The 72,089-nt window shown below is 49.0% G+C and overlaps 1 protein-coding gene and 2 pseudogenes across 3 annotated transcripts; 1 reads left to right on the top strand and 2 right to left on the bottom strand.

The window, feature by feature from the left end:
- Positions 1-24,577: 24,577 nt before the first annotated feature.
- LOC149346775 (uncharacterized) lies at positions 24,578-39,824 on the bottom strand (annotated as a pseudogene). The gene is made up of 4 exons (XR_016282556.1): positions 38,760-39,824; positions 31,359-33,195; positions 25,727-26,027; positions 24,578-24,676 (listed from the first exon to the last, which is right to left on the bottom strand). The product of XR_016282556.1 is annotated as an uncharacterized LOC149346775 (transcript).
- Positions 39,825-45,032: 5,208 nt separating this feature from the next.
- LOC149346774 (uncharacterized) lies at positions 45,033-46,199 on the top strand. Its single transcript, XM_089541419.1, has one exon. The coding sequence runs from the start codon at positions 45,033-45,035 to the stop codon at positions 46,197-46,199; it is 1,167 nt and encodes a 388-aa protein (XP_089397545.1).
- A 4,936-nt stretch (positions 46,200-51,135) lies between these two features.
- LOC149346773 (uncharacterized) lies at positions 51,136-70,404 on the bottom strand (annotated as a pseudogene). The gene is made up of 3 exons (XR_016292472.1): positions 70,309-70,404; positions 56,222-58,092; positions 51,136-52,038 (listed from the first exon to the last, which is right to left on the bottom strand). The product of XR_016292472.1 is annotated as an uncharacterized LOC149346773 (transcript).
- Positions 70,405-72,089: the final 1,685 nt, after the last annotated feature.

The raw sequence follows: 72,089 nt of genomic DNA, 5'->3' as shown, positions 1-72,089 counted from the left end.
GGGCGGCAGAAAGTTAGGTGGGCGGATGAGATTAACAAGTTTCCGGGAATACGGTGGCCACAACTGGCGAAGGACAGGGTTAATTGGAGAGACATGAGAGAGGGCTTTGCCCTGCAGTGGGCGTAGTCAGGCTGATGATGATGATGATATTTACCTGGTGACGAACCCTGCTGTGACGAACGACGGTGAAAAATCCGCATTTCCCAACAAGCCCCCTTCGACTGGTCTGTCACGAAAACCTTATCGTCTCAGCTGAAGACCTCCCTTTCTTTTCTTCACCACCTGTGTAATCTCGAGTTAGTGCTGCAGAGCCACCGCTTCAGCACACGCTGAGAGAAAACAACCCCTCAACTCAAAGGTTCCATATGAGCCGCTGGTATGGAATTATGAGAATATGGAATCCATAAGGTATAGAAATATATATGGATATCCGTGTTTTTGGTTGGGAGTTCGTAACAATTTCACATAATGCCGTACTGTTTCCATACACTCTGAACATGTCATACGGAGTCCGTAAGCTTCCATACGTGCTTTACCTGTAGTCGATATCAGCTCCATATGCTCTATACTGGAGAACGTAAAGTCCATATGGCAGTATATACACTTATGGGACTCGTTTTATGAAAACTTTCAGTAGGGCTAAGCGCCAGAGTGAAGGAACACTTCTGGTAGCCGGCTGGAACAGCAGTCATGAGGAACTGCTCTGTATCTTCGGCGCCGGAAAGTTCTTCTTTCTACAGTTCGACTTCGTTATTTTAAGGGAAGCAGATTCTCACGTCGCAAGGGAGCGGGTTGAACGAGTCGAAGTACTTGAGAGTGTCGTGGAGTGCTCTTTGAGGAGGTGCAGGCTTTCGAGCCACTCCTGGGGCCCCCTGTCCGATCCGCTGCCGTCGATCCGAATCGTCGAAGCCTTGAGAGCTTTATGCCTGGCTTGTTGTCCGAAGAATCTGTACGCTGCATATCCATCCATCGCCCTTGTCTTATCTCTCTGAAAATATTTAATTCAGTCCTCTCTGCTTTACCTCAATGTAATCAGTCTAATTTCAATCGCTATATTGTGTAACACCTTGCTGTCACTATCTATCTTCTTTTTTATAATTAGCGATAATCCTTTATTATGAAACTGCCTTGCCCCGTTTCTTTTTTTCTTATAGCCTCTGGCTCTGTTGTTATTATTGTCATAGTGATATAACCATTAGAAACGCATTGTTTTCAGCCACAAAATAGGCTTTTGTGAGCTTCTTCCTCAATCCTCCATCGAAACACGTGCCCAGGTGTAGATCATTAACTTTTGCTATCACTAAAATCTCCTTAGATGTCCTGCAGGCAACCGTAAGTGAGTTCCAGCGCCTCTCTGCCCTCAGTAAAGCAGGAGGTTTGTCACAGCTATCTAAGCAACTAGTAGTAGACAGCCTTGAGAACGAATACCTCACATGAAATGTGAATACTGGATATTCGTAGTTCACTTTCGTCTGATAATGTTATCGTAATAGTGTGCTGTGTACATAAACGCACTGTTATATACACGTCTGCACAAATCCTCTGCTCTGCCATTCTAAAGCTTGTTACCAGTAAGTGTACTGTGTACATAAATGCACTATTATATGCACGCTCGAGCAAACCCTTTGATTTGAAAGACTAAAACTGAATACCACTTAAAAACACAGGATGCCTTGTTGCTACAACGTAAATATCAAGCTCACGTATGACACAAATTGAAAGAATCAGCACTGCATTAAAATATAAAAAATTGTGGAAGCGTGATCAAAACAAATGCGTAAATGCCCGATAATATTCGGCTGAATTTCTGAAAAATGCATGAAAACATTTTGAGAGAGACAAATGTTTATTTGCTGTATAGCATGCACACAGAGCCGAAACCCCTCATACTGCTTAGCAGGTGTTCCAAATGCTTTCCCAGACGAAGTAGCTACATTTTATTTTGGCGAAATGCAAAGGCGCCATGTGCTGTGTGTTGTCGGTGAGCGTATAATGACATGACACGTTCGAGTTCTTCTACGAGAGGCTTTCAATGCACTTCTGTTAATGTAGGTACGGTGAAGTTTCGAAGCCTCAAACTCCACGAAAAATAGCAGACGCTGAAAAATATGTATACTTACGTATTTCAGTCACAAATTAATGCGCGCGAAATCACAGGTGGAATGAAGAAGATCCAGCACCGCCACCAACGACGACGAAGCGCTAGCGCCGCCCGTGAAAGGCTCGTGCTGGAGAACTGCCGCTTGTGTGCCGGTCTCTCGCCTCGCTGGTTCCTAGACGACTTGCGCCCGGGTCTTCGTTGCCGGCGCTTCAACGTGCCAATAAACCACTCTTCATTTGGTGAAGGTTGCTGCGTTCACCGTTCCCCATCACCGTGGACCTTCGCAGCCGCACCATCCCGATGTCCAAGACATCGGGATGGTGCAACCGGCAACCTTCTTGCCGGCTAGTCTTCGGCAACCGGCACCCTTGGCTCCCCAGGCCGGTCTACTCCCGATTCAGCCCACCCCAGTTGCCGCCCCGTTAAGCTACGACCCTCCAGTAAGCGTGCCGCCTGCGCCCGCACCCGTGCCTCTCACGTATGCCGAGGCTGTCAGAAGACCACCGAGACCGCAGGCCTATGCCTATGCTCCTCCTGCGGTGACTGCGCCTGTTGTTTCCCGACATCGTTTCGCGCCCGCTGCCTACAATCCTTGGTGCACGGCTGACAACCGACCGATCTGCTACGCCTGCGGTTTTCCAGGCCACGTCGCTCGCCTATGTCGACGTACTCTGCCTGCGCCTCTCCACCCTATGCCGGACTACCGCGATACAGATCGCACCTTTCGCGCACCTTTCGAACCACCGCATCAGGGGACCTCACCTGACCGCGCGCTTGGTCGCCAGCCCTACGTTTCCCACCGCTCGCCCTCCCCTCGCCGCCGCTCCTTGTCGCCCATGAGGCGTCGCCCCGTCCCCGCCGATTCGGAAAACTAGCAGCCGCAGTTCCTGGGGCACGAACTGCGCTATCATCGCCCTGCTTAAGTCCTCGCCTTTCGCCGCCGAATCTACTTGACGTGTTTGTAGACGGCGTCAAGACACTTGCGCTTGTGAACACTGGGGCCTCCGTTTCTGTCATTAACGAAAACTTCTGCCGTTCACTTCGAAAAGTTACCACCCCATCTTCTGGACTCTCCCTCCGTACAGCTAGCGCCGAGCCCGTTCATCCGTCTGCCGCTTGCAGAGCACGCGTAGTCATCGCCGATGTTTTATATGTTGTCGAATTTTTAGTTCTCCGTGCAAGCTCCCATGACGTCATCCTTGGCTGGGATTTTCTATCCCGCCACAGCGCCGTCATTGACTGCGCCCGTGCGCATGTCGTCTTTTCTACGCTCTGTGCTGCTGCCTTCGACGAGCCTTCGACTCGCCGTGATGCTAAGTTCGTTGTCGCCGAGGACACTCACATTCCCCCTGACAGTGCTGTGCTTGTCCCTGTTTGCGCCGCCTCTGTTTCTGACGCCACCGTTCTCTTCACGCCTTCCCCCATCCTTGCTTCTCGCCGACGCCTCTTTGTTCCCTTCGCCGTCATCGACATTCAACACGGTACTGCCGCCATCCTCGTCTCTAACACCTCCTTCTCTGCCCTCTCCCTGCTCCGTGGCGAGTGCCTTGGCCATTTTGAAACCGCTACCTTGATCACTTCCTTGGACACCGATGTGACCTCCTCCAGTCCCGACATCGCTGCCCTCACCCCACGTGGCCCTACTCCCGATCACCCACTGCCTTCGGACATTTTCGACCGCTCTATTGACCCCGCCCTCGACACAGCTCAACACGCGCAGCTTCTTGCCCTGCTCAACCTGTTTCGCTCCTCGTTTGACCACCAGTCCTCTTCTTTGGGCCGTGCGACCAATGTCGAGCACCACATTGAAACCGGTACCCATACTCCTCTCCGCCAGCGCCCCTACCGTGTGTCACTTCCCGAGCGCCGCCTCATCGCTGAGCAAGTGGACGACATGCTACAACGCGGCATTATTCAGCCATCTGCCAGTCCTTGGTCGTCCCCAGTGGTGCTGGTGAAGAAGAAGGATGGCTCGATACAATTTTGCGTGGACTATCGCCGGCTCAACAAAATTACGCGCAAAGACGTCTACCCGCTACCCCGTATTGACGACGCCCTAGACTGCTTGCAAGGCGCCGAGTTCTTCTCCTCTCTGGATCTCCGTTCCGGCTATTGGCAAGTGCCGATGTCTGAGTCCGACCGTCCTAAAACGGCATTCGTTACCCCTGACGGCCTATATGAATTCACCGTAATGCCATTAGGTCTGTGTAACGCTCCCGCCACGTTCGAACGAATGATGGACAATGTATTGCGCGGGCTCAAGTGGAACATTTGTCTCTGCTACTTGGATGATGTTGTTGTGTTTTCGCCCGATTTTCCGACGCACCTCCAGCGCTTGCGCCAGATATTGAGCTGCCTCACCCGTGCTGGCCTTCAGCTTAACCTCAAGAAATGTCACTTTGGTGCCCGGCAACTGACAATACTCGGCCACCTCGTATCCAAAGATGGCGTCCTACCTGATCCTGAAAAACTCCGGGCTGTGGCTGAATTCCCTAAACCGACCTCTACGAAACAGGTGCGCCGATTTGTGGGCCTCTGCTCCTATTTTCCGCGCTTTGTCCCTAATTTCGCCTCTATCGTCGCGCCCCTTACGAAACTCCTCAATGGTCCCGCCGACCTGTCTACGTGGGACTCTGCCTGCGATGAAGCTTTTGCTGCGCTCCGTCGTCGTCTTACTTCACCCCCTATTCTTCGGCACTATGACCCCAGTGCTCCTACTGAGGTGCACACCGACGCAAGCGGAATTGGCCTCGGTGCTGTCCTGGCCCAGCGCAAGCCCGAATTTTCTGAATACGTTGTTGCGTACGCCAGCCGTGCTCTCACCAAAGCAGAGTCGAACTACAGCGTGACTGAAAAGGAGTGTCTGGCCGTAGTGTGGGCTCTCACAAAATTCCGCCCTTACTTATATGGCCGCCCGTTCACCGTCGTTACTGATCACCACGCCTTGTGTTGGTTGGCCTCCCTCAAAGATCCCTCAGGACGCCTTGGCCGCTGGGCACTCCGTCTTCAGGAATTCGATGTTACCGTTGTCTACCGGTCGGGCCACAAGCACTCCGACGCCGACGCCTTGTCACGCTCGCCACTGCTCTCTCCTGCGCCCTCTTCCCTCGTATCTGATTCCCCACTCGCAGCGCTCACTGTTATCGACATGCCCAATCAACAACGCCAGGATCCATGGATTTCTTCCTTGCTGGATGCCCTTCGTGCGCACTCTACGTCCTCCTTCCCTCGGGCCCTTCGTCGCCAAGCTTCCCATTTCGCCATCCGCGACGATCTCCTATACCGCCGCAACTATCGTCCGGACGGCCAAAAGTGGCTCCTCGTGATTCCCCGCCATCTTCGGTCTGAGATCTGTGCGCACTACCACGCCGACCCTCAAAGCGCTCACGCTGGATCGCTAAAAACCTACGAGCGGCTACGCCAGAGGTACTACTGGCGGGGCATGTACAACTTTGTTCGTCGATTCGTTCGCTCCTGCACAGCCTGTCAGCAGCGGAAGTCGTCACCTCGACCCTCGACTGCCCCGTTACAGCCATTACCGTGCCCGGCTCACCCTTTCGATCGTGTGGGCTTCGACCTATATGGGCCGCTCCCCTTCACGACCGCCGGGAATCGATGGATTATAGTCGCCGTGGACCACCTCACTCGGTATGCTGAGACCGCTGCCCTACCTGCGGCTACTGCTCGCGACGTCGCCTTCTTCCTTCTTCATCACTTCGTCCTGCGTCACGGCGCTCCGCGAGAACTTCTCAGTGACCGCGGCCGTGTTTTCTTGTCTGAAGTTGTTCGCGAGCTTCTCGATGCGTGCCACTCAGTCCACCGTACCACTACCGCTTACCACCCCCAAACCAACGGCCTCACCGAACGATTCAACCGTACTCTTGGGGACATGATCCCCATGTACATTAGCTCCGACAGCTCTAATTGGGATCAAGTCCTTCCGTTCGTGACCTATGCATATAACACCGCATCCCAGGCAACCACCGGCTTTTCCCCATTCTTTCTTTTATTTGGGCGCGAGCCTTCCTGTCTGCTGGACACAATCCTTCCCTACAACCCCGACAGCTCAGAATATACTTCCATTTCTGACATCACCCGCCATGCTGAGCAGTGCCGCCAGTTGGCTCGCTCCTTCACCGCCGAACGTCAAGGGCTCCGGACACATGAGTCGGACCAAGACACGCCCGCCACACACTTCTCCACTGGATCACTGGTCTGGCTCTGTTCCCGCTGCGTCCAAATTTTCGGCCAAGCACATTGGTCCTTACCGCATCTTAGAGCGTACGTCACCAGTGAACTATATCATCGAACCGGTGACACCTTCTTTGGACCATCGCCGCCGTGGTCGTGACGTCGTTCATGTCAGCCGCTTGAAGCCTTATTACAGCCCTCTCGTCGTCTCCTCCCCTTGAGTCGCCAGGATGGCTCCCTCTTTCCGCCGGGGCAGTTGGAATGAAGAAGAAGATCCAGCACCGCCACCAACGACGACGAAGCGCTAGCGCCGCCCGCGAAAGGCTCGTGCTGGAGAACTGCCGCTTGTGTGCCGGTCTCTCGCCTCGCTGGTTCCTAGACGACTTGCGCCCGGGTCTTCGTTGCCGGCGCTTCAACGTGCCAATAAACCACTCTTCACAGGTTTATTGTGTCATGCTAACTGTCAGGCACGAGCGCGGAAGGGAAAAGGAAGGGAAAACTTTATTTTCACTAATGCTTTTTCCTGCGGTTTGGGGGCATCTTCAGAGACGTCTTGGTTCTACCCCCAGGAGCCTTCTCTGTCGAAGTCGTCCGCCTCTAATCAATGGTCGGTTACCCTCAGTCCAGGGCTCCGCTGGCCACTGCCGCCCGTTCAGCTCACTGTACCAGACCCTGTTGGTCTTCACAGCGGTCGCTGGACACCAGAGTCTCCCACTGCTCCGCACTCGGGTTTTGTATTTTGGGGACCTATGTTTTGGCAGGCCCATGTGATGTGATATAGAGTAGGTTTTTCGTAGCACCAGAGACATTTATCCGCGTATATCGTAGGGTGCAATTTGTTTAGTATATGTAGGTTTGGGAAACGGCCTGTTTTATCGCATTCTTCTGCCTTTATAGTTTTGTAGTATGGCCAAGTATTCCCTGGGTGCTGGCGCGAGTTCCGCGGTCTCGTCGGATGCTCGGGAAGTGATGTATCCTCGAGCTATCCTGTCGGCCTCTTGGTTACCTGCCACCCCCGTGTGCCCCGGTACCCACACAATTTAGTGTGGGATCTCGTCGTTTTGTTCTTAGTGGTTTTTATTCTGTCGCTCGCTGCGAGGAGTATACGGAGCGCGTGACGACCTATCCTGCCATTCATGTCATTTCGGCAGGCTGTTTGAGAGTCCGTGAGTGTCGTTAGTGACCAACCGGTTCTATAGCCCTCCGCCACCGCTAGAGCAACGGCTACTTCCTCGGACTCTGCAGCTAAGCAGTCTCGGAGAGACGCACTTGTCATTTCGCGTAAAGACGAATCGACCTCCGCCGCCACAGCGATTTTCGTATCGGCGCAAATATCTGACATGCCCTGATATTAAGGCCGAAGCCTTTAATGGCTCATGTTCGCGGTGTCCGTCCGCGCGCTGAAATCGAGCCAACTGTGGCCTCTCCTCCGCGCAGTGGCGCGACCTCCTCCGTAATTTTCTTTCTTCAAATTCATGTTCTTCACCTCTTTCTGTTTCTTCTTTCACTCCCACTTCTTCCCTTCCTCTACAAACGGATGACGGGCGTCCACCGAGATATGTGAGACAGTTACTGCTTAACCTTCTTTCCTCAAATGCAATTTTCATTTTGTTCACTACGGCCCCTCTTTCACTTGCTTCTTTCACTCCCACTTCCTCCCTTCATGTACCGTGCGGTTCGGGTGTCCACCACAACACCGTGATTCAGGCATCCACTGACCCAGGGAGCCATTTTGCGCACTTCGTTTCCTTAAAATGATTGGAGTGTAAAGAAAACCAACGCCAATGAACAGAATGAACGCTGAACGGGCAACGGCGACAGCGACTCCGCGAAACGGGCGCCAAGGAGCTGCCCTCTACAACCCTGCAATCAAAAAGGCGACCGCAGTCGCCAAAGACAATAAGAATCGCACATGCGGGAAGCCCGCCACGCTCCAAGTGGTGGGTTGACGAGAAAGCTTTTGCCAAGCACAGTTTAGAATGTCCTTAGTATCTTCGGTGATTTTTTTGCCACGCGCCGGCGCCAGCTCGCGTCTCCGCCGCTCGAACGCGCAGACCGGCTCCGGCGTACGCTGGTACGCGTAGGCGCTTTGCTTGTGCGCCTCGGATGGGTACGTGGAGATGCGCCTTTAGAGTACACCAACAAGCCGCACACGTATGAAAAGTAGGCCCGCGATAACATCACAGCCTTCATAGCATTTTAGAAACCGTCGCTTCAGCACGCGACATTGTAAACCGACCCCAACGCACATGATTCACGCGGCAAGGCATCCGCGGAGGAGGAAGCGGGAGCGGAGGGAGAAAAGCGAAGGTCAAGATCGCTGGAGGAGAGGCGAGCCAACTTCCCGCCGCGGGGACGCTTCACAAATATATAGTACGTGGTGGCCTCTCCATATACAGGGTGTGTCGTCTAAAACTTTGCAGAATAAAAAATAGGCTTTCTGAGATAGGAGAGCGATTTTTTTCGGCAAAGCATTCTCAGCGGTGGAGTACATCAGAATACATATAAGTGCTGACCAGCAGGCTGGTTAACTAATATTGAAAATTTAACATTTGAACTATTACTGTTGGAATTCTTAATTATTGATTGGCCTATAGCTCACACAAAGTAATACCAATACCAATTTTGAGAATTCCAAAAAAGCAATTTTCCTGGGGGCTGTGGCCCAATAAATTCTGGCTACAGAACGTCAAAACGGCACAAAATGAGGTTTTTCCCGCGGAAAAGGAAAACAGTTGAAGCAAAATAAGAGCGCCGGTCGTGAGGGGCAGCGTCGCTGAGAAGTTGTTATTGCTGAGTGCGAGCGTTATTGTCTCTGACAGCCTTCCCTATACACTGTTCTATAAGAAAGATATGCTTTAATTTTCACCCTGACTCCGCGCCTATTTACTAAGTCCGCTTGCAAATACCCATAGCGGCTTATTCGAGCATACAGAACGTGCCTGGCTGCGACGCACGGTGCCAATGCGCGCAGACGCAATCCCGAAACTCTGGCTCCCGCGAACGCAGCAATAGCGCTGTTTGGAACATATTAGTTCCTATGGTTTGCCCTATAATCACTATTGGATTTGTTATTTTTATTTCGCTCGTTCTGTTTCTTAGTTTTGTTTATCTGCCTTTTTACCATTTACTTGATTCTCTTATCTATTTAACGTTTTTTATGTACCTCTTGTGCATTTCTCAAGCCATTATCTTCTGTTCGTTTTTTTCTCTCCTTGCTTTCTTTTGCTGTCTCTTCTTCCTTCCTACAGACCCCCGCACCTTCCCTCCTCTTGGCCGCCTGCGAGCCTTTCTGAAGAATCTGGACACGCCGGACCCATCCATGTTTCATTTTCATTTGGTCCTTCTTAATCTTTCAAGGGCGTCTTGCCCTAAAAATCACTTTTGCCGCAGCGGTGGCTCAGCGGTTATGGTGCTCGGCTGCTGACCCGAAAGACGCGGGTTCGATCCCGGCCGCGGCGGCTGGAATTTCTTTGGAGGAGAAATTCCAGAGGCCCGTGTACTGTGCGATGTCAGTGCACGTTAATGAACCCAGGTGGTCGAAATTTCCGGAGCCCTCCAATACGGCGTCTCTCATAGCCTTAGTCGCTTTGGTACGTTAAACCCCATAAACCAAACCAAACCTAAAAATCACTTTTGTCCGGCCATCATTTGTGCCTTTTTTTTTCCTCTTGTAATAGGTTTTTCTTAACTTTTCTGCTGGGCATTGGACCCTTTTCTTTCATTTTCAGTTGGTTCGTCTGCGATAACCTCTGGTTGGGTGCGGGCTTCCTTGGAATTTTTTTATTTTATTTGATTTCTTGAGAGTTTTACAATAAAAGGGATCTCTGCAGTCGAGTTTGTCGGCTCGCGGCGATAAGCGTTGCCATCAGCGATGGAAATGGTTTGGCCAGCAATTAAGAACGAAATGTTGCTGTTCCAAGCTTCAGGCGTTAAACCCAGCTGACTGTGATTCCTTTCACATCTCCGTACCTGCACTGCAAGCGGTTCGCTTCTCCTGGACCTCTGCGGCCGCTTACTATTAGCCAGCAGTGAAGTGCACTAGCGGCAACAAAAGTTTAAAAGGACGCGCTGTTCCTGTCACGCGCGCCTACGTACACTTTCCCCATCCGCATTGCATACTGGCGGTGCAACGAGGGCCTTTGGGTGCAACGCACTTCGCTCCTTCTCTTCTTGCCTCTGTCCCTCATGTTTCCTCTCACCTTCCTCCTCTCTTTCCTCTACTATTCGTCAGGAGTCGGCGGCCGCGGGCCCCGTGCGGACTGTTACGCGCTGCATGATCCGCTGGTTTTTTTGCGCAACGTGGACGCAACCACGAGGCGCGCGAGGACGGCGGCCGTAACAGGCTTATAGTGGCGTTGGAACCGAAAGCACAGCCTCCATAGTGTCCCACATAGCTTACCAGCCTCATCAGTTGCCTAGCATAGGTCTGTTCCAGACTTTAGAAGCCATATCGAGCGGCTATGCGGACGCACACTTGAGTAATACGCTCTGTTCGCTCTTTCCATCCCTTCCCAACTATCTGGGCGCCACGGCCGCCTTCCACGCGCGCAGCTTGAACTGCTTGGCGTTCCCTTCAGTATTGCCGCTGGACACGGCTTTTTGAGCCTGAAGCAGACCTATGCGAGGCAATTACGAGGAAACTGGCGTCAAATGCGCCCGAGTGGTTGTTTCATGAAGGCGTACATAACTGAATATTTACATTCTGATTAATTTATAACAGGTTTTCATGAAACGACACTAAATTTAACAGTAGTGCATCTTTAAATGAAGTCAAACATTAATAGATATGTTGATTCATCGGCGCATAACCGGATTTATACTGTACCACACGAATGCCTTCATTTCCGGTGGTGCACAGGTATATTACTGGAGATTCAATTTCCTTTCCATGACTACAGAACCTTTCATAGTGAAATCATTTTTTTTAAGTTGATTGAATTTCTTTTCCACCCCTTTGTACTTTTCATGGTCGAATGATTTTGTTTTTCTAAAGTTCGCTAGTCACGAATTTTCTCCCTCTCTGCTCTGTCGTTGTTGATGTTGTTCTTCTCCTTTGATGTTGATGCGGAGTCGTAGAGGGCGGGTCTCGTGAGTGACCCGGGGGACGTACTTCGCGACTGGTGAGTTTAGACAGGTGTGCAGGTCTTCGGATGGTGAGGCACTTGGAAGGCTTTCTTCAAGAAATTATTTATTACACATGTATATACAACTTATTTACATATGCCGAATGATTTCGGCCTCTCCACTTTAACTAAATATAAAAACCTCAAAACTTCCACGACTCCGGACCACCGCTGGCCACCACACGGCCAACCCGTCCGGCCGCCGCTCAACTAACTCGCGTGTCCAACTCTACGCTTTCGGCCCCTGGACCACCACCGGCCACACACGACCGATCTGTCCGGCTGCCACACACCCAACCTCGGCGCTCTCCTTCGCGCGCACCCATCTCGTCACATTCGCGCCAAAAACTCCCTCCTCCGCCAATAAACAACCCTCCCGCCAAAACTTACTTTTCAGCCAATCGACGACTTTCCCGCCGTCGTTCAGAAGTAAGAGGTCACAAGGCAAAAGACAAGTAAACAATATAAAACACACACCTCGCTGTAAGCAGCCATGGCTAACTAAAAGCTATTACAACAGAAGGAAACAAACACCATTCAAAACACACGCTCCACTGTTAGCCGCTCTGGCCAGCTAGCAGGAACGAAAACAAGAACAGCCCCAGCCGTCCTGTCGTCGTCTCGGGTTTCGGACCGACTTCCTAGAAGAAACCATTCCCCACTCGCTGGGCCGAGAAGCGCGACCCTCGCACGCTACGCCGTTTTAAGTCCTTCTCCTTTTGTCGGCGCATTCCCCTGCTCCCTTTCGCCGACACTCCTCACACTTTACCACGACGCACGCTAGCTGCGGCGTGACACCTCCCCCCTTCTTCTCAATTCTTTCCCCCGACTTTTTTTTCTTCGCCAGTTCCGAACAAGGCATGCTTCTCCTTTAGGCTGCCTCAAGCCGCCGCCTCTCTCTCTAGTGCGAGAAAGCACTAAAGCTTCCCGTCGAGACACACCCTGAGATACACTCCAAAAAAGAATACAGGCATGCAAGTACATGAAAACAAGGTACACTTCTGCACAACACATCATACGCTACAGGATGACATGTTTCAAGTGAAAGTAAATTATACAAACACCATGCATACAAATAAAAAGGAAAGCAACCACAACAGTCCACCAAGGCGAGCCTCGAACATCGCTGCTCTCATGCTCTGTGCTCAGGGGTTCCCCTTTTTCTTTTCACATGTTAGGTTTGAATGCGGGAAAGCGCGTCCGCAAGCACGTTGTGGCCCCCCTTGATATGCTGGACCGTGATGTTGTACTTCTGTAGCGACAGCGCCCACCTCGTGAGCCGTGCACTGCTCGATGCCGCAGTGGCCACATACTGCAGAGGGTTGTGATCCGTCCTGACATGCACTTCCGCTCCCAGTACCCATGTGCTCACCTTATCCAATGCCCATACCACAGCGAACGCTTCTTTTTCAATCGTCGACCACTTCACTTGAGATTCGCTCAACTTTTTGCTCAAGAATGCAATTGGGTATTCTCTTCCGTCTGCATTCTGCGCCAGACATGCTCCGATTGCCCCCTGGGACGCATCGGTTGATAGAATAAAAGGCTTGGACATGTCTGGTGGGCACAGAACAGCTAGAGTTGCCAGCGCACTCTTCACCTCTTGGAATGCTTGCTCTTGTTCACTCTGCCAGCTGATCGGGCCGTTTCGACGACCCTTCGTTAAGTTTGTGAGGGGCAGCACTACCCGCGAGTACTCTTTTATGTAGTTGCGGTAATAGTTCGTTACCCCTAGTACGCTTCTGAGTTCCGCCTTTGTTCGTGGTGGCTGCATTGCCTCTATTGCTCGAACCCTCTCAGGATCGGGACAGTGCGTTCCAGAACCGACTATGTGCCCCAGGTACTTTACGCTTCCCTGTGCAAATTTACATTTTTCAGCATTTACCTTGAGCCCCACAGATTTGAGTGTCTCCAACACCGCATCAAGATGTTGGGCATGTTCGCTTATGTTTTCAGAAAAGACTGCGATGTCATCGATGTAAGCGCACGCATACGCTCTATGCTCAAAGAGAATTTCATTCATAATCCGCTGGAAAGTGGCCGCGGAATTTCTTAGTCCATACGGCATCACTGTCCAGGCGTACTGTCCACTGTCGGTCGCGAATGCGGTTAATCTTTGGCTCTGCTCGTCTAGCGGAATTTGCCAGTACCCGCGTGTCAAATTCAGAATTGTTATGCAGCATGCTTTTGCCACAGTCGCCAGGAGGTCGTCTACCTTTTTCATCGGAAAGGCGTCTACCTCTGTAATGGAGCTGAGGAATCTGTAATCAACGCAGAGCCTCACACTCCCGTCGCTTTTCGCCACACACACCACAGGGTGGGCGTAAGGGGATTCGCTGGGATAGATCATTCCCTCTGCCACTAGCTCCTGTACTTGTCTCTCAACCTCGACTCTCATCTTTAGCGGGACCCTGTACTGGTGACGAGGAGCAGGACGTGCGTTGTCCATTATGCGGATCGTGTGCTTACCTGCCCTACTTTTCCCCGGCTTTCCCGAAAAAACCTCACTGTGCCGACGGACAACTTCCTGGATGTGAGAGTCTTTTACCTCTGCTTCGCTCATGCGAACAGATACTACCGGGACTTCCTCCACCTTTCCGAACTCTTCATCCTCAAATACGACCCCGACTGTCCTTACCCCGACCGTAAACGGTTTCAAATTATTTGCATGCATCCACTTTCGGGATCCATCCTCCATCTGCATCACGTAGCCATCCTTCCGCTTCCTCTCCACTACCTTTACCGGCCCCCTCCAGACGTACTGCCCCTTAGACGTATCCTCATTCCTGACTAGAACGAGATCGTCACAATTAAAATTCTTCGGCCGTGCTCTCAGATTGTACCGTGTCGCATATGCTCTTTGGTTATCGACAGCATTTTGCCCCACCACCTCCGACATGGCAGCCAGCCGCTTACGTAGTTGCAGTAAATACTTTTCTGCCGACTCATTCAGTGTAATCGGAAGGGTCCAGTTTCCGGTCCAAGACTTCTCTAATATTGCTAATGGCCCTGTAGGTGTGCGCCCATATAGGAGCTCAAATGGCGACACTCCGGTCGTTTCATTGGGCACTTCGCGATATGCCCACAAAAGGCACGGGACCAGTCGGTCCCACCCCCGTCCGTGTTCTCCAATGACATGCCGCAGCATTCTTTTGAATGTCCCATTCCATCTTTCAACCAGGCCATTGCTTTCCGGATGACCCGGGGCTGAAAATCTAGGCGATGCCCCGAGACGGGCCAACAGTTCCTGTGTTACCTTTGCCGTAAAGTTTGTCCCCTGGTCTGAGCAGACCATTTCCGGCACCCCCACCCTAGAGAATATTTCCACCAGGGCGTCGCACACTGCTCGGGCTGTCAACAATTTCAAACAGACTACCTCTGGCCACCGAGAGCATACGTCCATCAAACACAGAGCATACTTGTGGCCTTTTGACGACGGGGGTTGGATTGGACCTACACAGTCCATAACTATCACCTGAAATGGGCTTGCTGGTCTTGTCAGGGGTGCTATCGGCACCCTGTCCGACTTCCTTTGTATAGCATTCTTTTGACACTGTGGGCATGCCTGACAATACCTAAGAATCTCGGTGTTCATGTTCGGCCAAAAGAATGAATTCTTTATGCGCTGCCTTGTTTTCTTTGCCGCAAGATGCCCACCAACTTCTCTGTCATGGGCTACCCGTAACACCGCCTGCCTCTTGCATTTCGGCAGAATCAGCTGTTTCACCATCCTCCCGTTTATCTTATCTGAATGATATAGCAGGCCGTTGGTTACCTGCATACCATGGGTGCCTGCCTTCGCCTGTTGCCATGCTGTTTTTAAGCTTTCATCCTCCAGCTGTAGTGACCTAAAGTTCAATGCCGTTGCTTCTCCCGTATTCTCCGTATTCATTTGGCTGTGCGACAACCGCCGCCACAGTAGCGCGTGGGTTCCCTAAATTACAGTGGTCCTCGATCTGTTCGTTTTCTTTCTGCTTGACCAGTTCATTATAGTCGCTCACTGATAACAAATTATTAATTTCATTCGCCAATTCCTCTGTCAATGCGCACAAGATGGCAACATGTGATCCCCTCCGATCAATTCTTAGTGGCACATACGCCAGCTCAGCCTCAATCTGATGTCCGAAGGCACCCTTCAATGCGACTTTGCCTCGAGGATCTACCCTTTCTTGCGGCAGTAGTGACCTCCTGACTACTGTGATGTCCGCGCCCGAATCCACTCGTGCCAAGATTATTGATTCCCCCGAAAAGAGGGAGACATCGCCCACCTTATGCGTCTCCGTCAACTGAGTGCTGGCTTTTGGCTCCCGTTCCTGGCACAGAATTTCAGCGCGGTGAGGGGTTACTTCTATCACTCTGGCCGTAATCTTCCTGACCTCCGTCTCTTGGCATTCTCGGGCCATATGCCCTAAACGGCCACAGCGGTAACAGAGGGGTGACGCTGGGTTCTTTCCCCTATCCTGCTCCCATTCCCTGCCGGCAGAATGCCCCTCCGTAGCAACATTGCGGACACCCATATCTCTGTTTCCGATCTTTACCTCAGTTTCCCGACACTCCCTAGACATGTGACCTAGTCGGCCACAACGGTAACACTGGCGTGTCATCGTATGTGCTCTAAATGGCGCATACTTCACCTCCATGGGTTCTCCCCCACGAAGTTGCGACGCCCCGGCCTCCCCCTCTTTCCTACATCCTTCGCCGCGGGCCGTACTCATGCGCGCAACGCCAGCCCCAAATGCTTTCCCTCGGCTCCTCTCCACCGCCTCGACTACTTCTGTAAGTCCGTCGATTTTAAGCCAATTTTTGTTTTCTTGAAGAGCTATCTGTCGGATCGCGTCGTTAGACAAGACCTCTTTCATTTTATCGACCACTACCAGCTCCATCAGCTCCTCAATTTCGGTCACTTTTCTGCTGCTGATATAATAAGAGTAATAACTGCGTAGTCGGTAGCCGAATTGGCGCCAAGATTCTTGCGGTCCTTTCTTAGCTGTGTCAAACATTCTTTTATATTCCACCGGGCTTAATCGCAACTCCCTCAAAATTACCTCCTTTAGCAGTTTGTACTCAAGTATCTCCTTTGTTCCACTTTGCATCGCCATCGATCGCATGCGGTCAGTGAGGTATGGAATCAGGGTGATAGACTGCACGCTTTCCGGTACTCTGAAGGAGTGAAAAAGCATCTCCACAGAATCAAACCACCCCGGAATAAGCGACTCATCTTTCGGCATTCGAGGTAGTACACTGCTCAGCATTGTGGAGTATTTTACTGCTTCTTTCCCCTCTGACAGATCAGCTGTGCCTTGCCTGCGTAATTTCTCTGTCTCAAATTCAATTTTGGCCCTCTCTAGCCTCATTTTCTCAATTTCTATATCAATTTGCCTATTGGGTCCAGATTTCCCCAGTCATGTTACTATCCATCTCTGGCGACAGTAGTTTACTCTTTCCCCTCGTAAGCATAAAGCACGAAGTTTGAGAGCAGCGCTGTTCGCTCACCGTTTTTCTTTCGCTGCCTTCTCTTCAAAGATCGTCAATCAAACCAAGTTCGAGAGTTCTCTCACAATGAACTTCACGCTGATGCGCCACAAGTCTTGTTACGAAACGCCGCCGCACTCTCAAGGCCCCTTCAATTTAAGTCCGTCCTGCTTTCCTCTGTTGGTGTCCACGATTCCTCTTCCCACCTACACTGGTGTCGAAGCTGCGATGATCGGTGATGATCGTCGAAGATCCGTCTGCTGTCTCTTGTGCCTTCTTTCTTCTTTCTTGACGTCCAGTTTTCGACTTCTCTTCGCCAGCCAAGGGCAAACGTTCCTTGTGAGCTCACCAAATCGACGTCTTCTCAACCTGAGTTGCCTCTGTCTTCCTCGTTCCCGTCGCAAAGCAGCGGTCCCTTGCGAATCCTATCGGCTGCGCCAGTCACGACTTTTCTCCCTCTCTGCTCTGTCGTTGTTGATGTTGTTCTTCTCCTTTGATGTTGATGCGGAGTCGTAGAGGGCGGGTCTCGTGAGTGACCCGGGGGACGTACTTCGCGACTGGTGAGTTTAGACAGGTGTGCAGGTCTTCGGATGGTGAGGCACTTGGAAGGCTTTCTTCAAGAAATTATTTATTACACATGTATATACAACTTATTTACATATGCCGAATGATTTCGGCCTCTCCACTTTAACTAAATATAAAAACCTCAAAACTTCCACGACTCCGGACCACCGCTGGCCACCACACGGCCAACCCGTCCGGCCGCCGCTCAACTAACTCGCGTCTCCAACTCTACGCTTTCGGCCCCTGGACCACCACCGGCCACACACGACCGATCTGTCCGGCTGCCACACACCCAACCTCGGCGCTCTCCGCGCGCACCCATCTCGTCACATTCGCGCCAAAAACTCCCCCCTCCGCCAATAAACAATCCTCCCGCCAAAACTTACTTTTCAGCCAATCGACGACTTTCCCGCCGTCGTTTAGAAGTAAGAGGTCACAAGGCAAAAGACAAGTAAACAATATAAAACACACACCTCGCTGTAAGCAGCCATGGCTAACTAAAAGCTATTACAACAGAAGGAAACAAACACCATTCAAAACACACGCTCCACTGTTAGCCGCTCTGGCCAGCTAGCAGGAACGAAAACAAGAACAGCCCCAGCCGTCCTGTCGTCGTCTCGGGTTTCGGACCGACTTCCTAGAAGAAACCATTCCCCACTCGCTGGGCCGAGAAGCGCGACCCTCGCACGCTACGCCGTTTTAAGTCCTTCTCCTTTTGTCTGCGCATTCCCCTGCTCCCTTTCGCCGACACTCCTCACACTTTACCACGACGCACGCTAGCTGCGGCGTGACATCGCTCATAAGCCTTTAAGCTTCTATCGGAAGAAATTCTTCTTAGCCTACATCTACAAAAACCTTCTGTTGTCGCAAAACAATTTCTGCTCTAGAAACACGTTGCCATATTCCTCGCGTTTTGCATTTTTTTGTGCCTTCGCTTAAAAGAAATCAAACGTTTTAGTTCACCTACAGTTATCCTATTAACTAAGATGACCACCTTGAAGTCCGACTCAGCGCGCCAGAGACGAGGTACAAACCTGTTTCCTTCAAGCTAGTCACAGGAGCAAGAACTGTTTGATTATGGCTAACTCCAGTCTCAGTCTAGCGATTTCCGAACTGAGTAGATTTCAGGTGATCAGACCTTTTTTTTTTTGGAAGTATGACTCCACTCGGAGCGTTGTACGACGAACGGTGGCATCACAATTTTGATGCGAAACTCTCGGAAGGCATGCTACTGATGGTGACTATTTCATCGGTTCGAATCCCTGTCGCACGCTAGTTTCCAACTTGACGAGCACATCTAAGGAGGAGGAGGAAAGAACTTTACTGTCCAAGAGAAATGGCTCTCGGCACCAGCACCTGTCATTATAAGCAAAAAAAAAATTTTATGAGACCACCACCTCGAACGCAGTACGACAAACAGTTGCATCGCAATTTTTATACAAATTTCACCGCACGAATGACATCACACGGAGGACTGGCCGTGGTGTTACAATGTCTAAACTAGCGGTGCTCGGCTTGCTGCTTGCGTCATACGGCCGCTTCATGACACGACTCTTTTTTGCTTGCTGCGATTTTTGTACCACGTGCGAGTACACGCACGCACACACAAACACACAGCCGGCTTTTTTCATAATGGCACTAGAAATAGTTTCGCATTGAAAAATAGAAAGTCTAATATGTATGAGATTTTCTCATTTATGATAGCATTTTTGGCGGGTAAGATATATTGTTAGTCCAGTGGATTGTGTGTGCTCTCGCTGTGATTTGTTGAGCGTTGTGTCTGTAGATAGCGAATTCTTTTTTTAGCCATATGCAATGAAGTAGCCGGCGCCATAATCAGGCACCAACATCTCCTTTTATATCCATTTCAATAAAGCATATATATAGCATTGATTTCGCGAAACGAAGCCGGACAACGGAAGCCTAACGGTAGCCTCTCAGTGTGCCAGCCAGAATGCCAGCGAAACCACACAGCGTGCCTACAGGGGGCGTGTCGTGGCTCTTCGGGGCTGGGATAAGGAGGTCATTTGGCAGCGGCGGCAGCATCTGGAAGCACGCCTAACATTTGTACTCTGCTGTTGCAGTGGCCGTGTTGAAGCCGTGCTGCATTCGACCCTACTGGGGCATCGTCAGAAGCACTATTTTCTGGCGGCCATCCTTATCGTCAGTGTTCCTGCGACGAAATCCGGACGATAGGCTGCACTCTGCTTCTGGATTCACGACTGCGAGGATACCGTCTGCGCAAGCGCCGTTCAACGCATCGCAGCCTGTAAATTGTGGGGCGTTTCCCGGTCGGCGGTCATTTGGCAGCGGCGGCAGCATCAGGAAGCACGCCTAACATTTGTACTCTGCTGTTGCAGGTTAGTAATCCTAAGCTTCTATTGCACTTCAATGCTTCTTTTACGCTGTCGCTGCTGCCACTACTGCCACTGCCATAAAATTATGCAATAGGATTTCTTAACAGTTGCCTTGCGGAACTTTCTCGCTTTTGGTTTTCATTTTCGTTTGCTTCTTCTTGCTTCTTCCTTGCTATGTCTGACATTTGTTTATTGTGTCAGCTGCCTGTGCAGGATGAAGGGGCTGTTAAATGTAGTGAGTGTTCATATATGTACCACTTCGGGAAATGTGCTGGTTTGCAAGAAGAAACCTACAAATCTAAATATGAGGTGGCTAAGAAAGCCTGGAAATGCGTGACTTGTAAGAGCGCAGGCTCCCGGTCTAGCCGCAGTGAGGATGACATTGATGTAAGCTTAGTTCTTGCGTGAATCAACGAAAAACTTGAGCGCCTGCCAGCTCTAGTTGAAAAATTAAACAGCATGGAAGAGGCAGTTCAGTTTCTGTCGCAGAAATTCGATGAATTTCAAGAAAAGATTGCTAATCAAGATACTGAAATCGAAGGGTTAAGAAAAAGAGTGGCAGAACTGGAGGAAAGAGAGACAGCGCATGCAGCCGTTGAATCCGAACTTCAACGTCAGGTTAACGACCTTGAGTTCCGAAGTAGGCGACTGAACCTTGAGGTCCATGGAATCCCTGTTCTGGAGGGTGAAAAACTCATATGCTGTCTAAATGAGGTAGCTGATAAACTCCAGATACCTCAGCTTGAAGAGGCTGACGTTGCAGCCGTGCATCGACTGCCCGCTAGGCAAGACAACGTGCCGGGAATTCTTGTCCGTTTCACAAAGCAGGGAACCAGAGACACATGGCTTAAGAAAAAAAACGCCCTGAGGAATGAAACCCCTGTAATTTTCTTTCAAGAAAACTTGACTCGGCATAACAGGGACCTTCTACGGTCGGTAAAGGAAGCAGCAAAAGAAAAAGGCTATAAGTTTGTTTGGTACGTGAACGGCAAGGTCCTTGTTCGAAAGACTGACGGAGCTAATGCAATTCACGTCAGGGATAAGGGAGAGCTGGACGACCTTTAAAGGGTGCGTTTTTTTTTTTGCAACAAAAGAAGGGTGCATAACGAAGTGAATTTTTACTTGCCTGATGATGTAGATGAAATTATCACAACATTTCCCGCATATCCCTTAAAATGTATCCATATGAACACGCGTTCTGTCAGAAATAAGGTGTCATCCCTGGAGGAGTTCTTTACTGGTTTCTCTTTTCAATTTTCGGTTATTATGTTAACAGAGACATGGAGCACTAATGAATGTGATATTTTTAGGTTGCCTGATTATATTACCCACTACCTAAACCGGTCGGAATCTCGAGGGGGCGGAGTGTCATTGTTGATCACAAATGATGTAGAATGTCAGATCATTGATTCTTACACAGTGCTTTCACCAGACTATGAAATGCTGACCCTGTGCACTGCTACACATGTATTTTCTGTGTGCTATCGATGACCGAATGGTGATTTGCCTGCGTTTCTGCAGTTCTATGATCAGTTCCTGGCTTATGTGGTTCAAAATCATAACTCTAAACCTCTAACAGCTGGTGGAGATTTCAACGTCGACATGAGTGTGAACAGTTCATCATCAAATGCTTTCAATATGGTCATATTATCGAATGGTTTTGCTCACTTAATTGACACACCAACCAGGATTACACCTGAAGGCCAGTCCACTCTGGATTTATTTATTACAAATTCCTTGGGGCCGAATGTTAAATCTGGAGTTTTGTCATGTTCTATCAGCGATCATTTGCCAGTGTTCTTGTGTGTAGAATCAAGCAGGTCAATAAGAAAAAAATCCCCACCAGTAATGTATCAACTAATAACAGACAAAACACTGAATTCCTTTCGTGACGCCCTGTTGTCAGTAGAATGGGACACGATCGGTAATCTTACAAATGCCAGTGAAGCGTACGATAAGTTTATGGATATACTGACCCAACTATACCACAAGAGTTTCCCGTCAAGAACACGCAAAAAAAGTAAAAGAACACGCAAACCATGGCTTACACCTGAATTACGGAGTGAAATGAAAACGAGGGACAAGCTATATCAACATTTCCTTCATACGCGATCAGCAGATGATCTTGTCCAATTTAAAAAGTATCGTAATAAGCTAACGAAGAAGTTGCGAAATGCACCAGCAGCATATTCATCTTTGTTGGATATTGAGTGCCGTCAAAACAGTCTGTTATGGTCGAGGTTGAACACCATCCTTAACCGTGGTCACTCGCATAAGCCTTCATTGAAATTACAAGTTGATTGAAAAGAATCATCCGGTGCAGAACTAGCTGATGCTTTTAACAATTTTTTCACTAGTATCGCTTCTGCTTCCTCTATATCCTCTCATGCTAGCAAATATGTTTCCAATTATATTAACAACACAACATACCTTCAGCCCGTAACAGTGGATGAAATCATGTCCGTTATACAAGCCTTAAAGAACTCTAGCAGTTGTGACATCGATGGTTTGCAAGTACGCCCAATCAAACATGTAGTTGATATTATTGCCCCCATCCTCACCCACATTTTTAACATGTGTTTAGAATCAGCAACTTTCCCAGCGAGAATGCAGTGCACAAAAGTTACTGTTCTGTACAAAAAAGGAGATTGTAATGAGCTGGGAAATTACAGGCCGGTATCTATTTTACCGATCTTTTCAAAGCTGTTTGAAAAAGTCTTGTATTCGAGGATGGCAAATTTCATTGAAAAACATAATCTGCTAACACCACACCAGTTCGGTTTCCGTAAAAACAAATCAGTTGAATTAGCGTTGCTAGAGCAGAAAGAATATATATTAACGGCGTTTGAAAACAAAGCAATAGTTGTTGGCATTTTCATGGACTTTTCTAAAGCCTTCGATTTAGTTAACCATAACATTTTGCTGGAAAAATTAAGTAAGTATGGACTACGAGGGCAGGCACTAGCTCTTATGAAATCCTACCTATCCAATAGAACTCAAGTTGTGAAAATAGGTGCCTTTACATCGAAAGCTAAAGCTGTCAATTGTGGAGTGCCGCAGGGAAGTATTTTAGGACCTTTACTTTTCAATCTCTATCTGAATGATATCGTCACTATTAACCCTAAAGCAAAATATATTATCTATGCAGATGACACTAGTATTTTTTTTGCTGGCAATGATATTAATCTTCTTGTTGAACAATGTAACAGTGCAATGAAATCCTTAGAGGAATGGTCAAGAGTAACTGCAATGAAGGTAAATGAAAGCAAAACAAAAGCGATTATATTCAGGCTGAAGAACAAGCACATACCTCCGCATCAAGATATTATAATAAACTCACGATGCATCGCTTTAGTAGAGAATTTCAAATGTCGGGGTGTCACCTTTTCCGCAAATATGTCCTGGGATAATCACGTTAAGCATGTTCTAAGCAAAAGAAGTCAAATAACTGGTGTAATAGGTCGTTTAAGGTATATCCTTCCCACACGCATCAAACGTTTGCTTTATCATTCACTCTTTCAGTCACACTTGAACTATTGTCAACTAGTATGGGGAAACACAACTTCCACTAATATAGAACACATCCACTTGTTACAGAAAAAGTATCTCCGACACACATATAATGCTTCTTATACTGCTTCCACCTCAACTTTCTTTAGCAACTCTGGTGTAATTCCAGCTCACAATCTATATAGATATCGCTTAAGCCATGTATATAAACTAAACAAGAAATCCACAGGAATATCCACAATATACGTAACCTATCCCAATTACAGGACAGAACTCCAAGTTACCTTACAAGACACTTCGAGGATTGGTCAGTACCAATGTCACGTTCAAGTTACGGGAAACAGTGCCTTAAGTGCACATACCAACGCTTTTGAATTATTATAATTCTTTCCGTTTTGACCTTTTTGACCTTTTCACGGCAACCTACAAGGACCTCCGGCAGATGTATTTGGTTTCTATGTAATGTTATCTAGCCTTGCTGTTGTTTTCTTTTGGATTTGTAGAAGTGAGTTCCGCTGTTGTTTTCTGTTCTTTTTGTTGTTTTCTGTTGTTTTCGTTTACGAGTACTAAGTCTGTATCATATTAAAAATGTATGTATATGTTTGCATATGAAGAATATGTTATGTGAATCCGCCACTCTGACAAAATAAGGGATTGTGGACCCGTCAAGCTGTCCGAGGACAGCTTTTTTCTGCAATCCCCCCATCTGTATTTGATGGCAAATAAAGATTTCATTTCATTTCATATAGGGGCTCTCGCCAGCCGAGATGAGGGCTCCTTGCTACTGGAGTATCTCTTGCCAAAGCCGTAGCATTATGCGAATATTCAAAAATTTCAAGCTGCAACTCAAAGTTCTATTCGGTGATTCGAATGAATCAAACACCGCATGTTCAAAATTATTCGAAACTGGCGGTTAGTTATTTGAATAAGGCATATCCTATTTTTCTACCGCGACAATTCCAATAACACAGGCCAATCACGCCACGCATCATGCTGCTGCGATCAGTACATGCACTGGATAGAGGATTGAGACCGCAGTGCTGCCCATTCGAGTGGCTGTGTTCATAATCCTCATACGTGGCCTCAGAGATTGGACGACGCGGCACTGCCCAAGCACGTACAGATAACCCGGTGCTATGTATGATCTCGGAGGCCATGCTTCGGAAGGCATGCTCCCTGTAGGGAGGGCTCCTTTACAAAGCAAATGATAGTCCTTGGAGGGCTATCCTAGAGAGAGCGGTGGCAATAACCTTGTGCTAGCCCCGATCGGATGTACTGGAGAGTAGGCGCTCCCAGTAATCTAGGGCTACCTCTGGTGCGGGAGGATGTGGGAATGAGGGGCAGGTGAGTAGTATCTGTAGAAGGTGTCCAGGTTTGCCACAGAGCTTTCAGGTGGGTGGAAATTGATCAGGAAAGCGGGCGTGTAGGACAAGGTATGGGGTTGTGATGGCAGCGACTGCGGCTCACCTCGAACCAGTGGGCTAGGCCGTGCACTTTCCTTGTAATTCTTTCTTCATTCGCAACAACAAGATAGCTGTAGTGCTGCCTGCGTCAAGGTTTTTTTTTTTTTTACATTTTATTACGATAACAAGGGATGCGCACAAACACTGCACCGATACCTACAAAGGCTAGCGGCCGGTCCGATACAAAAATTACTTTCAGCCGAACAGTGCGGAAGATTAAAGAGTTAATCAGGATGTTCGAAGCACTCCAGAATGCGTGTGGTGCGGAGAGATAGCCACCCTCTACCACTCCACATGGGGCTGTCGGGCAAGCCCGATAGAGCCCAAAGTTAGAAACCCGTCAGTCGAGCATTGGGAGGAGCTTCTGTCCAGCTCCGACCCGCAAGACCAGCTTGCGCTGGTTTAGCGGGCCGAGGAGGCAGCAAGAACCAATGGGATCCTGTACCTAGGAACACCACCTACTGATCAAGACCCCAACCCCTAAACCCCGTCCCATTCTGCGGAATAAAGTTTTATACTACTATACTACTACTACTAATCATGATGTTCATGAATAGTGCAGGTTTACAAAATACGCACCGCAAAAACAAAGAATAAGATAGGAGACTGCAAGAAGAATACAAAGAATACACTAGCAAAATCAAAAAAATATGAGTACACAGAATAAAAAGAGAAAGAAATGCCAAAACAAAACACACCAAAAAAATTAGGTATCAAGAATTCAGAAAACAAGAGTGTCAAGCGAAATTTGATAACACTTGTAAACTAGTGAGAAGCAGAAAGCCGCCGGTAAGGATTACAGGCATTGTGGTCACCGCAAAAGTGAGCTTATATGCACACTGACGGAGGTAAAAACGGTCTACGAACTCAGTAAACGGTGCTTTCTTTAGAATAAGTGTCCCAATTTAAATGTGGGACACCCCCCCCCCCCCCCCCCCCCACTGGCTCTCTCTAAGAGCTATACTTGATGTTTTCGAATTGGAGATGGCGCCGGATCTCTCTCAGGCAGTACTCGTTGAGACTGTCCAACTGGGCTCGTCCGTCTTCGCGCGGGTAGCACTCGATCCGATCCCACACGACGCCGACGATTCGCATGAAGACGTGCAAGTCTTTCTCCAGGCTCCGGATTCCGTCTCGGACCATGTCGGCTGCCTCGGCGTCGGTGACAGAGAACACCTCGGCCAGTTCGGCCATGAGCGCAGGCTGCATCTGGACAGTGTGTAAGGCACTAGGAGTGCGCAACCTGTTAGAAGGAGAATAAAGGAAATTATTTTTTAAACAACCCTTTTCCCTAGGTTCCCCCCGGCTGATAAATCATTGACGAAGAGTCAGGCCACCTCTTGGCGCCGTCTCCAAACACATATACTCCAGGACCCGGTTATGTGTAGTCTTTATAATCCGGGACAATATTCAAATGAATGGAGAGTATGTATCTAAAAAGCGGGTCTGGAGCATACCAGTAGGAAATGCCCTCGTGCCCCTCTAGTGGGTAAAACAAACAGTCGCTTGGCCAATGAGAATCTCTGCTACTCAGCTGCGATACGGAGACAGACAAAGATCGTCCACCTGGCCGAAGACGCCGCCAGGAGCCAAGACCTTCTGGCCGTCGCTTAGGCGAAGGCCTAATGCCCCTCAAATTATTTCAAATAAAATTTTTCGATCCAAAATCTCTCTTTGGCTAAACCGATGATAGAAATACAAGAGACAATTAGAGAACTCCGTCGAGGAAACCTTCACCAACTGTTCGCTCTGAGTTATATGTGTCCTATTGACCGCGGCGTAAAAGCTTTAAACGCCATCTCCGTTTGTATTTTTTTTTTCACACTATACATGTGGCTCTGCCGCCGCCGTGGCTGAGTGGTTATTGTGCGCGGCTGGTGATCCCGGCAGCGGCCGCCGAATTTCGATGGAGGCGATATTCTAGAGGCTCATGTACAGTGCGATGTCAGTTTACGGTAAGAACGCTAGGTGCTCGAAATTACTGGAGCCCTTCACTACGCTGTCTTTCATAGCGTGAGTCGATTTGGCACGTTAAACCCAAAAAAGTTACACCTAAACGTAACCCCGCTTGCTTTGGAATAAATATACAGGCTCCACCATCACTCGGTCGTAGGGAAAGCAGGCAAACGGGGGAGAGTAAATATATACAGTATTTATGCTTGTTCATTAAATCGCGATATTAAATGTTATGGCGCGAAATAGTTGCAAATTTTTACTGAGTGATACCAGCGGAACGTAGAGGGCGCGGTTCGCGCCACGCGTTCCTACGAGAAATGGTCTTTGCGAGCGGCCGGTAGTAATGGCAACGATACTGGGGATGATGATTCTGAGTCTTGAAACGCGCGCTGCCTGTGTGAGGTTTCTTGCGGAAAGAGCCTGTCTCGCAACTAAGCTTTTATTGTTATGAGTTGGATATATATTTATACACACAAATAAAAGCGGCGCATGTGCGGAAGGCACGCAAGGCATAAAAGGCATGGCAAAAGACAACCTCGAAAACAAACAAAAACGAAAAACATTAAACCCACCATAGGTATACTGACGCCGCTACCTCCAAAAGTGACACACCCCGAATTTAAATGCTATATCTTTGTCATAGAAAAGGATCAACGGACTGCCAACACATATATCTTCTTTTTAAATTTCAATAAAATACTTGTCTATGTTTTCCTGCGGGCGCTGATGCCTGTAGCCTGTAGCTCCTTAGTATTTTTGAACAGTGCTTAACCAGCGCCTCCTTTATTTTTACAATGCCAGCCGCATCGCTCACTTCGCAATGGGAGCCGTCGGTACACCTCATTTCAGTTAGTTGCCGCGCTGCGGCGCTAGCCAGATGGTGGCACTAGGTGGCACTGCTTACGTCATGCTTGCGTATCGGCGCGCGGTGGTGATAGCGGTGTCCTACTCCTACTCCTGGCATATGTCAGGTTGTTGCTGTCTATCCCTTCTTGTGTAGCTCTCGCTTCATCCGTGGCGCGGCGCTTCTTCCAACGGCAATCGGCTGGAGCGGCAGCTGCTCGCCGTTTGCAGAGGTGGCCTGTGGCGATCGGAGCGCTCCGCCTATCCCTTGAGGATGGCGGCTGGCATACTTGATGCGCTGTTTGAGGTACTTGCGCTACTTATTGCTCTTCCTTGCCAGACGAGTAAAATGTTAAAAGTTTTAAGGCTCGTTCGTTTCGTGGCACCATTGTTAACGGAAATTGTATTGCGCGGGTAAATGTGGTCCGCGAAGCTGACGAGGTGTCCTCGCAGAAGCAGCAAAATGGCACCGGATAATTATCTGCAGCAGGGCTGCTGCTTTCAGTTTTGTGTGAAGAGTGGGCAATTTTAAGCTCGTTTGTGTGGAGCGGGGGAACTTCGCTGCATAGACAGTACAAAAGAAGTTGACGTTTACGTGCATTTATTCACATATATTTACAACAATTTACAGTAATATTATATACAACTCTTTGTATTTATAGCCATTCACATTTTTAGAATTGGTGCTTGTATTAGCAGGTATTTACAGCCTTAAGAAGTTTGCATTGTAGCGCAACCACTTTTGTACGCACGAGGAGGACAAAGCCTCTCGTGCGCGAGCGGAGCTCAACAACAATCAAAACACACTTAACGCCCGGGTGGAGACGCCAGTTCGTGCGCCCTCATGTGTTTGGTCGCCCTCTCTTGCGGCGCCTAACGACAACGCCGGTAGAAGAGACGCTGACGCGGCGCCGAAGAAACGCTGCCTTGCGGTTCGGCCTTTACGGTGACTGCCCCTGAACACGCGCTGAAGAGGTTTTGATTTCCGCTTTATCTGCCTCTTTTTATTCAGGCGCTTTTCTTTGTTTTGCACCGTTTTATTAGCGCCTGGTTGCAGTCAGGACCAGGCAGAACTTCCGATATGCTTTGGCAACAGCTGCTGCGCCATATATTTGCGAATGAAGTTCATTTTTCGCTTCTCAAAACAATCGTATAGCTGCAGGCTGCCAATGACAGAGAATAATGTTTATCTAGTCGTCGTAACAATGACAGCTTATCTTGACAAAAGTACAGCTACGACTTGAAAGCTATTCTTGTCGGGTAGTCTTGAAAAATGCCTTGTCGTGAAGATTTGCCAAGCCTTCTTCATTTCATTCTCTAATTTTCTTTACTGAACGTGATAGAATCCAAAGCCAAAATAGCATAACTTATTACTAAATACGTTTACCATCTGATTTCATATTTTCGCCAAGCAGTTTAAGTTCCTCTCCCGGAATGTTTCAGCGTTGTAGCTTAGCTAAAATACCGACATGATTCGGCAAAGCCGCCACAGCCTTCCGTTGCAAGGCCAACGCCGTTGCGCCGCACTGTCTGACTCCTTTTAAAACCAGCGCCTGAAGCGGCTTTGCGATGACCAGTGCTTCACGATGAGCAGCGCCACGAACAGCGCGCTCAATGACGCGTCCATACCTGACAGGCAGCCTGATGGTCATGAAGGATGCAGAGCGCCGCCTCACGAAGAAAGATAGAAATGATAACAAAGTGGCCTCGTCCGCTTTCCGTTGTCTGGCGCCACCCAGATGGTCCTCTCCCCCACAGATGCACAGCAGGCGCGAAAGCTAGCCGACGGGGGAGAGTAGGAAAGGAGGACAGGAGAGGGTTTGAGACGGTCGGATCGGCCCTACTCGGCAGGCATTGTAAAAATAGAGGAGGCGCTGGCTTAACACACCTTCTTTTCACTTTTAAATTCTTAACAATTTTCAGTTATGCCCGATGGAACAGCATCCGATCACAAGTTGTTATGCTCCATGACCACAATGCCCAGGCGTCGCCCTGTTTAGATGTTGCTTATTGCCTGAAAAAGGGTAGTTGAATCGTAATGTGTCACTTTAGGAGGTAGCGGCGTGACTGTGGCTATGTTGCCTTTTTTTGTTTTTGAAGGCTTTGTTTCTTTATGGCTTGAATGCCTTGCGCACCTATCGCAAATGCTTCGATTGTCTTCGTGTGTGTATATACCATCTCCCTTCGCAATTAAAGCTTAGTTGCGAGGCAGAGCTTGGAGAGTTTACTCTTCCTTTGTCCGCAGTCCGTATGATCTGAATTTTGCGTTCAAGATGATCAAGAGACCATGGCTCCTACCTTTCCAGCCGCCATGTAGTGGCCACCTGAGTAGAAGAAGAATGGCATATTGCCTAAAAAGGGGCTCGAGACGTGCATTTTCCCCTACATCTGCTCATCGGTAACCTATTATCATCAGCATCATCAAGCCTCTGCCATGTCACTCCAATTAACCATATCATGTGGCAGCCGTGGCTAACTTATCTCCGCAAATTTCTTAATCTCGCTTGCCCACCTAACTTTCTAAGAGAGAGCCAAGCTGACCTCCATTGGACTGTAGACCATTACCGCTAGCGATCATTGGTTATCTTGTCTGCACGTTTAGATACCGTATACCCGAGCCTATTTCTTCTCAATTTCGACTATAATATTATCAACCCGAGTTTGTTAGCGGATCCACTCCGTTACCCTTAAGGACCAGCGGTTATCTTACCATCGCATTACATGCCCTGCCCAAGCCCATTTCTTCCTCTACATTTCGGCTAAGATGTCATTAACCCGCGTTTGTTCCCTCACCCACTCCGCCCTCTCCCGATCTCTTAACGTTACACCTATCATTTTCCTTTCCATAGCTCGCTGCGTGTTCTTAACTTTAGCTGAACCCTCTTAGTTATCCTCCACGTTTCTTCCCCATATGTGAGTACCGGTAGGATACAGCTGTTGTATACTTTTCTCTTCAGGGATATTGGTAAGCTACCATTCATGATTTGAGAGAACCTGCCATATGAGCTCCACCCCATTCTTATTCTTCTAGTTATTTCCCTCTCATGATCCGGATCTGCGGTCACTACCTGCCCTAAGTAGACATATTCACTTAGTACTTCCTGCACGTCGCTACCAATTGCGAACTGCTGTTCCTTTGCTAGGCTGTTGAACATTTTTTTTTGGTTTTCTGCATGTTAATTGTTAGCCCAAAAAGTTAGGTGGGCGGATGAGATTAAGAAGTTTGCGGGGATACAGTGGCCGCAGCTGGCAAAGGACAGGGTTAATTGGAGAGACATGGGAGAGGCCTTTGCCCTGCAGTGGGTGTAGTCAGGCTGATGATGATGATGATGTTAACGGATCCGCTCAGCTCTCCTCCTGTGTTTTAACGCCTGGCAAAGAAATACAGCTGCACAAATGCTGTGTAGGACAAACGACATGTCTTGGTTTCAGAGGAAAATTTTCCGCAAATTAACAAAGGACGGGAGGGAGAAACACTCATACACACACCAGCGCAGCAGCACAAAGCTGAGAGAGCACTACTTCGAAAACCCGTACGCCTTGCGCGTATGAGTTAAGCCAGCTGGCTGACAGACCGTAATTTTAGTCTGTCGTAACTCTCACCTAATTCCCGAGCAAACGTGAGGAAAAATTACTCCTTTCCACCAGCGCCACGTCGTGCAAACGACCGCTCTAACGTGATGCCGTTAAAGTCACGTCCGAAACAGTTTGCCCGCAGCTCATAAATGAGCGAGCTCGCAACAGTGATACTATAAATGAGCAATCTCACACGTACCTGTCGCAGTGGCCACCTGACAGGAACTGAGAAGCACGTGACACCAATCCGTCATTTCGACGCACCGTGTACAAGATGCTGCAAGTGTCGAAGTCTTCCTCCCAAGCCTCGCTGTCAAGTGAGACGTCCGTCAAGCTGTAGTTGTCATCGATGCCGTCACCAAGGTAAAAAACGAAGTCTCTCATCGCGCTTCCGAGCCGAAACCCTCCTCTTCGAATGTTCTTGCTGTGCTTGACGGCATCTGCAAGGCACTTTGCTTCCTCTTCATTCAACCAATTTGTCGACACGTCAAGATGTACTATGCTGGTGTTTCGTGCCAGTGACTTTATTATTGCGAGGCAGTGTCCCTGAGTCTGTGGATGGAAGTGATTAAATTCGATTGACACGAGGGAAAGTTCTCTAAGCGTCCCTGTTTCCTGAATGAAGCGAGCGAATAGGGAACAGCGACTTGAGGTAAGCGAATGAATGTCACATAACAGTTCCAAGGAAGAGATGTTGTTAACTGAAGGCCAAAAGTTTGAGCAAGTCTCCAGTGGCGCTAGGTTTCCATCGTAAGGACCAAGTCGAGGTGCTTCTGAAATCACGTTGTCCTCTAAGAACGAGACAAAACGAGTGATATACAGGTAGGTTAGCTGAAATGACACAATTTTTTCTTCAGCACAGTTCTCACGCAGGTCATTACAGATTTCAAGGAACTCATCTTGGTCATTGTCCTCAACATCAATTATTACTTTCTTGGCATTTCGCTTGGCGGACAATGATTTAAAAAACAGCTTCCAGTGGTCGCTGTCCCACATGGCAAAAGGCACCTTAAGTTCTTCCAGTGTTTCATTTTCCCCGAAAGCCGTAGCCGAGCAGTTCAGGAATCCCATTTCAGAGTCGAATTCTTTAGCTACACTTAATCTCAATTTGCGCAGCACTTTGTTTTTGGCAGCAACGTTCTGCAATAGGTCTCCACATGCTTGGTCGGGGTTAATGTCTTCCAGCTCAACAATCAAAAGTGACTCGTTCTGCACAAGCGCGTCCAGTACCACCCTCAAGTAATGTTCGGAATCGTCCCTCATTCCTTTCACGGTCAAAGCAGTGAGCTTACATTGGTTTCTGAGAAAGTCTGAAAACTTGTCGCAGCATGGTGGAGAAGCCGCACTAATGACGCTCGAGTTGACTGACAGTTCCTTCAAGGAGAAGTTTGCTTGCAGCGCTTTCAAAAACGAGTCGGCATGCTCAGCACGCAGGCATAATTGAGGCATCTTGAGGCAAGACAGCGCTTTGCTAGACCGCAGAAGACTGGTCAGCGAGTCCACAACTGTCGTGCAACTGTCTCCCCTGTTCAGGAACACTAGTTCTTCCAGGTTTCTGAGTTTTGATAAGGTCATCCATCGCAGCTCACTCCAGAGTGCCCATGTGGGGAACGTCAGAGTCGTGATGGAAGTACTTCGCCGCAGTGCCTCGCAGAGGTCTGCCTCGTCTCTCTGAGATGTTAGAAAAGGGTATTCGAAGGCACCGATACAGCGGTGTGTTGCGATGAGCCAACGGAGAAGGGCTATTTGGAATCTGTTAGGAATCGATTTATAGCTAAACCTTGAAATGGATAGCTGTCCTGCAGATCCCCTCATCTCACGCATCTGATACCCTATGTTGAAGAGGAATCCATTCCAGACGCCGAGCTGGTCGACGATGTGGCACGTTTGGTGACGGGTAGCTGTGCAATGGAGACGGTGCTTCAAAGCTATCAGACCGAAGCTTTCGAACTTCGGTATGCCGAACTGCTTTGCCAGCTCCTCCGGATCCGGCGGAAGCACTCCATTTTCCGAAGTGTAATGGTTCGCCATTGGACCTGCGGGCAACATTAGTGTGCATTGCATCACAGTGGAAGTAAAGAGCATCGATACTTTCTCCCTATAATGTTTCCGCTGCACCGGCTGTTAACTATTTCCTCAAAGAATATTTTCGTAGTCATTGTCATGTGCTGCTCTCATATTTAACCTTGCTTTCGTTGACGGAAGTTTTACGAAAAGAATACAGGAGAAATTGGCTGTAATACACTAAGGCGGTGATAAAAATACATTTTCCAATTATGGACGCAATATCCATACTTCCCGTATTTTAAAAAGCTTTAGGAAAGCTAATACATAGTCGTGTGTCTTCCATTATCAGTAAGCACCCCATAATTACAAGCATTCAGTTCTGATTCATGGAGGGCCTCTCTACAGAACGTGCACTTTTGCTACAGAAAGAAGAAATATCGGAGACTTTTGAGCGTCAAGAGTGCACTGTGCGTGTGTTTGTGATCTATTCAAAAGCATTTGACTGAATTAATCACCATAGCATCTCTGAAAAATTGAACCATTACGGTTCCGACGAGTTTTTCATCAATTATTACAATCGTATCTTCAACACCGTAAGCAGAAAGTATGCATTAACCATCATGCTTCGCATTTCAGCAATATAACATGAGCTGTACCTCAAAGAAGCATACTGGGGCCGCTACTCCTTTGTTTATATGAACGATGTAGTTAACATAGATAATGCCACTAAATTCATCACTTACTCTGATGACCCCACATTGCTTTTCGCTGGCCGAGATCAAACAGAGGTAGTTAACTAGGCCGACCGTGTTTTGGCAGGACTTACCTTATGCAGCACTGCAAACTCTCTCGAAATTAACGCAACTAAAAGAAAATCCGTGCTGTTCCGACCGAAAAACCGCACAATAAACAATAACTTAGCATTAAAATACGAACATCACAAGTTCAAATATTCTCTCAAATTAAATGTCTTGGCGTACTCTTTGAAGAACATATGACCCGGAACATGCACATAGATTTGGTCGCAGCCAGGAGTTCGCGCGTGTGTGGTAGACTCGAGAAGTCACAATATTATTTACCTAGAAGGATCAAACTCATAATTAACCGTAGTTTACTCGTCTCCCACATTTCCTGCTGTCATTTGGTTCGGGCAATCACCACTTTTACCAACATTACCAAACCTCATAAGATTCAGAAGGGAGGAGTGCACCCTATAACTAAATCTCCGCGTAGCTGCCATATCGAATTCCTTTTTAAAAATTTCAATTTACTTTCAGTCCCTCGCCTTCATAAACTGACCCTTTTTACGCGCTACAAAATAGCCATAAAAGCATAACAATTTTTTTAATGCTGTTTCGCGTCTGGCAAAAAGAAGAATAGCGCGTGACACCCGCATGTTGCCAGAGTTGGAAGTTCGACGCACTCGCACTAACTACAGAAAGCAAATGTTTCGTTTCTTGCTTCTCAGTTACTAAAATAGTATTGTGTAGGTTCATTTTTCTGGAAATTTCTTTTTTTCTTCCTTTTTGTTTGCTTTTGGTTCCAATTTCCTTTTCCTGGTTGCTTGCGGGCATTGTACTTAAATTCCTGCACTGAATACGGTTTCCTGCTGTGTCAGGCTATGTAAAGTGTATGGGGCTCTGGGCCTGGTTAAGCCGTTTGTGTGGCTTTTAGTCGACCGCCCCCAATATCGATGTACAAGATGATGAAATAAAGAAATAAAGAATTTGAATTTGTAAGATGCAACAAAGCTCGCCGCCCAGCTTTTAGGGGTGGTTGTCAGCGGACCTCCGCGAACTAGCCACTGTAAATAGCAGGATTTCGAAGAGCAGTGTTGCTAATGGTGCGATAAAAGAGCTAAGCTCCAGTCAACACTTCTCTGTGCCAGTTATGAAGACGCTATCCTAGAAATTTCACCCGGGCCGAGCGCCTACTGAATCTTCTGCTGCATGCGCCTGTGCTGCCCACCTCTTTTGACCCACTCTATTACCAATGCAATGATTTAAATGATAAAAAAAATGGCTGAGGCTTAGCTAAGGTTAAGCCTAGTCAGATGCGAAGCATATTGATGGCTAGGCTTGGTAATACATGGCTTTCCTTGGTTGAATACTTGGTCATTTTAATACAACCACTAGAAGTGTAGCAAGGATTGCCGTGGCAGCTATATACGGGATAATCGGTGAATTCACTGCAGAGTGTACAACCGCTGCCCCAGCACCGGCTACAACAGCATTCTTGGCACCCATGGAAAGTACATTGGAAACACCCTTAGTTATTCCACCACCGCCACCATTCCCTATAGACTGTCAGCTGCAGCGCCTCTGATGTGGAGCCTTTACCGCCGCGGCCGACCGCGCGAGCCGGCAGCCCATCTCTCCTCTGCTGTGACGTCCTGTTGTCGCGTGGTCAGCCGCCGCGCCTTTGATGTGGAGCCTCCACCGCCGCGGCCGACCGCGCGAGCCGGCAGCCCATCTCTCCTCTGCTGTGACGTCATGTTGTCACGTGGTGTCACGCGGTCACGCTAAAGATCAATGGTAGCTCCACCGCCACGCTCGACGGGCTGTAGTGTAGCTCTAGTAATATGCTTTACATAAAACTAGCTCCACTCTGCTATTCTGACAGCTCCGAAAAGGAACCCGGAACATTCAGGATTTAGAAAGAACTACTTCTCAACGCCTCTTACCGATGTGTGGGAGACACCACAAACAGAATTGCCACTGTATGCTTAAGTCCCAGTAACCAATGAGTAATTTGCCGTCTTATAACAAAGTGACTCCAATTAGGGGGATTCCCATAAAAATTTGGCCAACAGTGTTGCTACTTAGAATTATTTATCAATAAAGCCTCAACATACCATATGCTAGCAATCCCGGTTAAATTAATTGGTAGAGCGACTGCTCCGGCGACGTGGAGGTCCCGGGTTCGGTCCTCGGACCAAGACAAATTTTTTTTTTAATGTACCGCAGCCGTTTGGCTGCGCCTGGGTGGATGGCAATCAGTAGTTTGCTCTCTTATTGCAATTCACGCCACCTTGGGGGATTCCCCTAAACAATTGACCAACCGCGTACATCTCTACGACGAAACTGAATCATTCGGAGAGTGTCATATTTAGAAAGAAAAAATATTTTATGATAAAAACGGGGCCCAGAATGAGCCTTGCGATTTTCGCAAAATACAAGCGTAAATTTCTTATAGTGAGCCCGCTTCCTGAAAAGTTTTTCTCCCTTTTGTCCAGTTTAACCATTTTACTCCTCAAGCAAAATCAACCGTTTCTCGTTTGTGATTAAAGTTAGTAACTAGAGAGGGCAAATAAATGCATTCGGCCATACAATGCGCAAAACGTTCTCGCATACCGCTGTTCCACACTGCTCCATCAAGGAGCGGATTTTGTGTACGCAGCCGTCTCAGTGCTTTCCTTAATAACGGCCGACCACAGAGGTCGCACCACTCGAACTAGACCGAATGGTGCTTAGTGTGTCTGTTCCGGCGGAAAAATGCTTGGCCTACACGCAAGCACTGAAAAATCGTTCACTCGAGAAATCCTGCCTGCCAAATAACAGAGGAATGCGAGGCTTAGAGAGGGCGAAAAACAGCAGCCGGCCTATTAGAGTGCACCGACAAGTCGTAGTCGTCTGACATGTACGCTCGCGATAACATCACCGCGTTCAGAGCGATTAGGAACCGTCGCTTTAGCGCGCGGCAATGTAAACCGACCCGAACACTCATGACTCACGCGGCAAGGCATCCGCGGAGGAAGAGGGAGGTGCGGAGGGAGAAGAGCGAAGGTCACAATCGCTGGAGGAGAGGCGAGCCAACTTCGCGCTGCGCTGACACGTGACAAATATATAGTAGATGGTGGTCTCTCCATATGCAGGGTGTGTCGCTTAAAACTTTGCGCAATTACTAAAAACCTAGAATTTTTGAGTAAGAAGACCGCTTTTTTCGGCATAGCATTGTCACCGATGGAGTCCATCAGAATACAGATAACAAGTGCTAACCAGCTGGCTGGTTAATACTGAATAGTTAACATTTTAACTATTACTGTTGGAATTTTTAATAATGAATTAGCATATAGCGTACTGTACGTAATACCAGTACCAGTTCAGAGAATTTCAAAAACAGTTTCCCTGGGCGCTGTGGCGCAATAAATTCTGGCGACAGCGGGCCAAAATATACGCCCTTTGGAGAAGCTTGCAGGCAAAAGCACCTCTCGAGTACATGTAACTGATCGAAATGGCCAAAATTTCTTGGACCAAGGCGCCTAGGGAAATCGCGTTCTCGAAATTATAAAAATTGATATGGATATTACAGAGGGCTGCACGCCCCTGAACGATTATGGAGCATAACAGCAATAGTTGAAAAGTTAACTATAAAATATTAGTAACCAGGCTGCTGGTTAGCACATCTGAGATGTGTTCTTATGTACCACACCGCCGACAATGCTATGACGAAAAAAGAGCTCTCTTAACTCAAAACTTGTGTCTAAGGTGAAACACCCTGTATAAGGGCTCCTTCGCCCATGTTAGCCTCAATTCTTGTTGCCACCGAGATGCGAAACCCGTCGACATTCCCGGTATCGCCACTCCTCACAAAGCAGCCGCGCAGTGAGCATGCCATCACATTCTAGTTCGCTTTAGTACGACGGATTGCAGCGCTGAAAGGAAACCCGGGTAGGTTGGAGGCTAAGTGGCTGAAGTGTTATAGAATGATAGCAATGCTACGCTTCAATCAACAATGCCAACAAGCTGGTTTTTGTTAATGTCATTCCAGAATGGCTCACGTACAGGCACAGCCCATTATTCTCCGCATTTCGAGCTCAATGCTGAGAAGAATTTTGCGCTGCGACCACCTGTACAACTCGGTCTCGTAGCAGTGCTAAAGCTCTAGCAGCTTCTCAGCTCTAGCAGCCCCAGCTGTCAGCACAGTGTCTGTAATTGAGGAGACTGAGAAAAACTTCAGTACAGACCGTGAATAACGCCTTCCCGTTCAAAAGCGCTCGCGAACATGAACAGAGTCTGTGAGTACTGATTGGTGCCAGCTGACGTGCGCGCTTAAAAATACGTCTCCAATGCGGGACTTGGAGTGGCAGGGTTTGCTAGAACGTACGAGTTGTAGTAACCGGTGCAAGAAATAGTCGCGCACAGGAACCGACATTTTCATATCGGAGGGCATATATTTCAAACAGTGCGATACAACCAACGTGAAAAATTATTGAGTCTGGGCCCAATTTTACGGTCGGTAATAAAGTCGCCGCACACCGTGCTCATTTTACAGTGATTAATGCCATATTTCACACGTAAACGATTCGTGAACCATTTCTTTCGTCAATGACAGTTCTGCCCGCGAATCACAAAACTCACTGCTAGAGACATTGGCGCATGGAAGTTGAGAACAAAGAGGTTCCTGAACAATGTTATCCTCAGCAAAGGAATCCGCAAATGTGTTTTCGGGTTCGTAGTGCGTGCATTTTTAGGCGCCGCCTCAAAAATGGGCATAGGTTGCGCGTACGAGCACATCATCGTCGTAATTAGGGATGAGTTGTGACACGCGCAGTGGCTAAGACAGAATGACATGGAATACACGCGATGCTTACATGAGATTGCATAGGGCAGCCAACAGAGAAGAAGACCGCACCGTTCTTTCGACACGCCCGCCAACGCAGCTGGCAACTGCACAAGCGAACAAGTGACCCGAGCCGTATCGGCCGCAGGCGCCCCATCCACTACGATTGGTGCCCTCTCCCATATAGATAGGAAATGTTCCGTTTATACGGTGCCGCCGTCTACAGGCGGAGAGTAGCAATCAGTGAGCACTTGATAGGGGAAGGCAAAGCGCGGGATATTAAAGTGCTCAAGAATAAACCGCGTAGGCTGCGAAGCACGATTATAAAAAGTAACATAGAAAATATGGCTCCTGAGGGAAACATATTAGTTGGAATGCTTACGAAACAATTTCGATTGGTGATTGATGAACTGGTGTGTGAGGAGAGTGGCGTTGGGCTACCGTTCACGGGGGGACCGGACATGCTCCGTTTTCTGTGATTGGCCGCTTATTGCTTTAATCGAATACAGTTGTCACGCGAAATGAAATGGAAAATCGATAAGTGATTCTGATACAATAACGCCACAATTTAAGTGTACTTTGACGAAAATCAAGATTAAAGGCATAGGCTTGCTTCATAATTCACACAACCTGCAAGGAGTTTCAAGGATCAACGATTGTTTTCTCAATAGTAGAGATCTAACATGCGGCGACCCACCGACAGGCAGTCTACTGTCGGAGACAAGAGAAAATATATATTCCCATTTTCTGGCATATTTTCTTCTCGATCGCACAAACGGTGGCATAAGAACTCACAGTTGGGTAAAGTTAGGGCATCACCGACAATGCCGACGTGCTGAGTGATAGCTTGGGCATTCTGCTGCCCGGAAAGTCACGTTATTTCAAGTTTATAATTTCACATCTCAAGATCATGAGTAATCACCATGCACTAAGTTAATACTTTTAAAAATAATCATCAGAGACTATAGTTTCTTGGTCTTGTAATTAGTTGTCAGGTCTTGTGGGCTTAACGTTCCTTGCATTGCCTTTCGGTACGTTTTGGAAAAAAAGACATTACAAATGACATTATATTCTTGAAGCCCAGTAACCAATCGCGGTCGCCTGTGCACAGCACTGCTGTCAAATTCTGAGTATACTATCGTCTCTGTGAAGTCTATACGCATATCGCGCGTTATCTGTATCGACTTCAAGCTATTATTTACGACCACGTATGAGCGTCAGTTTTTGGCGTTCCCCTCACCTTCCTGTTATCAGGGGTCTGCTGTCGTGTTCCAAATGTCAGGATTAGAAGAGGTCGCTTATCAATCGAAAAGAAACGTAGACATGGCGAAGAACTGCGTTGTTACACGCTCAGTCGTGATCACAGCACTGGAGCCGGGTATGCGCACATTTAGGAGAGGTGCTTTCCACTGCAGCGCAGAAAATATTGTCGAAAAAATCCAGTGGACTGACGATACGAGGCCGAGAGCATGAAGACGAGAACCTTCATCAACGCGCCAACCCCGAAGGCGTATATGCGCATATGAATATACGCCTATATGCTTCCAGTCCTTATGACGTACGCTACAGCCAACCATCATTACTATTTGCAACGTCACTTGGCATGCCCACATGCTGTACTAGGATGGACGTAAAGGTATATAACACTTATCGAAATATACAGCCAGTAGATGCCGCTGCAGCTGCATACTCCGTAGTTGTGCGTCTACGGATGAGGCCGACCCAAACGAGTCGCTTCTCTGTATTACGGGCGCAATCGCTAAAAAAAACATTCCTGCGACTGCTGATAGTGATGATAGTCAGAGGGCTCCCACTTCTAGCTCGGCTGCTTCGAGCGCCACCTCGCCTTAGTTCTAATCCCTATTGCTGTTCTATGTTTAGCCACTTCTATAAGAAACATCCAAAACGCTTGGAATTCGGTCGTGGCGTTTGTGAGTTATTTTGTGCGCTGTTTGTGAGTTTGTGAGTATCTGCTATTTGTGAGTTTTTTGTCTGGCGTTGTTACCTTAAGCGAACCTCAGTTTCTATATAGTCTTTCCCGTAGGCAGATATTTACCGGGTGACGAACTGTGTGCTGACGAACGACGGTGAAAAGGCCGCATTTCCAAACTAGCCTCCTTCGACTGGCGTGTCACGAAAACCTTATCGTCTCAGCTGAAGAACTCCCGTTCTTTTCTTCATCACCTATTTAATATCGAGTTAGTGCTACAAGGCCACCGCTTCAGCAAACGGTGACAGAAAAACAACCTTCCTACTCAAACGTTCCATATGAGCAGCTCGTATGGAATTGTGGAAATATGGAATCCATAAGGTATAGAAATATATATCGATATCCGTGTTTTTTTTGAGGAGCCCATACGTGTTTCACATAATTCCACACTGTTTTCATACACTGTGAAGATGTCATACGGAGTCCGTAAGCTTCCATACGTGCTTTACATGTAGTCTGTATCAACTCCACATGCTCTCTACTGGTCCACATGCAGCCTATGGACTTATGGGACTCGTCATACGAAAGCTTTCAGTAGGGCTGAGCGCGAGAGAGATGGAACACTTGTGGGAGGCAGCTGGAACAGCAGTCACGGGGAACTGCTCTGGATCTTGGGAGACGGATAGTTGTTCTTTCCGCAGTTTGACTTCGTTGTTTTACAACAGATTCTAACGGCGCAAGGGAGCGGGTCCAAGTACTTCAGAGTGTCGAGGAGTGCGCTTTGAGGAGGTGCAGGCTTTCGAGCGACTGCTGCGGCCAGGGACGTTGGAAGTATATTTTCAGTGGGGGGGCCTGAACAAGTTTCTTTATACTTGTTTTGTATATGTACTTAGGATTTTCAGATATTACAATCCAAGTTTGGCTCGGGAAAGAATAATTAACTGTGTGAAAAAAAAATTGTTTTGCTTACGCAATGTTTCTTTGATTGCTAGATGGTGTATATTTACAAGCATTAACAAGGAAAAAAACTGCAAAATGAATTTCCAGTGCGCGCATGTTTATTGACTTTTGACAAATTTACATATTTAGGCATTCGCGCATGAGCAAAACCATAACATAATACAACAATTTAAGTACCCCAATAAAAGCAAACTCGCTACAGTACATGTATACAGTTATCAATAATGCACGCAAGCAGGAGACAATTCGGACAGTGCTGCCCTTGCTTGGTGCTTAGGCGGGTCCAAAGGCTGCTGCTCGCTCTACTGTTCTGTTCACAAACTCCTTGATGACGTCGTCTAAATTTGGGAGCGCCGTTCCTTCTTTTTGTACTATATGCAAAATCAAAAGATGCGATAACCTTTTTTGAGTCGTTCGGTTGCGCAAATACGTTTTTATTTTGCACAGAACACTAAAAGAGCGTTCCCCAGAAGCGACACACGCTGGTAAAGAAAACAGAAGCTGAACATACCTCGCGACCTGATCCATCAACTCGCCCATGTTTTGCGATTCCCTTTGTAGGGGCTCCAAAATGCCTAGAGTTGTAGCAGAATCAGTACCGTTTAGAAAAGCTGGTAATAGCATAAACTGCGCCGAGAGTCTGCACAAGTCAAAATCAACTGCATGCACTCCCAAAGCTGCCTCTAGTTCATCTGCCGTATACCGACTTCCTCCAGCGGCGCTGGTTAAGATGTCTTCTAGTTTTCCGAGCTGTTCCATGCTCGGCTGCTCAAAACGGTGTTTTGTTTCACTTACGATTGGTCGGCAGCAGCGAAATACTCCTTGCGCAGCGCGGCCTTAACGTCAAATGCAACTGGCTGGACAGGTCTATCAGTCGTCTCATACCTCGCAGGAGGTTTTGTCGGCCTTGACATACGAGGTTCCTTCAAGCCTAGGCGCGCTGCTGCTGTGCTCGTGTGCTGTCACAGCTTCTCGAACGCAGTTTCAGAGCGAAACTGGGAGATCGCCTGGCACGGAGCCTGTGCTGCCTTTTTTGCACCTGCGGCGCAATATGTTGAGCCCTGGAGAGCCCTTGCTAGTTCTTCACAAGGCCCAAAGAAGGCTACGGAAATGTGGATACCTAACAAGGTTTCAAATTTCTGCAAAAGCCAATCGCAACCTCTAAAAAAAGCCTTGCTGCTTTCGATCACTGAACCCGGTGTCTGCAAGAGCTCCTTGAGTGTCTCTTGGACTCTGGCGTAATTCTCGACGAAACTTTGCATCGACTTGACTAAACCGATCCATCGTGTCGGGCAAACCGGCAGTAACTTATTTGGCCTTGATCCACTCTCCACAGCTGACTCGCGTCCACGTAGGAAGTACTATGTTAGCATAAACACTTCTGCGGTTTTTGGAGTCAAGGACTGCGTTGGAAACGTCCTGAACAGTGCTAAGAGCGTCTCTTATATGTCGCAACTCCTGCTAGCCTCTTGCAGTACCAGATCTAAACAGTGATTACTGCAATTGACATACAATGACCGTGGCTCACACTAACTAAGTCTTTTTTTCACACCCGAAAATCGGCCGGACATATTCGCCGCCCCATCAAAGCAGTGGCCACGTACACAGTGAAAGTCTATGCCGAGGCGCAAAATCATGTCCTTGATGGCCGAGTACAGGGTCTCAGATCTACTTTCAGGCGCGTTATACAGACCGAGATACTCTTCCCGAACTTCGAGATTATTGCTCTGCAATAACTGCTCGTCACCATTTTCATCGGTTGTTCCATCAGCAATGATACCAAAAAATGGACTAGTCTAAACGTCCTCTACAATTTCTCGTTCCACATATCGGGCCATAATCTCTATAAGCTCATTCTGCATGTCACCGCTCACCCATTTATTTCTCTTAGTCATCCACGTCTTAAGGACCGGGGCATCCTCCGATCTCTCGTCGAGCAAATCGAGCAAATTTCCATCACATTTACCTCGTCCTCGAAGAGCTTGACCTTTGCGGCAGAGGTAGAGGACAGAGCTGACTTTGACACCAAGAGCTTCCCTGGCCTCCTCCCCCTGTTTGTTGTATTGCTGCCAAAGGTGACGCAAAACAACAATGCCTGCCCAGCATGACAAGTTTCGGATCGCGGAGGCGAAGTGAAATTTGCTCTGTTCATGTGACTGGATTCATGTGACTGGAACTTCTAGATAGCTTTTTTCCAATTGTTAAAACCAACCTTAACAAAAGTTGGTTCCATACTTCCAGCACTGTCCCCTCTTTCATCGAAATGTCGACGACACTCGTGACACAAGACTACGTCGCTCTTGCTTTCATACAAAAGCCAAGGAAATCGCACAAACAAATCACGTTGGCACGATCTACCGCCTCGGTTTTCGGGAAACCTGTAGGTTTCGGCTTGAAGTGACTGACATTCGTACAGCGCTGAATCGTCCTCCCTCGATCGACTTCTTCAATTCGTGAAGGCAATTGGCGAATGCACATTGCTTGTTTCATCAAAGCTGGTTCCTTCTGCTGTTCGACGAGAAGGCCCCGGTGCTGGAGCTTCTACAAATGAAATCAAAGACGTATGGTAACATTTTGCTTTTCAGAACGGGCTCCTGCTCGTATTTTGGTTTTTTAACAAGCGAAATCAAGTTCCTTCAACATTTTCCCGAATCAATATATAACAAGAAAATATCATTAGCATAGCCGATAGGCGACTTTTCTTTTGGTTGGAAACAGGGGCGTAGCCAGGGGGGGGGGGGGGGGTGCCTATGGAGCTTCAGCCCGCCTTCAGCCCGCCTGTAGGAAGCCCCCCCTCCCCCCCGAAATTTTTTTCGAACTGTCCCGCACCGCTGAACAAAACAATCCACCGGCGCCGGAAGTCCTGCATTTTGTCACCTGCAATGTCTTTTTCAGACTAGAAAATACATTTTGTTGCGAACATTGCTAACTCGGGTTGGATTTCGTGGCAACGTTCATGCACCTGGAGTCACGTAACGCAAGCATCAGATAGCATCATATTGACACCGTCCATTCATCGTCGTCGTTCTACTATAACCACGAGAGCGCGGAATGCGCGCGCGAGCTGGCCTTAGAAAGGAAGAAGTCGAAGTGTCTGGCTGCGAATGCTCCGCTTTTGAGACTGCTACCGACGTTCGCTGCAGTCACCTACTTTGACGTATCCAACCGAGCCGGACGTACTGCACCACCCGTGACATCTGGTGGATGTGCTGGGTAACGCATTCCATGCCTCGGACTCCCCCAGCAAGCAGGGATTCAAGTCCTCGAGGGTCATCTGCCATCGAGGTGACGCCTGTACACCACGGCAGCCGCCGGCTCCAAGGCCTTCAACCCGAGTTTGGGCTTCTGGAGTCTCGCTCAACTCAAGCGGTTCGTTCAGCGCCATCATCGACGACCGTCCAGCCCGAAATAGGCATGCAGACGACGATTAGTTCCCCTTCTGTTGTGCTACAGCAACCTCGGGAGCCACCGATCTTCCAAGGTTCTCCAGGCGAAGACCCGGAAGACTGGCTGGAGAAATTTGAACGCGTGGCCCGGTACAACAGATGGACGGATGACTCCAAGCTTCAACACGTGTTCTTTTCGCTGGAGGGCGCAGCTCGTACGTGGTTCGAGAACCGGGAGTCGTCCATAACGACGTGGAACGTATTTAAAGACCAGTTCCTGAAGGATTTCACCACGGTGATTCGAAGAGAACGGGCCGATCTGCTCCTTCAGTGCCGAACTCAGCTACCAAATGAAAGCATACTGGTATACTTCGAAGAGATGGCAAAGTTATTTCGTCGAGCTGACCCGGACATGACAGAGCAGAAGAAACTCCGGTACCTTATGCGAGGTGTCAAGGAGCAAATCTTTGCCGGACTGGTTCGCAATCCACCGAGCACGGTCGCAGAGTTTCTGTCGGAGGCAACCACCATGGAAAAGACACTCGATATGCGGTTGCGGCAATACGAGCGACAGCCTTTGGCCATGACTGCGGCAGCCACGGACATCAGTACCACCCACATGCTTCGCGAAACCGTAAGAGCTATCGTTCGCGAGGAGCTCCAGAAGCTGTTCCCGGCTACGCCGCCTGCGCCAACGGTTTCTGCTCTATCCGAGGTTATTCGGGAAGAGGTGCAACAGGCGCTTACAACACCAGCTCCCTTTCAGCCGTCTACAGCCTCACCGCTAATGACATACGCCGCTGTTGCTCGTCGCGCACCACCGCCGTCGCCGAGTCGCCTTCAGGAAACCCCGGCCCCTTTTCGGCCGCCACCACCTGCTCGTCTTGCTCCAGGGTATTCCCCCCGTAAAAGTGACATCTGGCGCACTCCCAACTACCGTCCACTCTGTTATCACTGCGGTGAGCCGGGACACCTGTACCGAAATTGCCGGTATCGTCAGATGGGCTTGCAGGGGTTCCCTGCCGATGCACCCCGTCCGCAGCCTGGGCAGCGACCCAGGGAAATCAACGACTATCTGGCCGCATCTGCCGGAGGGACACGCAGGTCGCCATCCCCTCGTCGTTTCTCTTCTCCTCGTCGGTCTTACGGTGACTTTCCGCGGGGAAGGTCGCCAAGCCCCCGCCAGGAAAACTGAAAGCAGCAACCTTTGAGGGGGAGGTTGCTCACCGGCGAAATGTAACAGACCCTCCTACGCCGCAACTAGGTGGCCACCCGATGCCCCGACCGACTGCAGTCCAACACCGTGATACGCCGACTCGACGTGAATGCCAGCTGACGAATCGAAGTGAACCCGCGCCGCACCGCAGCCGTGACCGAACACCGCGCCGTACCTCTCCCACGACGTCTACGACAGCAAACCTAAGCATTTCCCTCGACGGAACAGACGTCACTGCACTCGTCGACACAGGGGCGGATTACTCTATCCTGAGTGGAAATTTCGCCGCAACTCTGAAAAAGGTCACCACTCCGTGGATCGGCCCACAGATTCGTACAGCCGGGGGTCACTTAGTTACACCGACCGGGACTTGCACATCAAGAGTAGCAGTTCAAGGCGCAACCTACCTGGCAACGTTTGTTATACTCGAACATTGTTCACGTGACGTCATTCTCGGGATGGATTCCTTGACCGAGAATGGAGCGGTCATCGACCTCCGGTCAAAGGCCGTGTGTTTCTCCACAGAGAACGCAATACACAGAGATCCAGACCATCCGACCGCACTTTGCATCCTGGATGACCACGTCACCATCCCACCTCGTTCGAGTATTATGGTTTCTGTCGGCGCCAAGACTGTGCGGAATTTCGAAGGCGTCGCGGAAGGCAACCAGATCTTGCTTTTTGCCAGGAGCCTTGCTGTCGCCAGAGGAGTCGTTAATCTCGTCGACGGAGAAACAGAAGTGCTGATAACCAATTTCGGTGGTGCACACCAACATCTGAACGTGGGAACCGTTGTGGCTCACGTTGATGCCATCGCCCATGTCAGCAGCACACCCAGTATTTCCACAATGTCGTTGTCGCAACAGCAGAGCCCAGTCACTGGTTTCACGTTCGACGTCAATCCAGCACTCTCCCCGACGCAGCAACAACAAGTTAAAGATCTTCTTCTGCGCTACGGCGACACCTTCTCGGTATCATCGCGTGTTGGACGAACTCACCTAGCGAAGCATCGCATTATTACGGACGATAACGTGCACCCTCTCCGACAGTCCCCCTACCGAGTGTCTCCCGCTGAACGCGACGCTATTGGCCGCCAAGTGAAGGAAATGCTCCGCGACGACGTAATTCGTCCTTCCCAATGACACCGTCCATTCATCGTCGTCGTTCTACTATAACCACGAGAGCGCGGAATGCGCGCGCGAGCTGGCCTTAGAAAGGAAGAAGTCGAAGTGTCTGGCTGCGAATGCTCCGCTTTTGAGACTGCTACCGACGTTCGCTGCAGTCACCTACTTTGACGTATCCAACCGAGCCGGACGTACTGTACCACCCGTGACAATATGATCAAAATTACCAAGCGAATACGAATATTTTGAGGATATAAATAACCGATCTTGATTGACCTTGCTTATTGAAAGCCCTACCCACGCGGCGTTTCTCAACACACACACTCGGATATTGGTTATTTCAACCTGCGGCAGCATTCGTGGCTTTCGTTTGTCCTTCTCTGTCCTTTTTAGCTAACTGCTTTTATTTTTTCTTTGAACCAAACGAATACCCTTCAGTAATATGGGCGCAGAATAATACCCTTCTGTAATTATGGGTGCAGAATAATTGTCACCTTGCAGGCAGTTAAAATATACGTACTTTCGTATTGATTTCTGCATTGTTCCTCTATTATTGTAACCATATGGTGTTGTTGCGACCGCAGCATGGCCCAAGTACATATCGCGACTTCAGCTATCATAGTTTTGTTCTTGCGTGGATCGTCGGTCTTTCCGTTTGTAAAGTTTACTATGTGCGATTGCGTAAGATGTTTATTCGCCTTGTTTGACGCATTATATAGAGTGACTTTTGCTTAGATACGTAGATTTAATGGAGACATACGTGTATTTCAATATCTTGTTGCGATGTTTTGTGTACATATACATAGAGTGACTTTGTTTCCATTGGCACTTTTTTGTCCTTTATCAGTTGTATCATCGCTTATATAATACTCCAATTTGTCATCGAATTTCTAATGCATGTTTTGCACAACTCCTCGTTTATGCATGTGCTCGTTGTTGCGACTAAAATTTCAGTGCAATTACTCGCAATATATGGCCGCGCTGTAACTGCTCCTGCGCAGTACACTGGAACGAAGGACAGCGTCGTTGTGGTTTTTTTGTGGCCGCTGCATATGTACAAAAAGTGTAAAGTTCTTGACCGACAAAGATTCATTAAAATCTTTGCCTATATACTTGCTAATTTTATGGCATTTACGTTTTTCATATCAGCGGCATGCACTGCTTTGCTGGTTTCGGATTGATATAGTTCTAGACTACATGTGATATTTTCTTCACTTATTAAATATGCAAAAGCATGGAAGAATTGGTACCAGTTATGTCTGCCATGGCTTTTGGGACATACGAATGCATTCTTTTATTTTAAAAAATGCATATTTTACTTGTCTACGCAGTGCGTAGCGTTGTCTAATACCCAGTGGCTGTCAATATGGCAATGCAATTATTATTATTGCGTTTTATGCCTCCACAAATTCTACGAGGATGCCGCGCTGCAACATGACCCCCCCCCCCCCCCCCCCCCCCCCGAACAAAATTTCTGGCTACGCCACAAAAGCTATTGTCAGGAATGTACCTCTCTTCTCTTATAGGCCGTCTAGCCTGATTTGCTATTTTGCCTCATAGTAGCGTTGGTAATCTAGCTGTGTTCGCAAACGTTTGTTTCCATAACCTCAATGAAAGGCGAAGTAATCAATCAAACATGCATCTACAAACGTAAAAGACAAACAGAAAAGACATGTTGATGATGGTGAAAATATTTGAAATGGAACTAAAAATTTTTGTTGGTCGCCCTGTTCCTGGAGTCCATTCGAGCTTGCAGCAACACTAGCCTTTTGGCCAGCTCCTGCTGAACCTTGGGGTCTGACCTCAGCAGCATTTTTCACACCTCTCAATTTTAGGTTCTTCAATTATTTCTTTTTCTGGGCTTTTTTGGCAGGCCCACACCATACGGTATAGGCCCGCCTCTCTTTTACAGTGTGCACATTCTGGCTCATAGCTTTCCGGGTAGAATGCGGGAAGTCTTTTTCAATTTGAGTGTGCGTTCATTTGTGTTCTTCTCATTGTTATTTCAGAGCGTGCCACGCACTTACGCAGCAACCGAGCAGGTACTGCGCTCCAACATCCAATTGATTACCAAACGCATGGCCAAGATACGGCCCAAGGCCGAGACGTGAAAGTGATTTTATCATCTCTGGCTAAGCCTTGCGCGTTCGTATCGACAGAGCAAAAAAGATGCTGCCGACCTCCTAAGCCTTCTGCTAACCGAGCACAAGGCAAACGTCCGATTGGAGACGAAGGTTTAAGCTTCATGCGGTTTAATGTCCCAACGTTACTCGGGCTATGAGGGACTCCGAAGTGAAAGGCTCCGGAAATTTCGACCACCTGGGGTTCTTTAACGTGCACTCTCATCGCACAGTACACAGGCCTCTATAATTTTGGCTCCATCGAAATTCAACCGCAGCGGCCTGGATCCAAACCGCCTTTTTGAGTCGCAAGCCGAGTGCCATAACTTCTCAGCTACCGCGGCAGCTTTTCGATCCGAAAACCTCTATGTTATCTCCGACAAAAAAAAAGTCATATAGTAGGATCCATTAGCAGAAATCGCAATGGTGGTTTATCTTCAGTAAAATTATTACTTTACAAAGCACTGTTCGCTTCAGGTATTAAATATTGCCCTTTGGTGTGGCGCACAAGTCAGAGGAACCTCAATAACATGTTGTTACAGTAATGGAAGGCCATGCGCATTATTTAAAGCGCATCAGACGCAGACCATATCACCGACTTCTTAACATAAACACAGTCATATATATTGTTACCGGTGAACTGGTTACTGAATAAGTGAACGAATCATGAACGAAGACGCGGCGGTGCGCTGGACGACGACGACGTTGACAGTGGGTAGCTGGGCCCTCGGAGTCTGAGCTGAGTGCTGGCCATCTCAGAGCAGCCGCCAATATAGACTTACCGTAACGGTAATACCGTAACATCCCCGTAACAATACGTAAAGATATAACTTAGAGAAACGCACAAAACGGCGTATTTTTGCGCGGGACGACAAAGCAGAGCAGTGAACTTATCGCCGGTGAGCTTTTGTCCGTGTTTGGCCGAAAAAGTGGCCCGTGCGTGTGCATGACTCTCCTACACAAGACCAGACAGCCTCCGCTATTCTGCCCCGTGCCGAGAGGCGGAGAGCGAGTCTCTGCAGTTCCCGGAAGACAGGAAGGAAGGAAGACCTCCATGAGTGATTCGTCGCGGGGGTGCCAAAGGCAAGAGGTGTAGCGTGTGACCTTCCCCATAAAACTCTCAAGCAGCGCGCGTAAGGCATTATGGGTTAATAGCGACATTTAGGATAGCGCGCACTGTACCGCATACTGCGCGCCGCCAATGCGCGTCCGCTGATTGCTCCTGGTGCAGCAGGAGTCCGTGTAACAGGCTAGGGTGCCTCGATGCCTGCGCGCCGCGCCGCCGTTCGCCGGCGCGGCGGGCAGGCATCGAGGCACCCTATAGCAGGCCGGCATGTTGCGCCATCAGGTGTCCTCAAACCGATCTGCTGATACGCACTAACGGCGCGCAAAGCTGCCGCTTACCTCATAGCGCACACCGTCAGTACGCATGCTTGAGAGCGCCGCCTGCGCGATCGCCTGCAGTGCCAGGGCAAATCAGCGCGCGTACTGCCCATGCGCGTTACGCAGTAAGCAGGAGCAGTATGCGCCATTATATGTCTCTAACTGTACGCTGCCGCTACCATGGGATAGAGACAATTGTACTTGAATAACCTGTCGGGCTTGTTGGTGTTTGTTTTGTACTGTCGGGATTTGTGTTCCGTCCCTGTGTCTAGCTCTGTTGACCAATATGGCACCAAAAACATAACTGTGCTCCCAGCAAGTTCACATTCATCGACTAGGGTTTGTCTCACCATGATGAGTAAAAAACCGCCAACAGGAAGGGAGCCGGAAAAGCATGGACCCACCACAGCAGCCATTCGGAAGGAGTACAACATTCCCGCGGGCTCAAAAGACGAAATTCTCGCATAAATGAACTGATTGACTGGAAAAGTATTTATTTCAGCATACATTCGAAGTATAAAGAAATAGATTCTCTAAGACATCCCATCCACTATACATGGTGACACACACACACACACACACACACACACACACACACACACACACACACACACACACACATACATACATACATACATACATACATACATACATACATACATACATACATGGTGGCACACCTTGGCACAATAAATAAGAACAGTTCTATAAGAAAATCAGTCGATGAGACATCAGGCGGTAACCATGACTTGACCTCTCCGACCGCACCGTCTTATGACTGGAACGTTACTCTAGCATACAGTATTCAGAAGCGAAAGAACACAGGAAAAGCAACTTCGCCTTTAGGAAATGAGCCGAGATCAATGGTTTAGAAATTTTCAAGCTCCGGAGTGTCAATAGGCGCACGACGGATCGTCCCTGACATCTTCGAAGTTGACGAAGCGCCGGATCGCTCTCCAGCAGTCCTCGTTGAGGTCGTCCAACTGCTTCCGGCCGTCGTTGCGTGGGTGGCACACGACCTGCTTTCGTACGACGCCAGCATATCGCATGAATACGTGCATCTCTTGCAGACTCCTCACTGTGTCTCGCAGCATGACGGCAACGTCGGTCTCGCCGGTGGATATAACCTCAGCGAGCTCCGCGGTGAGCGCAGGATGGCTTGAGACAACCTCCACTGCGGCAGCACAGCGCCTGTGCATAGTTGAAAAGAGAAACTGTTGATTTAGTTCACGCCTGCCTGTAGAGGCAGTTGTATTAGCCTTATTTTACATTACCAATATGAACAAGCTAATGGCTGCATAAACTTCGGGTGTAGGGTAGGGGCGGCAGAGGTAGTAAAACTCGCCTGCAGTTAGTAAATTATCAACAACTGATTAAAAATGCAAAACAGGCGAGCGTAGCCAGCATCTAGAAAATAAATCCGCTAGTATTATACATTCTAACTACTGATTCTAGATAGAGACACATGTGGCTCGAAAGTGAACCGGGCGCAATGTAGAATGTGTAAACTAGACAAGAAGAAAAGATGTCGAAAGGTAACTATAATGAACGCCGAAACTTATACCGATCAGTTGATAGGTAGGCGCAGTACGTGGTCACCCCGCCGCGGTGGCTCAGTGGCTATGGTGCTCGGCTGCTGTCCCGAAAGACGTGGGTTCGATCCCGGCCGCGGCGGCCGAATTTTGATGAACGCGAAATTATAGAGGCCCGTGTACTGTGCGATGTCAGTGCGCGTTAAAGAACCCCAGGTGGTCGAAATTTCCAGAGCCCTTCACTACGGCGTCTTTCATAGCCTTAGAAGCTTTGGAACGTTACACCCTAATAAACCAAGCTGTACGTGGTCTATACGACGGTAGTCATGCACGACAAGGGACTTATATTGCTTTTTACCATCCAGCCGTAAGGTTACGTTGGACAAACAAAATGCGTCTAAAGGAACTGCTGCGTGAACTCTACAACAAAGCCGCTGTGAAGGGCCGTACCTTAGCACACTTCCGGCGCTGCAGTAGTGCATTGGAGGGCATGCAATCAGATAAGTTTCACAGGGGTGTTAATGAGGCCGAAAGGCAATCGGGAACTTTAGTTGCCAAGCATGGTGTCGGGAGGCAAAGACGGCTGACGACAGGCGCTAAACGCCGTCGTACTCTTAACAACCCTGCTGAGTGTTTCGATCCGCATCGGCTATCGCCAAGAAGCGTGTCCGCTGTTTTCTGCGCTGAACGCGGCCAAGTCGTAGGCGTTACGCCGAAGTTGACCACTAGGCTCCACGTCAATGAGCGCTGCTGCGTTCACGAGTTTCACGTTTCAAAACTGCTGGCGCGAGACTGAGGCGGCTTGTCAGGTTCTTATACTTGGCAATCTCTGTTATAAAGGGAGGCAAAGATAATTTAAAGCATATATCAATATAAAAACTGATGAAACAGAGTTTTTTTTATCAAGCAGTCGACAACTTGGCACATAATTTTTCTGCGGGAATGCATTAGCTGCGCAAGTAATTCGTCACTTTATTCTTAAGGCGGTAGTGTTATGCGTCCCGTTCAGCCGAAACAACGTCGTCCGTCGCCGTGCGGCGAAACTCACGTCACACGCGTCGTTATGCGCGGATCTGCGGTGATTAAGAGAACATTACATGTATTAAGAACAGCACATCGTCCCATTTCCCAAATGAAAGAAAATTATTTCCTCTTAGACAAACTTCCAAGAATGCTACTCTGATATGCTACTCCTGGGCATTGCGACCCCCTTGTACGCCTTCGGTACAAGCGGTGGTTTATTTATGTGCCCAGTGGTCTTTCATGCAAAGTGGCGACTTACGACTCTATGCTAATGAGTTTGCATGTAATTAGAGAGGTTCCAGTTGCGGAGGTACTAATTCAGCAAGTAGCGAAGTTACATGTTGGCATTTCCTATCCTCTTTGCTTGACGTGGCCTAGTAGCGTCGCCGTGCGGCAGCCACTGCAAAATCCCTGCCATCTGGTGTACGCCGGTGCCCAACCGGTGACGCGCGAGCGCTATAAAGTGCGCTTTCTCTTCTTTCGGTTTCTCGTGCTTAACCTGGGCCCCAAAGAACAGCGCGCGTGTCTTCGCAGCGATATACGAAGAGGGCCGGTGAAGTTATCCTAATAATATTTCCTTAATTACACTTAAAGCGGAGGTGAAGTGTCGATAAATATTTAAAAATTTTGTATCATACAAAATAGACAAACAAGTATGCAGATGAGTCGAAGTAGGGCGCCGTGGTATGTTTTGTAAACTTTAGGTAAAGTTAGCTGGAACACCAGGTATAACATGTGTTCATGAAAAGACGCCCAAGGTCTCATGAACCATTTTCGAATTCAATTAGATTCGGATATGTGATGGGCAAATGTGTCGACACAAACTGGCCGAGCACAGTTTTGCAAGAAACGCTTAAGCCTTGTGGAAAAAAAAAATCGTACACCACAAGGGGTGGAAAACGTTCTTTCTGCAATTTCGCGATACCGAAACTTTCGACCACCGCGGAAAAGTAGAATTTTTGAGGAATATTAATATGTTTAGAGCAAAGGTATGAAAGCGCTTCTGCTGAAAGCAGTGCAAAAATTCACGGACGATTAATACTTCCTAATTCGAAATGTGAGCGCGGCTCGTGACGTGCTTTCATTCTGCGCGCGCTCCTTCGAAGCTAGAACTACGCCATGTGTTGAACGACGGCTCTAAACGTCCTCCATGTACAGGGCGCACCGCTCTCTTCGTACAAACACTCACTCGCCCTCCTGGTGAGACTCGCGTCTCCGGCTACGGCGCTTAGCTTCTGCTCCAGCGGCGCGCAGTTCAGGATAAGTAAAGGCGCCAAAAAACCACACACACACAAGACAAGAGAACGGGACAGAGCGTCACTCACAACTAGTTCATTTTTTTGCAGAACCCAGATGCATATATACACTTAGCGAGCGCATGCACAAGGAACGAAATTACGCATAAATGTGATAACTAGCGCTCAAACACTTTTTTCCGCCTGATACAGAGCAACAGATGTTTCACTGACACACGAACTGCCTTTGTTACTGATATAGAACACTTTAATCAGTTCTCTGACTTTGATATTGGTGCTGACGAGAAGCATGGCTCACAAGAGCGTGAAGGGCAGGATCTGGTATGTTTCGGCAAATATGGGCCCTCTTTATTTTGTTCTACGTTTCGTTCATGTTTCCTTATTCGCTCATTAACGCAGCGCCCTGTTTGTCCTATATAGGAACAACCGTACAACAGGGTAATTTCATAAATAACCCCTTGGGCACGTTTCATGAAAGATCGCCCATGCTTACTACCACAGTACCAAGGCGTAGGCGGTACTGAGCCTTTGCTCGGGTAGCCCGTTTAGCAGCAGCGGCAAACGAAGCTCCTGCACTGGTTGCATCGCCCATTGTTCAGAAACAACTCCCTGAGATTATTTGCGCATTCATGAAACAGAAGCCATTCACTCAGATACTAAATGTGACGCAGTAGCACTAGAGCTCAAAGCTTGCTCTTCGCGTCTTCTGGACAGCTGAGGCTTGTCAACTTCGACGAAGCCGGACAAGAACCACTCAAGATCACGTGACACGCGCTTAAATAACCCAGCACGAAATTTTTTGAAGCAGGCGGAGGCGTCAAGGAAGGGAAAGGCACCGCAGCTCCGTCAAGCTGCGTCTCCCTGCCCGACTTCTCGAGATGGCTGGAACCATCTCGACCGCTCCTCAGCACGTCGCTTTGAGAAGGTCTGTGCCAGAGGAGCATCATGGTCGTGAGGTGAGACACGCTAGCTGAACCCAGCGCCTTCGAGAGTGTTCTAGAACATTCTTACAAGTTTGTTATGGCATGGTCGTCATCATTACCACCATCACCTTGACTATGCGCACTGCAGGGCAAAGGTATCTCCCAGTCTCTGCAAATATTCCTGTCCTTCGCCAGCTGCGGTCACTATATCCCCGCAAACTCTGGCATGGGACTGAGCCTTAAGCTGACCTAGCAGTTGAAAGTGCGTATTTAATGCGGAAGCATTTATTGTCTCATGAGTGGCGCGTATAGGACGTGTCTTGTTGCCGCTCCTTTTAGCATGCTGATGTCACTTATGGTCACAGTCATGAGTTATTACTGGTCTCCTGACTCATACAGAGATATACAGTTGCAACACACAGTATAACGGCATCTCCATATAACAGAACGCCAGTATATACTGCCTATACTCCAGTGTGATTTCACGGTGTCACAGCGAAGTGATCCGACGAGCTCCTTACAATGACGTAAAAAGCGTCACGCGATATCTTGAGGCTGGGTCCATGTGCTTTACACTCTGTAAATTTAAGAAATGCATGCTTGCAGGAATGACGGTGTACATGAATCCTCGAAAACATACCTGTCACAGCGGGCAGCCGACAGAAACTGAGAAGTACGAGTCACCAGGCCAGAGTTTCGACGCGCCGTGTCCAGGATCTGGAAGCAGTCACTGTCCACAGTCCTATCCGGGCGCATGTACGCTATCCTGGCTTTAATTATTGCGTAGTTGTCCTGAACACCATGGGAAAAACGGCGAACAAAGGCAGTTGTCGCACTGTAGAGATAAAAGTCTACCCTTCGGACGCTCTTGCTGTGCTTGACGGCGTCCGCGAGGCATTCGGCGCCTACGTTGGTGAGGTTACTTATGTCCATGTCGAGGTCTACTATGCTCGAGTTTCCAGACAACGACTCGAATATAACTCTCCAATTTCCTTGATATCTGAAGCGCGAGCCTCCATGAGAAAGCCAAGTAATGCGAAGTTCTTTCAGCGCAGCTGTACCTTTGATGAAGTCACCAATTGCCGTCGAAACGCTTGAATTGAAGTCATCAGGCTTTATGGACAAGTGCAAGGCTTTAACTCTGTTAAATGAGGTAAGCTGATGCATTGGGTCCATATTTGGCACAATGTCTATGAAGCCTTCAGTACGCAAGCTAGGCAAGTGGTTCACAGTCGGCCATACCCACACCACTATCAAAGCGGTATGGTGTAAAAGATACTCTATTCACGGTGCCACTCAGAGAAAGGCGTTCGTATACTTCCCTGAATTTAGGCAGTTCACAATTCCCTACGGCAATAACTACTTTCTTTACGTTGTTCTTTGCGGAAAGCAGCCGAAAAAAGACCGCCCAGTGGTCAGGGCGCCAGATGTCCAGAGGCAGCGCAAGTTCTTCTAGTGCCTCATTCTGCATGAATGCCGCAGCCCAGCAGTCTAAGAGCGCTTCTTTAGAGTAAGTCGCTCTGTCTGCAAGTATAGAATGCAAATCTAATGTGCGTAGAACATTATTTTCCGCAGCAACTCTAGGTAACATGTCAGCGCCTGTTTGGCCTAGAATGAAATTCTCGAGTGTAACACTCGTCAGGGTCTTGTTGCATCGCAAAGCGTCCAGAAGAAGTGTGAAGCAATGTTCTGACTTCGAGTTCTCACCCCCAAGGACAGTCAATGTCGTGAGACTGCAGTTATACTTGAGAAAGTCTGCAAATTCCTGACGGCATTCTGGCGAGGCGTCTGAGATGACACTGGAGGAGAATGACAGCTCACTCAAGGAAGAATTTGCTTCTAGCGCTCTCAAAAAGCAGTCTGGAGACGCAGGGGACATGAATAAGAACGGGATCTTCAGACGAGTCAGCGACATCGTCGACCTCACAAGAGTCGACAAAGTATGCACAAGCTCCGGCGTACGCCCCCCGAAACATGCCCCGTAATTAAGTTCCTCCAAGTCTCTGAGGTTCGCTATGGTAGTGCACAGCTGCTGGTGGCGCCCAGGATGAACGTATATATTCAAAGTCCTGTTGGAAGGGTTTTGCCGAAGCGCACTGCACAGAAGTGCTTCCTGGGTACTCGCGAGATTTTTGGTGACATCGAAACTAGCGATGCAGCGGTGGGTCGTTAGGAGCCAGTGAATACAGGTAGCCGGTATAAGGAGGGTTCCCATGGGCTCAAAGCTTGAAGACGCAGGTATAAAGCTTGAAAGCGACAACTGCCCGCGCGTGCCGGATATTTCACGCAGCTCGAAGCCAGCATCGAAGAGGAACTCATTCAAGAGAGCTAGGTGGTCGACGATGTGGCACGTTCTGTGCTTGGAAGCTGTGCAAGGAAGATGGAGGTCCAGGGGCTTTTCGCTGAACGGACCTCGGGCACACCTCAGCTCGGCGAACGAAACAGCGCTAGTCTCCGCCAGGTCACGTGGCAATGTTCCATCTGCCGGACTTGCAGGACCGGTCGCTTTACCTGCGAGAAATACAGGGTGCAATATTCTGAAGCAAAAGCTTCACTATGCTAGGTAACGCCAAGGTCGCCGTGTCTGGAGATTTCACCTTCATTTGACCTCGAGATAAAGCAACGAAAAGGTGCATAACTGGCCCCCTGGGACAGTTCACACCTTGGTTGCGCTATAAGCTACGAAACCGATGAACAGCGGGTGATGGTTCGGGCTAGTGGGTATGCGTTATGTTCCATAGCGCGGCAAGAACTCAGGGGACAAACACAAGCGCTTGTGTTTGTCTCCTGAGTTCTTCTTGCGCTATGGAACAGAACAGCGCGAGTTTCGAAATTAAAGCAATGGCGCACAACTGTCCCTCTGGGATAGTGCACAGCTCAGCCGTACTTTAAGCTACGTAGCTAGCGGTAGTAAGATGTGGGCTGCATGCATTGGCATTGACAATGTCACTTAAGCCATAGGCCGTCGGCATTCCTTATGATCATTAGCGTTGGCGTTCACAACGTTTTAGACTCCGATGATTTTAAGGAAGTGCGCATAACTGCCCAGGCAGCACCGAAACATTGCGATAATGTTACATTTTTGTTACGCTCAAATGTTATTTCAATGTACTTAATGTGCTTTTCTTCGAACGTCTTTGTAATGTTACATATAAATGTTAGAATAACCTTCCCCGAACATTCATGAAACAAGTTAACAACATAAATAGAACTTTCTCGAAAATAGTGAAGCAGCCCCGCACAACCATGCAGGCCTGCCAGTGGTCACGGCTCACAATTTACAATGCTTTGCAAAAAATAACAACAAGAGCGACACCTTCTCGACTACACTACAGCACAACATGACACTCGTATTCACTCCCCTCCGAACGGATATCATGCCGTTGAGCTTATGAACTCGCTACTGCGGGATGTCCCATGAGTGATAGTGGCGAATGGGTAATAACTAAAGTACTGTGACAAAATAATGAGGCTCTTCATGCAACCCTTTGCGAGCACTATGAGATGTGGTGGTTACAAGGTTCTGTTAGTTGATAAACATCTTTATTCTACGCACAGTGAGAAAAGGTCTGGAAATCTGTGCTCGTAATATATTTGCAATGTTGCTTCATAGTTGCGCTCTAACATTATAATAAAGTTGAGAAGATTATAATAAAACAATGTTTGTTAAGAACATGAAAGTAACGTTTCCTATAAAACTTATAACGTTATATGCTAATTTTTATTATTCATGCAGTTACAATGCAACATTTAACATTACTGCAACTCACATAACAATTTCATAGTACTATTCTATTGTTCGGTGCTACCTGGGTGGCTCCCTGGATCAGTGGATGCCTGAATCGCGCTTCGACGTACTTACGTGTGGTGGTAAGAGAGAGATGTGGGTTGCATGCGTTAGCGCAAACAACGTTGTGGCAGACACTCGGCACTGCCGCAATAGGCCGCAGCGTTCAGTGGGTGAGCGAACTAGGCTATCAAACATTAACTGCCACCTGCCAGAGTGGGTGCGCAGCCTGTCCAGTGCCCGGAACAGCAGTCATCGTTACAGACGCCAAGCCGGGTATATTTGTCCGATACGCCCCACATTTCGCTCTCTAAACAGGTTGAGCAGTAGATGAACCGCAGCAAATTTTTTCAATAAGGGGCCAGAAAGGGGGGGGGGGGGGATACTGTAATACCGATTTGCTATAACGAGCTTATTTGGATTCCCTTTAAGAGAACAATTGTGTTGTTCCCAGCAACAGTAGGCCTCAACCACATGGATGCTCAAAATAGTTTACAAAGATGAACTAAACATGAAATTTATTTGTATCTAAGTTCGTGCACGCGTGCTTAATACGAAAAAAGGCGAAATAAATGGGACTGTCTATGCCTGTACACCCTACGAAATTCATGGCACTATAACCAGTGTTACAAATGCTAAGTAACACCTGACGATAAACAAAAGAAAAAAGCATTATTATTGGTCTCATGGGGTTTCAGGTCGCAAAGCGACTCACGCTATCAAGGACGCCGTAGTGAATGGCTCCGGAAATTTCGTCCACTTGGGGTTCTGTGCACTGACGTCGCACAGTACACGGACCTCTAGAATTTCGCCTTTATCGAAATTTGCCCGCCGGGGCCGGGATCGATTTAAAGATTACAATACAAAAGCATGCGGCCAGAAAAAGAGGACACTGCACAGTACTACACAAAGTGAGGTAACAGAAAGGTTACTCACAGTACAAAATAATGCAGATGAAACAATATTATATTTCATAAGGAAATATTTATCTACATGTACAGAAGAAACAATGGCTGAAGTTTGGCGTCACACGGCGCTTTTTAGCAGCTGCTGGTGGTTGGCGGCTGACTCGTTCTTTTATTTTTCTCCCCACTTTCGACATGTACCTGGGGCAACCGGGGAATATCGTTGGTACTGCATATTTCTCGAAGGCCGCTCTTCGAGGCGCGTTAACCAGTACTTGCCCTATATAGACTGCATCCCTAGTTTTAGCGCTCTACATGCTTAGGCTCAAAATATTTCTCATAGACGTATTCTGTTGGCTGTAGAGCGGAGTCCTTGCGTGGAATTTCCTGACGCCACACCTTCAGGCGATCTTCCATCGGAGCCGCAAACGGCGACATCTTTTCAAAAAAGACATGTCGGTACCCAGAGTTGCACTGGGGCACAACGCATTTTTTCCCATTTCGGGAGCCTTCAGGCCAACGACGTGACAACACGCATGAGTAGACTATCCTTCCAAGCCAAACCACTACCAAAAAAGTAAAATCATGACAAGAAAAGTCAAACACACACGTAAAGGCAAGCGAAAACAGGCACGTTTCGTTCACATAAAGTACTAAGCGAGTCAAGCGCTGCGCCTCCTCGGCGGTACTTCCACCTGGAGGCAAGCGAGAGAAGCGGGGAGCAGTTTTCCCCCCGTCTCACTGTGTGGCAGCAGCGGCGCGTTGTTTCGCCTGAAATGCTTCCTACACCGTGGTCACGACCAGACTAGGTGTCTGAACGAGGCTGCTGCGCCGGCGACTTTTTTGCTCGTAGTTCACGCCTCTCTCGGCAGATGGCGTGGATCGTTGGGGGGTCAACCGTAGCACGCGACGCGGCGCGCGGACCACCACAAACATTCGGACGCGCGTAAGAATGACAAGTAAATTGCCCGATATATGCCTGTATACTAGACTAAACGTCCGGCAAGCCTTTGGAAGCAAGCTTAGGTATATGCTTAAGAATATTTCAGCTTAGCAATGCTATCCATACCTAAGCGTCCTTTGATACTCATAAACGTCCAATATATCGACCACGGTGGAATCTCCCGCGTGTTTAATAGTGTTCAGCTTGTACAAACGCAAAGCAGTCTGGCTTTTGCGGAATGCAGAATTCTTAGAAAGAAGTTTCCAAATACGCGCTATTAAGATGTAAAGAAATCCTAGCCACGCATGTTAAATACGCTAGCTCTCGATAACGGAAGGTGATCGTTGGTTCCCGCTTGGTTTTGTGTCGGGCATTATTGCTCACGTAGTTGCTCGCTTTTCAATTCCATATCTGCGCGAAAATAGCGGCCCCACGCAAACTGCGGGCTGCCGCGTGTTCCCGAAATGCACTGTCTCCACCTCTGCTTTGCCGCCACAAGCGTACAGGCACGCGAGGCAAAGTTTGAAGGCCGTGCTCTCGAAATGTCTCATAAAACAACCGGCTACACAACAAGACAGATTTTATTTTTTCACACTCATGCAGACGATGCCAACGCAATGTCCCATGTAAATTCAGGACTGCAGTGCTTTTAAACGTGCTTGGCATTCTAGACAAGCTTTGAAAGCTTCCTAAGATGTTGCATTTTCGCTTTCGAGTCAATTTTTGTCTGTTTGCAGACCTGCGTCATGCGCATAGCAATGTAGTAGTGCAACAAATTTGCCATCATATCTTCTTTGTGCTCCTCACATGGGAACGAGAATGTATGCTTTGCTAGCATAGCTTCAATTGTTACCTCATATGCATTTATGTGGGTGGCATTTTGCTGAAACTCTTTTTCAGCCATCTGCAGCAAAGAAAAAATCCTGAGTTTTGGGTGCAGTAGCCCACCTCTTGTCTTACATTGCACAAGTGTGCTTTCAGGCTGAGCATGGACCTCAGTTTCTTCAACAAGGCTCTGTCGGCATGCGGGGCAGGTTGAGCCCTTCAACATTTTTCTGCACATAAACCCAGCCAAGTAATACACAATGCAGTCAGCAGCCTCTGGCTCTGCACATACCTCACCAAACGCTTCATCACACTCAACCTCCGCTGCAACCAATCCATCCAGTTTGCATTTTAGCTGCTGAAGACGAGTCTCCTGTTTTCCGTCCGTTTGGAACGCAAGCTTTAGATCAGCCAAAGTAAGCATATGTGTTTCTCGAGCTTGTGAAGGACTGTGTACGGGAGGCCTAGGCATGGCCCAAAAGAACTCTCTCCATCGACCAACACCAGAGACACTGTGTCTGGCTCAAAATTATCGCCCTGTCCCGTCAGCGGAGGCGGTTGTGTAGAATGCAGCGGGCGCGACGCAGAGACGTGCGAAATAGCCAGAGGGCAAAAGAGGAGAGGCCGCGCGGGGCGCCCAGCGCGACCACACGCATCCCTGCGGCCCGTTTTGCAGCGCGTCCCCAACTTCCCCCCCCCCCCCCCCTTTGGCGCAGAGACAGGCACGTTTGTGCGTTTGTGTGTGCGCGCATGCACGCCTGCAGACGGCCTTGTTGCGAGGTACGGGCTGTGGACTCGGAGAAGGCTGGGAGTTGGGTCTTTATTAAGGGAAGTTAACCCAAAAGAAGAGGGCCCCAGGCCCTTGGAAAACAGACTGTCTCCCCGGGCAGCTGCTCTCTTCCGCTACTAGAGGAGGACTCTCTTTGTCTGTTGACGGCCGTTTTCGAATGCCGTGGTCGCGTGTCCAAGCCGCGGTTCTTGGAAGAGACCACCCTGGATACCGATGCGAGAAGAGAGCGGACAGCCGTGACCCTCATAAATATGTCAACTTCGAGAGGAGTGCGTCTTCGGCTGAACATGAGACCCGCGTTCGCGAAGAGGCCGGCACCCTGCGGCGCGGAGGGTAGGCCGGGACGGGACGCTCGCGGCAAAAACAGTTTCCCGGAGTTCGCGGGCCCACTGGCAATTGTCTTGCAGCGCGACGGCCTTACTAATGGCTCGAGGTGGCGGGGGAGGCCGGCAAGTTAGCACCAAGAGGGCTCCCAGCAGAGGAGGCGAGGAGGACACCGAAGAAAAAAGAAAGAGAGTCCTCAGAGAGACGCGTTGGGGACAGAAGGGACAAAGGACAGAACGAGAGAACGGGCAGAGACGGCGAGGTGGACGGAAGGAGATCGCGCTGGTCTGTAGTCGGTGAGGCCGGACCCGAGGGCATCCGTTGCAAACTGACCGCCAGCCGAGACGCCCAAGAAGCCGGACGCCACAACCCGTCAGAGTACCGCCAGCTGAGACGCCCAAGAAGCCTGACGCTACAGCCCGTCACAGTCACCGAGACGTGGGACCGCCACCAGGCTGAGCGCCACCCCCGCCAGAGCAGCCGAGAGCGAGGCAGCGGTGACAGCGATGAGCGGAAGACAGCGGTGAGCGGAACTCCCAGTTTCACCTTCAGGCAGAGTGAGAATAAATTAGGTTGATTCGGAGGCGTTGTGTGTTGGCTCATTTCTCCTCGCTTCAGCAGAACCCGTAGATAGCAACAAACAACTGTGTTGCATTGTGACTGACCCCCGACAGGCGGGAACGTCACAAGTGGTGGCAGCGGTGGGATCTTGCTGAAGTTGTGGTGCGAGACATTCACCCTCGTACCCGAGGAGAAGGGAGCCAACATGTCGCTACAGGAATCACCGAGTCTTCACGAAGGGTTGATAGGTGCAAATCAGATGCTGTTGGGAGCTGTGATTCCCTTATTCACGGGGGGTGAGAACGGTCCCAAAATAAGGGACTTTCTGGAAATTTTAGAGCAGGTCGGTAATCTGGGCGGATGGCAGGAGAAACAGTTAGTCGGGATGGCGAGATGTAAGATGGTCGGGGCTGCTCTGGACTTTGCGTGGTTGGATGAAGAGGTGGCAGGCGTGACTTCGTATAAATCGTTTAAAGCGCTCGCGCTGAAACGATATGATACTGAGCCGGCGTGCAGGAAGTTTGAGAAGTTTCTAAGCGCGAAGCAGAACACTGATGAGAATGTACGCTCGTTCGCGAGCCGGCTGCGTAGGCTCGGAACAGAGGCTTTTGAGGACGTTGATGGCGATGACGCGTCGAAGAGAGAAGCGAGGCGCGAAATCCTTAGGGAGCAGCTGGCCTCTATTTTTCTGAATGGACTCCGCGATCCGGTAAGGAGATTTGCTCTGTCACACGATCCCAAGACATTCGAAGAGGCAGTGGAGGTAGCGTCTAGGGAAGAGCAGTTAGAGGAAGTGACGAGCACGAGCACCGCGACTGTCCGACTTGTAGAAAGCAGAGAGGAGAATGGTGATTTTAGTGAACGTCTGGATCGGCTGGAGAAGCTGCTCGAAGAGGTCCTTCGAATACGTGAGGGCCCTCCATCTGGGCAGGCGCGAGAATTGAATCGACGCGTCAAATCAATCGCCTGCTTCTCGTGCGGCAGGTTAGGGCACATCTCACGTTTTTGTCGTCTGCGTCGGGTATCGCACGGGCACATTTCAGGGCGCTTGGACCGCACCGAGCAGCGTAAGAAGGAAGGCGAGGGGAGCCCTGAAGGTATCAAGGAGCTAGATAAAACATCTACTGAGAGCCGTGCAGAGCGAGGGTGTTCAGAAGCGGCAGTGAGCCTATGCACGGACAAAGCAGAAGGAGTTCGCGAGCCAAGGGAGACCAATCACCATTCAGACGCGCTCAGCAGCGCGGCGGACGCAAGGCTAACCGAGGTTCCCCCTGTGATTGAGCAAACCCGCCTGTACGAGGAGCAAAGGAAAGATTTGTCTGTGCTAAAATTGATAAACGAGTGCGAAAGCTCAGAACGTAAAGAGTCAAGATTGTATCATTTGGATTCTTGTGGTTTGCTGCGTTTCAGAGACAAAGCGCACAGTGCCTCAAGCCGAGTAGTTGTCCCTTTGCTAATGAGGAGTGAAGTTGTCAGGTTATGCCACGATATGGAAGGCGGAGGACATTTAGGATTTCAAAAGACCCGCCGGGCGGTTAGCAAAGGCTATTTCTGGCATGGACTGAGACAAGATGTTGCAGAACACTGCAGAACTTGCCGGTGGAGAAAGAAACCGAGGGTGAGCGAATTGCATGGACCACCTCCTGATCTTAGTGTGACTTAGGGGAAGTCTGGGAGTTGCCACGACCATTGAACGGTGCTCATGAGTTCTGCGGTTTCGTGTTTTACATATAGAGGGCGCAGTTGTCTGCCATGTGAAATTTACTCCTCTGCCTGGGGGGACTGAGGGTCCGCCCACATTGTGCCGTGTTGTGAAAGCAGTGCTTGTGCGCGACGACGATGTTTGGCAGTTTTGTCGTACTCGAAATATGAATGCTGCCATAAGATTGAGTTGCGAACTTTGCGACGTACTGTTGGTTGTGAAAGTGCGGTGATCACAAAATTTTCATAGAAAATTTCTTTATAAGAAGAGGGGGTTGTGAAGGACTGTGTACGGGAGGCCTAGGCATGGCCCAAAAGAACTCTCTCCATCGACCAACACCAGAGACACTGTGTCTGGCTCAAAATTATCGCCCTGTCCCGTCAGCGGAGGCGGTTGTGTAGAATGCAGCGGGCGCGACGCAGAGACGTGCGAAATAGCCAGAGGGCAAAAGAGGAGAGGCCGCGCGGGGCGCCCAGCGCGACCACACGCATCCCTGCGGCCCGTTTTGCAGCGCGTCCCCAACTTCCCCCCCCCCCCCCCCTTTGGCGCAGAGACAGGCACGTTTGTGCGTTTGTGTGTGCGCGCATGCACGCCTGCAGACGGCCTTGTTGCGAGGTACGGGCTGTGGACTCGGAGAAGGCTGGGAGTTGGGTCTTTATTAAGGGAAGTTAACCCAAAAGAAGAGGGCCCCAGGCCCTTGGAAAACAGACTGTCTCCCCGGGCAGCTGCTCTCTTCCGCTACTAGAGGAGGACTCTCTTTGTCTGTTGACGGCCGTTTTCGAATGCCGTGGTCGCGTGTCCAAGCCGCGGTTCTTGGAAGAGACCACCCTGGATACCGATGCGAGAAGAGAGCGGACAGCCGTGACCCTCATAAATATGTCAACTTCGAGAGGAGTGCGTCTTCGGCTGAACATGAGACCCGCGTTCGCGAAGAGGCCGGCACCCTGCGGCGCGGAGGGTAGGCCGGGACGGGACGCTCGCGGCAAAAACAGTTTCCCGGAGTTCGCGGGCCCACTGGCAATTGTCTTGCAGCGCGACGGCCTTACTAATGGCTCGAGGTGGCGGGGGAGGCCGGCAAGTTAGCACCAAGAGGGCTCCCAGCAGAGGAGGCGAGGAGGACACCGAAGAAAAAAGAAAGAGAGTCCTCAGAGAGACGCGTTGGGGACAGAAGGGACAAAGGACAGAACGAGAGAACGGGCAGAGACGGCGAGGTGGACGGAAGGAGATCGCGCTGGTCTGTAGTCGGTGAGGCCGGACCCGAGGGCATCCGTTGCAAACTGACCGCCAGCCGAGACGCCCAAGAAGCCGGACGCCACAACCCGTCAGAGTACCGCCAGCTGAGACGCCCAAGAAGCCTGACGCTACAGCCCGTCACAGTCACCGAGACGTGGGACCGCCACCAGGCTGAGCGCCACCCCCGCCAGAGCAGCCGAGAGCGAGGCAGCGGTGACAGCGATGAGCGGAAGACAGCGGTGAGCGGAACTCCCAGTTTCACCTTCAGGCAGAGTGAGAATAAATTAGGTTGATTCGGAGGCGTTGTGTGTTGGCTCATTTCTCCTCGCTTCAGCAGAACCCGTAGATAGCAACAAACAACTGTGTTGCATTGTGACTGACCCCCGACAGGCGGGAACGTCACAAGCTTGCTCAACCTCGCAGTTCCCAAACTTGGGTGGTTTGATCAGGCTATACACTGAAAGCATGTTATATAGCTGAAGAAATGTGGATAAGGAGGGATGGTCATTCTGACCGCCTGCTTGGCGGATTGTCCCAAAAAAACGCTCTAATACATCCTGGTTGAATTTTCCAGTCAATACGTACTTGAAGCCACACTGTTTGAGCAAATATCTTGTCAGCTCTAAAGCTGATAAAACAGTGACACGCAAGCCTGCTGCAGTCTGCTCTGTCAGAAAATGATCTCGAGATATCCTTCTGGCCACCACTTCCCCCTCCCACTTGTTGAGCCAGTACAAGAAGGAGGCGAGAACTCTGAGATCTTTGCTGCCTGCACTGATGCCTTCTTTGGGATGATTGCGATTGAGTGCGTCAAAGAGATCGTTAAATTTCAGGGTGAATTCTACCGTGCCTTTAACGTTCTCCAGTCCCACTGTTTTTCTTTGCGAGTAAAACTCCAACCCGCTGGCCACACTTCGACTGAAAATCTGGGTAGCGAGTTTTACGCGCATCTTCTCCGTGTTCGACGGATTAATAAGGGCATATGTGAGCTTGTGGCAAACACGCAAGTGTCCAGGTTGCTTTTGGTCTTGAACAAAAAGCTTATCGTAGTGTGCCCATTGGACACGGCCACCAGGAAAGTTTAGAACCTTTTGGGAATGCAGACGGTTACGCACACACTTCATAAGATGCGGAGCATCCGAAAAGACAAATATGCTACGCTTGTCATCAACAGGGTGTGTGAAGGAGCTCTTTGTGCATTTTAGGTTGCCACTTACACCAAACTCTTTCCACATGTAGCGGTTGGTGGCTGCTCCGTCACACACCACTGCATCAACTAAAGCGCCAGACTCCTCTAGCATAAAAACTGCTTTTAAAACAAGGCGCGCAAGCATGGTTCCCTTCGTCGGTCCTTTGCTCGCGAACACTGCAATCGGCTGAGAATATTGGTCTCCGAATGCACGGAATGCAAACACAAGCCCGTGGTCTGCCAGGTCATCGCTGGTACCCACACCATCACCAAAGTCACTGAAACCGACATAAGTCATCGATTTAGAATGCACACGCATTTCCTTTCTGACTCGCATTTCATCGAAAACCAAGATGCCGTGCCGCTGATACACATCTTTTGTGGCCATCTTTCTTTTAAATGCAGCAAAAAACCTGCTATCAAAACCACATTTCACCCTTATCATGCTGAGATATTTTCGCACTGTTGTCACACATGGGAGAGGAAGAACATTGTTCTCTCGTAGGAAAGTGTACGCTGATGGGCTTCGTATGTGTAACAAGAGGCACATTAAGAGCCAATCTTCAGTGTAGCGACGATTTTTCTTGTTTGCAAGCCTTGCTGCAGCTAAGCATTCCTTGATCGCAGTTAGCTGCACACTTGGAAGCGCAAGATTGCAAAGCTTGGTCTCGAGCTCTTCCTCTGAAATTTTTTGCAAGCGTTCACGGGCTTCCTTAAGCTTTGAAGAAAGGTCCTTAAAGCGGTGAAGGAGGCGGTTTTTTTATCTTTTCAAGGCGTAATTTGCCCGCCGCAGAGTGGCAAGTCTCTCACTGCTTTGTTGGGGGCGTGAAAACTGAATGCGAGCAGGCCTCGAGCTGTTATTTTTCTTTAGTGCCCGTGCTTGATGTATCCGTAGCGTGTCTGACAGGCTGAGGCATTTCTGGCAAACTGACGCGCCCACACTCAAGAAGAATTCACATTTCTTGTGGCGCCACTTGCCCTTAAAGTCGATGAAGGCACTCCTTGGTTCTGCTTTGGGGTATTCAGCAGTGCTTGGCCCACCAGCGCAAAGCTTGACATTTTGCACGTGCTGTAAAAAGGACTTCACTTCGTCAACTGTTGCCAAACCGTTTGCCCATTGAAGCTCTTCAATGGCAACAGACCTGCCCATCAACACCGTATGGACCTCCATCCTCTCGTCGATCTCAACAATTCGTGGAGCGGCGAACAAACCAGCGGCATTTATACTCCCTGGAGGACAAGCTTCCGCTGTGTTTCGCTCTGCAACCGCAAGTGCCGAATCGGGAGAGTGCTTCTGAGGGGCTCCAGTGCGCGTCAGCTCGAGGAATACGATGCTCTTTGCGTCATCAGTTTCAATGCGATGATATCCCCATGATTTGGAGGGAAGGCATACGAGTGACGGGTCGCCAAACAACATCTCGAATGTTGAAGCTGCCCCTGCCACAGAAGGCCCTGTTTCGTCTTGAATTTCAGTTGCGTTGGCGCTGCCACCGCCACGCACTGGTACCGGCATGTGAGACTCCTGGATCTCGTCGCAGCTGGGGCTGACACACGTTGAGCCGTTGTTCTTTTTCGCTGGGGAGAGAAGCTGTCGCTCGGCTGGCCGCTTTCTCCTCTGTAGTGTTTTAGAAAGATAAGCAGGGCAATCGGGAAACCTCGTGGGCACGGCGTCCTTTGCCAATGATGCGCGACGATGAGTGCTTGCCACTATATGTCCATTGTGCTCCGCTGTCCAAGTCTTGGACACGAGGTGAGGCTCGAAGTGTCGCTCACACACATAGTCTGTCGATTGCAGAAGCCGATCCTTTCTTGGGATGGCGCGTCGCCACGCGTTTAGCCGCTCTTCATCCCTAGGTGCTGAAAAGAGAGAGAACTTCTCGCGGCAGGATTTGTATCCTGTAGAGCAGCGAGGAACGAAACAGCTTTTACCCATCGCGCAATACACATGAGTGTATGACGGAAAATATAATTGGCAAAAAAAGACACGTGCCACAAAAACAAGCGCAGCGATCCCTACCTCTCCTCCAAATGCACGCGCCCGCTGACCCCCTAACCTGCTAGCGCCATCTCACGACGCTCAAAGAAAACACGAGCCGACGGTCGTCAACATCGCCTGCTGGAAAGGCGCCGTCGTTCAGACACCTAGTATATTCTTCCACCGTGGTCACGACGAAACTATACGGACGCGCGCCTGGTTGATCTCCTTCTTCGTATGATCCTCCCTGCACGGGATCATCACGCTGACGCCCGGTGCCTTTAGCAGAGCATAGACTCCAGTACTTTGTGAAATTCTCGCACATTGGCGTCGCGAAATAGCTCCAAAAGTGTCTCCCTGTTCCTTATGCAGTGTGTTACGTATCTGATATCGGCATGGAAAGCTTCGGCAGTTGGCTACCTGACTGCAAGGAAACTAAGCACAGGGACCCGGGTGCGGAGTCGGCTTGAAAAGAAAGGTTAACATCTCTTACCCAAACTTTCAGGACAGGGATGCGCCGCCTCCATGGCTGCCTGAGTCACAAACAGCTACACCCTGCCAGTTATCAAAGGCGCCAAGGCCATGTCGGCAGTGATGTGCCGCTGTTGCCTTTCAAACCGGCAACACGCTTGGACTTAGCAGGCTCCTGCTGCCATCTAGGAGAAGCGCTGATAAACCAGAAACTGGAATTCTTGAATGTGGTCGTGCGCGGGATTTTCAAACAAACAAGGATTATACGGCGGAGCGGCCGTAGTGAAAAACTTTTTTTTTGTTACTCAAAGAGAGTTTGGGGATCAGAAGACCCCGCTACATGGTCGGTATCCTTAGTCCGGGCCACCGCACGACGAGGTTCCGTCTCGCGCCCGCTTTACTGGAGCCCTTTGGGACTCCAGTGTGGAGCAGTGGAGGAGAGCAGTGGCGGAGAGAAGGGGCCGCCCCACCGCGGGGAGAACACCACCGAACCTGCGCCTAAAACCTCTTCTGCAATAACATTTACCTCCTCCTCTCTCGGCAAGCACATTTATGAAAGCGACCAACGTACGGGATGCTTGTGCGTAATGGCTGCTTTGATTGCCTAGAGAAAAATGATCTAATTATCCTATTTTTACGACTCATGAAGTTGAGAGTCAGCGGGAATCCGATCTTGCTGGGAGGGTTTTACATTTTAAACATAACCACAGCAGTCAACCAGTAAAAAAAGCTCTCTGACGGTTCGGCGCCCAGATAAGGGAACACCGCCTGGAACATCTTTGCCTTAACGAGTTCTCCTGGATTCAGCGGCACAAAGCACTCTGAACAAAGCTCCCGCGCTAGGCGCCAAAACATCATTTCATTTCATTTATTTGTCCCTTAAAGGCCTGAAGGCATTACATAAGGGGGGGCGTACATACAGGTTGGAGGGTAGTGGCAGAGAACACAAAAAAAAGAAAGGGGAAAAATACACGGGGTACAAAAAGAGTGCAATAATATACAAACTAAAAGCAAGAAATAAACATACAAAAAGAAAACAAGGAACAGTTGGCACTTCGGTGTCGCAGTATGAATATGTTTATGAGAAGTGATTAGCCAGTTTCTCGCGGAAAAGGCGGCGATCGGAGTATGTTATTATGTTGGCGGGAAGGCCATTCCAGAGCACTATGGCGTCGGGAAAAAATGAACTGCTCATTGCGGAGGTGCGGGTTTTAATGCGTGCGATTGGGTTACTGTGGTTTAGGCGGGATGACGCACGTGGTGGTGGCTGCAGCAACAAATGTCTTGGTGAGCGATAAAAGAAAGAGTGAAAGAGGCATAGACGGGAAGTAACACGGCGAGTTGCTAGTGTTTGAAGGCCGAGGGATCGTTTTAGTAATGTTACGCTGGTTTTTCTTGAGTACGGCGATGTAATGAAACGGGCGGCGCGATTTTGAATGGCTTCAAGGTCTGAGATGAGATACGATTGTGATGGATGCCAGACAGATGACGCGTACTCCAATTTAGGACGTACGAATGTTATATATGCCAACTTTTTTACTTCAGGTGATGCAGATTTTAGATTGCGCCGGAGAAAACCAAGTGTGCGTGATGCTTTGGAACAGATGGTCTGAATGTGTGTTTTTACTGGTTACGTATTTTTACTGGTTCTAGTGCCTGTTTTTCTTTCAAATTCACTGCGTATGTGACGCGTTGATTTGATTTGAAGTTTATTTTCTTAATTTTCAACAGAAAAAGGAAGCCGAGGCAATAGGCCAATTGGCCTGACCAGGTCCCGGCACATAAAGCAGGGCACCGCACATA

The sequence above is a fragment of the Amblyomma mixtum genome, chromosome 4 (assembly GCF_055824585.1).
Source record: "Amblyomma mixtum isolate Tamu chromosome 4, ASM5582458v1, whole genome shotgun sequence".
Taxonomy (NCBI): domain Eukaryota; kingdom Metazoa; phylum Arthropoda; class Arachnida; order Ixodida; family Ixodidae; genus Amblyomma; species Amblyomma mixtum.
The sequence above is the reverse complement of the archived record's forward strand: the minus strand, read 5'-3'. Positions and strand labels throughout refer to the sequence as shown.

Bases quoted from the DNA above. Each gene is read 5' to 3' on its own strand.
- LOC149346774 (XM_089541419.1), top strand. From the start codon at position 45,033: ATGCAGACGACGATTAGTTCCCCTTCTGTTGTGCTACAGCAACCTCGG.